This window comes from Sciurus vulgaris, assembly GCF_902686455.1.
Source record: "Sciurus vulgaris genome assembly, chromosome: 6".
NCBI lineage: Eukaryota > Metazoa > Chordata > Mammalia > Rodentia > Sciuridae > Sciurus > Sciurus vulgaris.
Window position 1 is genome coordinate 141,437,374 of NC_136466.1, and position 72,089 is coordinate 141,509,462.

A 72,089-nucleotide genomic window follows, 5' to 3' on the forward strand; every position below is an offset into this window, starting at 1 on the left:
TTTAATGAAAAATTTCAGAGCTGGGCTTGTGACTCAGTGGTAGAGTGCTTGCCTAGCACGTGTGAAGTCCTGGGTTTGATCCTCAGCACCACATAAAAAAATAAACAAATAAAATAAAGGCATTGTGTCCATCTATAACTAAAAATATTTTAAAACATTTCAAAAATTTATGAAAGTAGAGCTTCTTCATGCCCAACACTTAGCTTCAGTGGCTACTAACTCCTGGCAAATTTTCTTCCCTTTATTTTCTCACCCACTATTGGCCTTGTTTCTTCCACTTCCAAACTATTTTGAAACAAATCCAGACATCATGACTCTTCATCTGTGAATTTTTCAGTATGTATCTTACAAGACCAGGAATTTCTTTTTCTGTAGTCATGATAAAATTATAACGTGTCTCACAAGCAACTTTAACTATTTAAAATCATCAAATATTGTGTTCATGTTTCTCTGATAGGCCTATAGTTTTCTTTTTAGAATTAACCTGACTCTTTATATCCCTTTCCCTGTTTTTTTTGTTTTTAGTAACATTGTCATTAACATAGATATATTTCATTTATTAGTGTATTTGTATCTGTCTGCCCACTACATAATGCCTGGCAAAATAATTAGCTTTGGAACTTGATGACAAATCTTTTTATTTTGCTAAGTTGTTATGAAAAGTACAAGAATAATAGACACACAGGATGATGCCTGGTAATTCTCTCCCTCTCCCTCCTTACAGCAGACATGGATGCACAAATGTCTAAGAAAGTAATCCTTTAAATTCACATATTAAAAAAAGAAAGCCTGAAGACAGAAGGCAATGCTAATGCAAGCAGAATCTGAGGACCCACTTCCTCCTGTGGCCATGAAACCCACTGAAGAATTTCTCTACTTGTTTTAGAACTGCACTGAAAACCTTTCCTAAAGCCTGCCTTGGTTTGAAGATGAAAGTACACAGTCCCTTCTAGGAGTGATCCTTGTTCTGCCCAGAGCTGACATTACAAGGGGCACAATTGGAAGCTGTCTTCAGATTGTGTTTAGGGAGATTAAAAAGAGACCCAGTCTTACTTTAGGATGCTCATTTGGAATTATAATGTCAGCTTTACAAGTTCAGTACTTCAGGTACAGGTCTGGGTTTTCAGAGTTTGGTCACTGGCACCTATTCATGAATGTTACCTTTTCAAGACGCCCTCAGAGATACAGTTCAGGCATGCAGAGCTGTTTCTCTTGGAGATTCCATTCCGGGGAGGTCTCGAACTTGAGAGCAGTAGAGATTTTAAGCAGGTCTCTGTGGAAAATAGCGTATGGGGATGGCAATAGGAGGCAGTTGGAAGTCAGGTTGATTATATAAATTCGAGAGGTGTCCATAAAAGAGAGAACCATTTGAAGGTGGAGATGTCATCAACGGGATTTCTTAAGGTTCTTACCATTCCTGGTTCACAGTATTTTCCAGGCGCGAAGGTCGGTTTGCACAGAGCCAGAGCGACCTTAGGGATTAGTCGAGTGACCCCTCCTACCGACCGCCGGCAGTTTGGGAGTGTGAAGACCGACTTTCCAATGGAGGACCGAGCGAGGAGGGGGAGACGGGTGAGAGGGGACAGGCACAAGAGAAGACCAGCAGCTCCCCTCTCTTGCCTCTCCCTACTCTCACAGCCAGCGGCCTGGACGCAGCGACGCAGAGGGTCCCTCACCAGGGCGCGCAGCCTAGAGCTGGGCTCTGCGACTTTTGCAGGAGAGAGCATGGCTGGACGGCCAGCGCTGCTTCTAGTGCACTTGCTTCTTGGGGTCCTGCGCTCAGAGGCCGCCAAAATCCTGACTATATATATCTACATTGGGTGAGGGTTCGGCTGGAAAATTCAGAGACCGGTGCGTCCCGCCTACCCGCGTCTCCAAACTGCGTTTGATCAGAGGGTAAATGGGCTGATTTTCCAGCTGAGCTCGTATCCCAGCGGTGGAGGAGGACGAAGTTGTGAGGTGGACAGGGCCTTTACCGCTGACCTGGAAGAAGTAGTTTTGGAAAAGTTAGAAATAGCCTTTCCTCTATCTTCTGATTGGGGACTCAGTCCGGGTCGCGCCAGGGTGGGGCCAGAAGTTTGTGATCCAGCCCACAGCCAGAGACCCTGAGCTGCCTTTTCCAGGGCCGGAAGTTCCGAAGCTCACCCTAAACTTCTAGGGAATGGGGATGCACGATAATTCCAGTACAGCTATGGTGAGCATTTTCAGGTTTTCGGAGGCCAGGGTAAGGTGCTCCCGAGGCACCATCGCAGACTTGAAGTTGCACCCAGAGCCGACCTGAGGTAGGGACGGTGCTTCGTGACAATGAAGACAGTGGAGGGATTTCATCCAGAGGAAATCTGGAGAAATGAGTAGGGCTGAGGAGGACCCAGGTCAATCGGATCTTCTGGGTTCCCAATCCCTTTTACCCAAGCTGCTGGCAGTTTGGGAAGGTTCTTGGGACTGTTAATTCTGTATTTTGTGGCTTTAGTTTAATTTTCTTTACTTTTAACCTAAAGGGAGTATTAGCAGATGAAAGGTCATCACAGGATAGAGAGTCATTTCAGAACATATTAGGTACTTTTTTAGATCACTGAAAATCAGGACTCACAGAGTTGGGAGAACTATAGACCATCTAATTCAACTACAGATCATCTAATTTCTCAGGAAATCAGAGTGGGAAATAGGTCAGGGAAATGGTGTCTATTGCAAAAGTACACCAGCCTCTCTATCAGCTCTATCGGAAGAAAGTTACTCCTTGTTTCTTCCCCCAAGACCATCCTCTCCACCACTTCCACTCTCAAATCCTTTTGTGGGGATTTTCAAAAATCACTATAAAAACCTTCTAATTCCATCTCTACGCAACCATTTCTTTCTGAATGTTAGTAATAATAAAGCAGAATGTCTCCTAGCTGGGGATCAATCTTCTCTTACCTTAGGCTCCTAGGTTGTCTTAGGATCATTGATTTTTTTCCAACCCTCCCACCCCACATGCTCCACAGTTGTGCGGAATGTCTTAATTCTAAGTTGAACAATGTTCAGGCTGAAATTGAGAAATACATTTGAATCTCAAGAATTTTGACTCTAAGTGGTGTTTCTACATCCTTCTGATCTAATAACTTTTTTTTTTTTGTACTTAATCTTTGAGCTCCTGCATTTCTATGTACTACAATAGTGTACATTTCCAAAGAGAGGGATTTCAGAGATGGCTCTGATTGATTATTCATTAGGAAGCCCTCACTCTTATACATCTCACACTGCCAAAATGCCAAAATTTCCACCAGTAAAGGTATTTCTTTACATGATATTTCTATAAGACCCTGATTAAAATGCAGCATGTATTTTAGGATGTGAAATTCCCAAGATCTAAGCACACAGAAGTTCATCACAGTGAATAGAGACCATGGGTCACAAGAGGGAATCTTTTGTGGAGGATTATCATAGATCAAGGACTTGGGAAGCCAGGTTGGTGGATGGGCTGGGGGTTACCTACAGGGAGGTGGAGAAACTAAAGTTCATCTTCCTCTTTTCATTATTATTCTGTGTCCCTACCCTTCCTCTCCTGGATTTTTCATCTTACCAACTTTAGGTCCTCTGTACTCTTTATTTAAAAGGTTAAGTTGTACATTGTTCCTAGGTGGAAGCCATTACCTCCTGATGGACCTGGTTTCTCAGAATCTTCAAGATCATGGTCATAATGTCACCATGTTTCACCAGGAAGGAAATTCTTTGATGTCAGGTAGCTTTTCTCACTAATTCTTCTTGACTTCTATTCCAGGCAAAGTGTAAAATGCCTTTTGCATAAAAAAAAACTTGACAAAATGAATTTTAAAAATCTAATTGGATTGAAAAATAAAAAAGCATATGCATGTGTATGTGTGTGTAAATTGTTAGCTTTTTGGGCTTTGTCTCCTAGGACTTCACTCTCTACGTTCCCATATATTTTTTTGGAACTAACATGTTTTACTATTTCTACATGAAATTTCTCCAGAATTCTCAAATTATGTACATAATCCTGGAATAAGGTCCTCACTTCTTATTAACAAAGTATACATTAGAAGAGAAATATGTACAATATTTTAACAAATTCTTTAAGATCATATTTAAGCAATGACATCCAAGGAAATGGAATTCAGGCATCATGTAACATTTAGGAAGCTCTCTCTTTGTTTTTTGTTATTCTGAGGTCTTCGTTATGCACCGGGTGCTTCTAATGTGGTTTCCTTACTGAGTCATACATCTCCATGGGCCACACTGTCTCATTTTCTCCAGTCCTGGGCAAATTTAGGCATTTGTTCTACCACTGCAGCAAACAGAGCAGGGACACCACCAATCAGACTCTGCCTGTAATGCAGTGCCCCTTCATCTGGCAGGTGTAGACAAAATTTATCCTGAAATGTTTTCACAGTTCATGAACAGTATCTGGAATGTTTACATGAACCATCAAAGAAAACAAGTTCAAAATCAGATTTGAATACCTTCTAAGGTGGAGAAAAGCCGTGTAACACTGTTTCTGGAACACTTGGTACTTCCCGCTCTGTGTGCCCTGCATTGTTCTACTATTTCTTTATTCAGCTTCATTGGAGGAGGAAGAGGCTTCGGATCTCCACCCAAAATATAACCTACCTGGATTTCTGCTCCATCCCATGCAACCCTCTATATATTACATATTATTTTGATAAATGCTACTTTATAATATGGCTTAAAATCAGTTGAACAGAAACATTCAGCCATATTTAACACTTTCTACATGTAAGGCTCACCCTTCTTATTGTTTGTCATAGGTCACTTTTTCTTTTTATGATATCTGAAATTTAAAAACACTTTCTCAAGGAGCCCCTTATTTATGCAGCAAAGATAGGAATCTATCATTGAAATAATCATGTATTTCTTAAAATTGGGGGCTGCCCACAAGTTAGGGTATAGTGATGCCAGAAGTTCTTGATTGAATCTTCAAATTTAAAGAATTTTAGGTAAAATGAAGCTCAAGTCTTCTCTGTTGACAGATTTGGAAGTACAAGCTCAAGGAACATTAAAGATTTGCTAAAGGTCACATGACAGGTTAACAACAGATTTCGGTGCTCTGGTTTGCTCAATAAGGAAATGTTGCTCAAATTTTAATTTTTAACCATTTGACTCACTTCTTGGTTTATACCCAAAGGACTTAAAATCAACATACTACAGTGACAATGTAAGGCCCCCAAAAAGGAAACCCCAACTCTGTCCCATGGATCGATGGCAACCCCAATCAACCGCAGGAGGCGTCACTTGATGCAAACTGCAAGAGATGTTTATTCCAGCGCGCTGGGACCCAACTCACGACTCATGCTGGAGTCCAGGAGTCGAGTCCCGAGCAAAAAATCTTGTAAGTTTATAAAGGCAGAGACCACACATCGGGAGGGGTCGCACATGAAAGGGAAAAGGGGAACAAAGCTGCCGGGAAATTTCAAAAGGGGTCTGGGTTAGCTGATAACATACAACATGTTTCACAATGTTTTACAACAGAGTGTAGATTCTGGTGTCTTAACTGTCTGAGCACTATCTTGCTCCAATTACTCTTTTACTCTCTGTTTGGGGCTGTTTCCTGGAACAGCTTTAAGGGCTTTGTTCCCGTCACTGGGAGGGAGACCTTAGGGAGTTGAGATAAAACAGACAGCTTAAAAAAATGTCCATTCTTTCAACACAGCCACATCAATGTTTATAGTAGCTCAATTTACCATAGCTAAACTATGGAACCAATTTAGATGCCCTTCAACAGATGAATGGATACAGAAAATGTGATGTGTGTGTGTGTGTATGTGTGTGTGTGTGTGTGTGTGTGTGTATAATATTACTGGGCTTTAGAGAAGAATGAAATTATGGCATTTGCTGATAAATGGATGAAGTTGGAGATTATCATGCTAAGTGAAATAAGCCAAACCCCAAAATCCAAAGGCTGAATGTTTTCTCTGATATGCGGGTGCTAATTCACAATGGGGGTGGAATGGGGAATAATAGAGGTATTTTAGATTAGGTACAGGGGAGTGAAGGGAGGGGAGGGGAAGGATAGTAGGGTGAAACAGAAATTATTACCTCATGTACATATATGACTGCATGACTGATGTGATCCTAATATATATACAATCAAAAAATGAGAAATTATATTCCATGTACTACTCCTCCGACCAGTAGCTGAATCACAATCAGGTTATAGGTAGTAGCTGGAAGAATATTGAGCCTGATAGAGAAGGCCTCAACTGCCTTGAAAAGGCTGTTACTAGAAATGCAGATGCTAAGCATTTTCCTAGTGAGGACTCCACAGAAGAAAGTAGGAGCATGGCAGAGAAAATCTACATTGTCTTGGAGACTATGTACATAATCACAGCCAGACTTTTGGTAAAAATATAGATGTTAAGATATCTCTTGCTGTGTACAGCAAAATATAAGAGGAAATAATCACAGCAAATAACTATTAGTCAAAAAGGAACTAAGACTTCATGATTTGAGAAATTTTCAGCTGGTAGGACTGCAAACAATTCTAAAATTAAATGATTTAATGTTAGAAAAAGAATGAATCAATGTTGTGGTTGGCAGCCTTTTACTGTTACTTCGGAAGGATTAAAAAGAGTTCCAGTCATAGAGGAGGCTCATTAAAGACATTAGTGTGAAGCAAATTCACTGTGCATGGATTACCAACTTGTCAATGGTAAAGCAAAACACATTTATACTCCACCAATTACCTGAAGTAGATTCATTATTTATAGATGGTGTTTTAGTTTTTTCACTGCTGTGACATTAAGGTCCAAACACAACAATTGTAGAGGAGGAAAACTTTATTTGAGGGGGCTCACAGTTTCAGAGGTCTTGGTCCTAATCCATAGAAGACCAGCTCTATTCTGGGCTGGAGGTGAGGCTGAATATCATGTCAGGAAAGGGTGGGAGAGGGAAGCAGCTCATATCATGGTGATCAAGAAGCTGAGAGAGAGAGACTCCACTCTCCAGATACAAAATATATACTCAAAGCCATGGCCCAATTCCAATCTTCTCCAGCCACTCCCCACCACTTCAGTTACCACTCAGTTAATTCCTATCAGGGGATTAAATCACGGATTGGGTTAAGACTCTTCCAACCCCATCATTCTCCTCTGAACCTTCTTGCATTGTCTCACATGTGAGATTTTGGGGGACACCTCACATCCATACCATAACAGGAACTATAGATGAAAGCCCATTGAGATATAGGCATTGAACAGAACATACAAGCTGATATGGTTTAGTTATTAGTTGTCTCGAAAAAGCTCATATGTGAGACAGTGCAAGAAATTGCAGAGGTGAAATGATTGGGTTATGAGAGCCTTAACCCAATCAGTGAATTAATCCCCTGTTGGGGATGAACTGAATGGTAACTGAAGGCAGGTGGGGTGTGGCTGGAGGAGGTGGGCACTGGGAGGTGTGCCTTTGGGGTATATATTATGTATCTGGTGAGTGAAGTCTCTCTCTGCTTCCTGATCATCATTTGAACCACTTCCCTCTGCCACACTCTTCGGCCATAATGCTCTGCCTCACCTGAGCCCCAAGGAATAGAGTTGGCCTTCTAGGGACTGAGACCTTCGAAACTCTGAGCCCGCAAATAAACTTTTCCTCCCGTAAAATTGCTTTTGTCAGGTCTTTTGGTCACAGCAGTGAAGAAGTTGACTAAAACACTAGCCAAATGTATGATCCAAAATAATTGTCCACAGGTATTTGGATGGAGTCCATAATTTCTGTAAGATTTGGTATGGGGCCTTAATGTATGGAAGCATGCATTAATCTACTAGTAATCCTGACATTAAATTTGGTTCAGATGTTGTGTTGAAGGCAAACATGTATGAAGAGGGCACGAAAAGTTTGTTGGTCTTACAATGATACCTTTTAAAAAAAGCAGGACAGTCTCCTAAGCAAATCTGAAAAACAGCCTAAGAAACCAAAGAGGGATGACAGGTTTGAGATTCTACTGTGGGGATGGGTTGAGAAGGGTAAAGGTTCTCCTTCGTTGACCTGGTGCTCTGGTTTGTGTTCCACAAAGGCCCATGTGTTAAAGCCTTGGTCACCAGCCTGTGGCACCATTGGGCAGTGGTGGAAACTTTAAGAGATGGGGCCCAGTGGAAGGAAGTTAGGTTTCTGGCTGTGTGCCCTTGAAGGGGGCATTGGGACCCTGGCCTCTGCTCTTCCACTCTTTGCCTCTGGGCCACCATGAAGTGAGCAGCTTCCTCTACCACATGCCCCAGTACTTACCACAGATCCCACCCCCCCCCCCAAAAAAAAAAAAAAAAAAAAAAAAACCTGAACTAACCAATCATGGACTGAAACCTTGAGCAGAAATAAAACTTTCCTACTTATAAGTTGATTCTCTCAGGTATTTGGTGACCGTGATAGAAAGTTAACTAGCACATCTTGTTTGCATGGTTTGAAAGTCCTACCAGGATCAGAGGAGGGAGGGAGTGTATGGGTTTTCTCAACAGTTTGCGCACATGAGGTAAGAAGGGAGGAAGGGGAGATGGAGCTCGAGACCTGTCGAGAGTCAAACATATGAAGAAGGAAATGAGAGGGAGGGCAGGTATGAAAAATGGTGGAATGAGACAGACATCATTACCCATGTACATATATGATTACACGAATGGTATGAATCTACATTGTGCACAACCATAGAAACAAAATGATGTACCCCATTTGTGTACAATGAATCAAAATGCAGTCTGTAAAAAAAAACAAAAACGGAGTCAGACATGGATGAATAAATGAATTGATGCATTTGGGTGCATAACTAACCTAACAGATGGTTGAACAATTATGAACATTTAATTTAATATGAAATAACATTAGAACTACCTCATGAAACAGATTAATTCTTTCTAGCTTATATCATATGGCTTTTGATAGTTACAATTTTTCTGGACCCCTATTTGCAGATCTAAATGTAATAAATAATAGCAGTTAACATTAAAAAAACTGAGTCGGAGTTTGACACGTGGATAATGGGGAAGAGACCATGATGGTAGGTAGGGATAGAAGGGACTAATATTTTAATTAAGCTTTAGTACATTTTGAATGAACAAAAATTATTTGCATGTATCGTTTTACACAGTGAAAATGTTTTTCCAAAATAGAGAGAGTAGAAGCTTTGGAAACAGAAACCTGTATTTAAATAAAAACTCAGACTACTTCCTACGTATGCAACCTTGAAAGATCATCTTAAACTAAATTAGCTTGTGCTTTTCTACCTGTAAAATGTGGAAAATAGTTGTACCTTTAAATGAAAGCTTTAAATAGAAGCTTCCATAGCTTTGAATGGAAAAAACAATTCTGAACCATTTTAAGGGTCTCAACAAATTTTATCCTATAAGATTAAAAGAATGAGAAATCAGCAAAAGAAGATTAAAAAGATTAAAAAATACTTCAAAAAGCACTCAAATAGATATAAAATCATTGGAAATATAAAATCAAACATTTTCATATTTTATGCTATGTTACCATGTTATATGGCATATTTAATCTTTTTAAACTCACCAATGTATTCTTAGGTTTTAAAGAAGAGGAAAAATCATACCAAGTCATCAATTGGCTTCCACCCAAAGATCATCAAAAAGGATTTAACAGGTGTTTTGATTCTTTTGTGGAAGAAGCTTTGGATGGCAGGTAATTTGTTTTTATTCAGTGAACTTAAGAATCACAATTTTAGACACACGAATGAATGAGTGGATACTTGGAGTGAGGATAAGAGGAAGGGATGGATGGATGGATGGATGCATGGGTGCTTGGAGAGATAGATGATGAGTGGTGGTGTACTTGAGCACTATACGCCAAATCATCCAGCAGAGTCGTTGGAAATTCTTGCTTATTCTATATTGCCTTTATACTATATTCATAAGTGTATTTCTGTGGAAAACTGTGGTTGCTCCTTCAGGGATGGATGTCTCTGCAGTGCTTCACCTACAGTCTTTTTCTATAATTTCCCCAAAGAGGTGCACACCTATAATCCCAGTGGCTTGGGAGGCTGAGGCAGGAAGATCACAAGTTCAAAATCAGCATCAGCCATTTAGTGAACTCTTAAGCAACTTAGCAAGACCCTGACTCAAAATGAAAAATTTTAAAAAAGTGGGGGCTGGGGATGTCGCTCAGTAGTTAAATGTTCTGGGATTCAATCTTGGTTACCCAAAAAAGGGGGGGGGATGGAATAGGACCCTCAAATTCTCACTGTGGAAGGGGAATCCACCACCCCCACTTGTTTTTCACCCCATCTTCTTATATGTGTTTATAAATGGAGGGAAGACTTAGGAACCTTGATTTTGTGGAAGTTGAATGTTTGGCCATTAAAGTCTTTTTAGAAAAGCAATCAATCTGGAACAAAACGAGACATGCAGGTGACTCCTTTAGCTTCATCCTGAATGGAAAGGAACACGTAGTGCCTTAACCTTGGGCCTAAAGAGGAAAGACACGAATCCATGACTGTTTCATGTAATTACAGTGGCTTCACTTGCTCTTCTTGCCTTGACGATTCTACTCAGTAGACACAGTAGCACTCAGCTCTGACTTTTCATAAAGCCTCTTGCTCCCCAAGGTGGAAGATTGTGTTCCTTTGTTTGTCTGATCTGGCCTACTCTTTGGCCTCTTAGACTATGTTGTCTTGAATCCTCAGCTATGCATGCGAAGTGTACAACTTTTTTCTTCTTTCCCAGCTTAAAATTCTTCAGGAAAGATACAGGTAACACAGTATTCTTGAAATTTTTGGATTTATTAACTTAAAATATGGTTAATGTATTATATTTTAGAAATTTTTACTGCGTTACTAAAATTATTCCAATCATTTGGTGACTATTCCTTTGCTATGCCAAAGCTTTAAGAAACACACGGCAGAGGAAGATTTCAGCCAGTCACTTCCATTGTGTGATTGGAAGTTGATCCTAAAGCCCAGGCAGAGGTCTGCCCCTCAGTTCTGGGCCTCAGGACTTCTTTAATTGGAGAGCAATGGTACAGTGGTATTCAAGTGTGTCGGGGACTGGTCCTCTTCATCCTCCATGCTGCCAGCAGGCCCCTCTGTCTAGAGCCCTCATGCCTACTACCTCTGGTCTGGGCATCTCATCTGTTACCCCAGCATGCTGTTAATAGAGGATCATTTTCTGAGTCATCAATGATGGAAGACAATTGCAAGAAGAATGTCCCTGGAATAACTGAAGGAGCAGTCTTAGTTAAGTCTTGTGAAGCTTTGGTACTATCCTCTCTAGATACCCTAGGCTGCATTGAAGTGGAAAAGCTAGTACTGTGCTTCAAAATCAGGGTTTCTTTTTTTTCTCCCATTATTTAATTCCTAGACATAGAAAGGTGGAATTTTCATTTTTTAGCTGAAATTATGGGTTCTAATATAATCAATGAGTCCCTTGGTTGAAGTGATCTTTTATATGCAAGGACACAGTGCTTAAAAAAGTAATCTATACCCGGATATGGTGGTATGACTGTAATTCCAGCTACTTAGGAGGCTGAAGTGGGAAGACCACAAACTCCAGGTCAGCTTGGGCAACTTAGTGAGATCCTACCTAAAAAAAAAAAAAAGAAAAGAAAAAAAAAAACATAGAAAAAAGAAAGAAAGAAAGAAGGAAAGGGAATTGGGGATATAGCTTGGTGGGAGAAAGACTGGGTTTAGTTCCCAGTATGAAAAAAGAGAAACCTAAATTGTCAATATTGATAGATTCTATTATCAACTTACTTACACATTGTGAGTGGGTAAATAAGAAAATCACTCATAAAAATCAGTATGTAAATGATCAGAGCGGGGGTTTTCAAGATGGCGGCCTAGAGGGTGGCTGCATTTCATGTTGCTCCAGGACTCAGGATTCAAAAGAGGAGATATTGAGATGCTTGGGACCAACTCAAAGCAGTCGGGTGACTCTCTCCCCCTGGGGGGGCATCCCGGATGGGACGGGGGTCCCGGAACGCAGGAAACTTTGTGAAGTAGAACTGCCGGCGAGACGCCCCTCCCCCCGCTGGAGCAGTGAACTCGGATAGCTGGGAGCGCCGTAAAGGAGGCCGCTCGGCACAGCGCTGGGACTCGGAGCAGCCACTGGGGCTCCGGCGGCTGCCCAGGGGAAGAGTGGCGAGGAGAACTGTGTGGACTCAGGACACCGGGGCCTGCCCTGAGGAGGAGGAGAGGAGCGTGGCCACTTGGATTCGGAGAGACTGCACCAGAGCTACAGGCGGTTGCCAGAGGAGAAGCTGCGCGGCGAGCTGTTTGGAATCAGAACGACGCTTCTGAACACCGGGGCCTGCCCTGAGGACGAGGAGGAAGAGGAGCGGCCACTTGGATTCGGGTGACTACACCAGAGCTACAGGCGGTTGCCAGAGAAGGGGCTGCGTGGCGAGCTGTTTGGACTCTGACCACTTCTGAACCCCGGGGCCTGCCCGGAGGAGTAGGAGAAGGAGGAGGAGGAGCGCGGCGGGTCCTTTGGACTCGCAGTGACTGCATTAGCGCTCCAGGCGGCTGCTCAGAGGAGAAGGCGAGTGGTGAGTTGTTTGGTCTTAAAGTGACAGCTCCTGAACACGGGGGGCTGCCTGGAGGAGAAGCGTGGTGGGACGCTTGGTCTTGAGTGGCCGCACCTGAGCTCCGGGCGGTGCCCAGAGGACCCGTGCAGTGGGTCACGTGGATTCAGAGCCACTCAGAGGGACTGCTCCTGAACACCCGGGGGGTTATCTGGAGAAGGAGGAGGAACGGGGAGGGTCACTTCGACTCGGAGTGATTGATTGCCCCGGGCTACGGGTGGTTGGTGGGAGGAGGAGGCACGAAGTGAGTTTCTTGGACTCCTAGTGACTGCACCGGCATACTGGGCGGCTGTCTGGAGGAAGAGGCCTGTGGCGGGTCTCTGGGACTCAGAGCGATTGTTCGGGGCCACAGATGGCTGCTCAGAGGAGGGGCCACGCAGCCAGGCGATTAGGTGCAGAGCAGAGTCCCAGGATCTAGGAGGCTTCTGGGTGGAAGAGCCGCACAGAGACAGGCTTAGGGCGGAGCGAAGGTTCCAGGCCTGTGGGCAAATTCTCTGAGGAGGGGCAGCCTAAGGAGATTCATCTGCGAAGGGTGAGGCTCCCAGGCCCAGGAGGTAGGGCCGGGCCCCTGGAAACTTTGCAGAGGAAGGCAGCCCAGCCCAGGCAGTAGCTGTAAATTGAGGGGAACCTCTAGGAGGGAACTGACCAGCGAGACCTCCCCACCGGGTGAGTCTTCCCTGCCTGGTGAGGTTTCCCCACAAGGACGGTAAAACCAGAGACACAGGCCCAAACAGGCCTTGCCTCAGCCCACAGCCTAGGTCCCCTTTGGATGACCATTGGTCAACAAGTGGAGGCACCTCTGCCCACTAGCAGGGAATATACCCCACCTGAAGGCCACCACTCCTAGAGAGGCAGCTTCCTTGTGGAGCACTGCATTATCAACTTCCTCCAAGACTTCAGCCTACTGAAGGCTAAGAGGGGATATATATAGAAATCTTCAGGGACATTGTAAATCAACAGAGGAAATCTGCAATATCTCAGCGGTCCACTGATACCTGAACAATATGAGAAAACAAGGAAAGAAAATGATGCAAACAAATCTAGATGTTACATCAATAAAACCCAATGACAGCATGGCAGAAGAAATGACAGAAAAGGAGTTCAGAATGTAAATGATCAGAGCATCACCAGAATCGATCAAGGAGTCGTAGACCCTGAGCTCTGCTACCGTCAGTGATGCTCCCAGAGTGGAATCATGAACTGATGGTGGGTCAGGGGAGGAAAAGGAAAGGACAGAAGGTATTTCTGGAAAACCAGTGAATGTATGTGGGCTACTGCTAGAAAAACTACTGCTCACCCGGGAAATTTTCTTTGTATCTGGAAATTCCTTAATATATTACACATAACTCTCATGAGTATTTATCATTCATTTTTTTTCTTATAGAGGAAGTTTTAAAAACTTAAAATTAATTGAACAACTGGGGTTTCAGTGCAATCATTTGTTTAGCAGAAAGGATATCATGGATTCCTTAAAGAATGAGAAGTTTGACATGGTGGTAGTTGAACTTTTTGACTATTGTCCTTTCCTGATTTCTGAGAAGCTTGGGAAACCATATGTGCCCATTCTTCCTTCCTCATTTGGTACTTGGGACATTGGGCTCCCACGCCCTGTGTCTTATGTTCCAGTATTCCATTCTTTGCTGACTGTCCACATGAACTTCTGGGACAGAGTGAAGAATTTTCTGATGTTCTTTGATTTCTTCATGAAGCAACGGAAAATAGAGTCTATGGTTTGACAATCCCATCAAGAAGTGTTTTCCAGAAGGATCTAGACCTGTTTTTACCCATCTTCTACAGAAAGCAGAAGTGTGGTTTATTAATGAGGACTTTGCCTTTGATTTTGCTCTGCCCCTGCTTCCCAATACAATTTATGTTGGAGGCTTACTGGACAAACCTACTAAGCCAATACCATAATTAAGTAAAATCTTAGCTCTGTTTGGATTTCCCACATAGGCCTTCAATGCACAATTAGAGATTAGGGTGACTTTTAAAGGAAGTTCTCATTTTCAGGGTTGTGGAAATACAGTATTAGAACTTGTGAACCCTAAGATTGAGGGTCTTCTTATATAGAAGGCTATAAGCTCTTTTCTTTTGTCTTTCAGGTCCTAGCTTTGGTGGGATAAGCCCTTTACTTGACGTTGATGTTTTCATTTGCTTTTGCTTTTGCTTTTTGAGACAGTCTTATTGTGTTGCCCAGGCTGACCTGTAGCTCCTGGGTTCAAGTGATCCACTTGCCTCAGCCTCTTTAGTACCTGTGACTACAGACATGTGCCACCATGGCCAGTTCTTTATTTGCATTTTGTATGATATTGTACGGTAAATATGCAATGAATACCTATTACATGCAACAATGGCTAAGGAAATGAGTTACTCACAATGAAACAGTCAGCACTGTGAGACGGGATGGGACTGTGTGGGATAGATAGCAAGAACTGAAGCTGTTATCTCCAGTGACCCCTCTCTGTGGAGTCCTGGCTCCTGGTTCCACCTAGACCGTCTGATTTGAGTTGTCTGGGATAGGCCCCAAAACTGTATGCTGTAAAAGCTGCCTAGGTGGTTTGAATACATAGCCTGGACTCAGAACCACTCTCACTGAAGTTTTGAAAGGAGGAAGAGCTAAGATCAGTTGGCTCCCTGTTGCCTATCAGCACTGACTTACTATTTTACAGGCATTATCTTGTATAGTCTCTTGCCACCTATAGGGAGGTCTGATTATCTCCAATTTTATAAAGGAGGCAGGATGCTCAGGTGGTGTGGGTGACTTTCCTGCTGCCATTTGACTCGAGAAAGGGAGAGACTGGATTTGTTCTGTATATTCCAGGCACCAAAGCGTCTACCCTTTCTCCAGTGACCTTGCTTTGAGTGAGCAGGAGGAGTTGGGGAAAGATCCTTGGGCTGGACAGGATCCTTGGGCATTGGTGACAGGAGCTTTTAGAAATGAACCCGGGAGGGAAGTTTCCCCCAGGTGAGGAGAACAGGGGCCTAATGTGTATATGTGGAGGTAAGATGACTGTGAAGCTGGCTTCTCTGGGTGACTCTGGCTAGGAGTAGAGTAATGCAAGATTCATTTGCACAAATAAAACCAGGTGAGATGACCAGAGGCCTTATCTGACAGGAGGCTAGGTCAAGGTGTGACCGTACAATACATGGAGGAAAGTTTTATGAAGACAAGAATGGGAGTAAGTGCTGTACCGGCTAGGAGATACCAGATGCCTTTTTAAAAGTGTTTTCTTCTCTGCATTTTGCAGTTTCAACATAATGGTTGTGTGTTGTTTTTGCAATGTATTTCTGACAAGGCCTGTGGAGTGGTAAATCAGACAGTGGTATCCATTGGAGCTGAGCAACCTAATTGGATGTGGGACTGGTGTGGGCAGGGGGAGCCACAAAAGTACAGAGAAGGTCAGGGTCCAGAGAAATAACTGAAAGTGAGAATTAATTGACCAAATGCTATTCAAGTCATTTGTTAAGACAGATCACAACCTTTCAAAAGAACTACCCGGGAGGCTTGAAAAATTTTGCTCCCTAGACCTGATGCTGGGACTAGGCATAGCTGCTTTTAAAAATCTTCCAGTATGGTTACGATCTGCAATCATGTGGGTGAACCACTGAGGTAGGGGATAAAGTGCAAAAATCAGTGACTGGAAATACCATGGAATACTGGAGCAAAATATGCTTTATGACACTACTTTGCCTCTGTTTCTTCTTTAAACACAGACATTCTGCAAACTTCTCCTTTTTAGCCCCCAGAAGTCCCTGCTCCTTCTGTCAGACTCTGACCTACCACTGCCATTTGGTACCACCTCTAGTAGGCTTGCAAAGCTCCTATATGGCATGGTGCCCTGGACCCAGAATGAGTCCCATCCCTGACACTGGGGTCAGGATTCCAAAGTAGAAAGACGTTCCCACCAACACAATGTACATGAGTATAGAGCAGAGGATGCTGAAGAGGTACCAGGAACTGTGGAAAGAGTTTCAGGACAGTGACCACAAGGCACTGGCAGAAGAGTATGTCTAGTAAGTAGGCTGGCCTTCATTCATGGTCACCTTGGCTTTCACAAACAGCTTTGTCACCTCCTTACCTCCTTTGTTCTCTTTCTCCAGGACTTGGAGAACTTCATCACTAAGTTTGGGGATGCTGGTTTTGTCCTTGTGACCCTGGGCTCCATGGTAAGCAAGTATCAGACGCAGGAAGACCTTATGGAGATGAACCGGGCATTTGACCACCTCCCACAGGGAGTGATATGAAAGTGTGAATATTTTCTTTGGCCCAAAGACATCAAATTAGCTTCGAATGTGAAAATTGTGGACTGGCTTCCTCAGAATGACCTCCTGGGTAAGGGCTTTTCATGTCTGCTCCTCTCTTTCCATTAACAAGTCTTTGGGGCTTGTTAGGATTCTGACCTAACAGCATAAGAAGGAGCAGAAGAAGCATAAGAAGGAGCCAGTGATAGGTAAAGATAAGGCCCAGACAGCAGGAGAAAGTCACAGCCAGCTGGAGTTCCAAGTAGGTGAGATGCCAAAACAGCTATGTTCCTAACTATTGAAGGCCTGATTCTCTGTAGCCAGAAGCCATACTCCAGGTAAATACCTTTCACCCTACTGCACTTGGTCTTGAACAAGGTCACCCAAACAAAGCCCAGAACAGCCTGTCAACTCTGAGAATGTATACCAGGGTTGGTGGGGGACATTGTCATTTTCTTCAGTGACTTCATGAGCACCAGTTTAGCATGTGCCCTTACATAAACACTCACACAGACACTTAAAATCTAGAACAGGTCACAACTTGATGCCTATGATGTCTTTAGAAAGTATCAGAATACCTGTGTACCAAGCTTAGCAACCTCTCAACTGGTTATCTGACTGATTGAGTTACCTGGTCCAGAGAGCTCCCTCAACTGCCAACAGGTTTTCTATGTGCCCAATGGTGCTTCTCATGGACATCTCCTTGCCACTGCCACTGACCAGAACAAAGATTCAGTCTATGGCTCAAAATGGGCTGAGTAATTTAAGAAATAGATTCCTGGACCCACTTGGGTAAATGCTTTTATTCAATTCTGGGAAGGGGCAGAGGGGGCACATGATTCTCATTTCAAAGAAGAGACAAAGAGATTCTGATACCATGGCAGCAACATAGGCTGAGATGAGATGCTATTCTTCATTTTCAACAATCATTTTAGTTAGATTTAAATAATGCTGGATGGAAAGACAGGAACTAGAGATATTGAGATAAAGGGTTCAGTCTCTGCTTTCAACAGGCTTCTTATATAATTGAGGATACAATATTACTAGGGAAAGTTTTTTGAGTGACACATGAGTTGTGGATGTCAATAAATGAGACAGGTATTAAAAGAAGAGGGAAATTAGTTGGCAGTAGATAGATGAGCTCAGGACAGACAGATGTGGGAGAGACAGACACACAGGGAGAGAACAGAGATGAGAAAAGCACAGGCAGGACAGAGAGAAGGGATGGTTGGCTGACATGGATGGAAATATGTGCCTTGCTTAGCATTCTACAGAATTCCAGGGGTTCTGAATCTTAGCTGAGTTCTGGCTAAAAAGCTTCCATGCAGTGACAAAGCTTGGAATCCTATATCTTGGAACATGTACATCATGCTTGGATGTACTTCAAGCAAAGTCATCATTTGCAAGGCTCCATCATGCCTGCAGATCTCCTTGTTATTTTCTTGTGGTCTTTCTGGGCATGCTGGTGTTTTGAAACTTCATCCTGGCATGTTTCATCTTCCTTCTTATTTGCAAGAGTTCACCCTAGTATCTATTTTTGTCACACATGGCTGACTGAACAGCATAATGGAGACCATTCAGCACAGAGTGCCCACAGTAGGAATTCCTCTCTTTGGATACCAGCCCGAAAACATGGTCCAGCTAGAGGCCAAAAAGTTTGGTGTCTCCCTCCTGTTAAAGAAGCTCAAGACAGCCACTGGCTCTGAAGATGAATCAAGTCATAGGAGACAAGAGGTGTGCATCTCTCTGGGGTGGAGGTCACTTAGGCCAAATGCAGACCTAACGTTGAGGGCACTCTGAGTGTCCATTTTTCGATGAAGATGAACTTTCCAGGGCGTGGATAATATGTGTGTGATGTCAACAGCTGACCTGTGTTCTTTGTGACCAAGTTTAGGGCAATTTAAGTGAGATGTTAAGAATATGTTTCTACTTTATGACTCAGAGGAACCCAAAGTGCATACATAGTGTCCTCTTAAAAGCACTTAACGCTTGGGGTCCTTATAGTAGAATTTCATCCAAGGCAGAGGGCTGCCTTTCTATTCTACCGAGAACCAGACTCCCCTCCTTGACCTTCTGTGCTGCTTGGTAACACCCTTGCCTTCCATTCAGGGAGTGGCTCCTTCATGACATTCAAGCCTCATCTCCACTGTCACCTTCCTAGAGAATTCTTCTCTGATGGTCCCAGTAACCTCCTCTCCTGCCCACCCACTTATATTATTTCCTTCTTAACACTTCTTAGGGGCTGCAGTTACTCCACTTGTTCACTTTTTTACTGATTTTTTTGGTCCCCCGCCCACACTGGAGATTAGAGAGCAAGTGTCTCTTGTTTTCAACATTCTCAGTTAGTTCCCAGCACAGAGCCTGCCACAAATAAGTAATTTCAGTTAATTGAGTCAATAAAAGGAGCCAAGGGACCTCCAAGTAAATCACTGCTCATCTGCCACAGTGACCTCATGGAAAGAGAAAGAAAACATGTTCATTCTTATAACTAAGAGAACTGAATGACTTACTAGAGTTTCAAGTGTGTGATCCTGAATCAGCCTGCAAGTTTCTCATGACCTGCATGCAGCAGAATGAAAACAGTTCTTGTTGGATGTCTGGTAAGAACCACACAGCCCCAGGGTCTTAGACCTGGAAAGGTCATTAAACTCCAGCAAAACTGTGTGTATTTGCAATTTCTTGTGTTGTGGATGTTCATTTTCTGAGTAATGGGTTTGTATCTTTCATTAGATTTTTAGAGAACTAATTCCCAAGTGGTCATTTCCATTGGCCCCTTTGAAAGACACATTCTGGACTGAGACGGACCCTAAATATGCACTGTCTAGGACAGTCACATAATTTATAACTGGGGAAAAATGAAAACATGAGGACTTTTGTTGTAAAGTTTAAGGATTTTGAGATGGTGTCAGCAGGGAACTAAATCAAGCACAGGCTGCTACTAAGCATGTTGTGTAAATATGAAGGTCACACCTGAGAAGCCTGGTCACCAGGATGCTCCCATGGTGCAGGAAAGTAGAGACCTTGTCCTGGGCCTGGCATTCCCAGGAGTGACTGTTGTCAGCTAGTCTAGAGATGGACACCAAAGTAAGTGATACATGTATCACGATATGTATACAATATTATATACATATAATTGTGTCATATAATTGTGTGGTATATCTTAGGTCTCCTTGAAGAGGTAATTAATTTCTACAGACTTAGTCACTTTTTAAAAAATATATTTTAGCATTTTAAGGATTAATTACTGATCTTTGTGTGTGGTTGTTTTTATTGAACTTTTCCAGGGGACCCGGGTAGATAGGGACAAGACCAGGCCAACATTTTGTTTTGGAAACCCATATATGGGCATAGAGTAGACTGGTGTGTATGTGTGTGTGTGTGTGTGTGTGTGTGTGTGTGTGTGTGTGTGTGTGTGAAAGAGAGAGAGAGAGAGAGAGAGAGAGAGAGAGAGAGAGGGAGAGAGAGAGAGAGGTCTCTAAGTCTTACAAGACCCCATCAACAATTTCTCCTCTCTGTCTCTGCTCACACATTCAAGTCACACATTCAAGACTGCAGTGGTGGCTGCCAGGGTCGTCAGGTGCTCCCACCTCTGACCTCTACTCAGCGGCTGGTCAGCTGGACTGACCACATCCTCCAGACAGGATGCAGTGCACCTCAAACCCTATGCCCTCCGGCAGCCGTGGTATGAGCAGTACCTGCTGGATGTCATCTCGTTCCTGCTGGGGCTCATTCTGGGCACGTGGCTTTGTGGGAAGCTGCTGGGTATGGCAGCCAGGTGGCTGAGTAGGACCAAGAAGCTGAAGAAGACGTGATGCCAAGGGTGGGCTTGGGTTGGGGCCGGTGGGGAACCTCAGGTTCTTTGAAGCTTTCCCCACTCAGCACAGGCCTCCCCTCCACCTGCCCATGGTCCTGAAGTTGGCTCCTCATTATTAGCTGCCTCTGCTTAGAAATCCTTATGCACCACTCATGGGCTCCTTGACTGGCCCCTTGTGACTTGCATCCCCCAATCCAGATTCAAAACATCCCCCCATAGACCTTCCACCCCTTTCTCCCTTCCAGACACGCTACTCTGACAATTTCATCCTCCTTGTCCAGATGACTTCTCAGTCTCTCTCCCATTTCTCCTTCTACCACTTGACACATAAGAGCATATAAGAGCTGGCATGATGGCACACACTAAGTAGTTTTCCCAGCTACTTCGAGCCTGAGGCAGGATGTTTTCAAATTCAAGGCCAGTCTGGGCAACCATAGTGAGACCCTGTCTCAGAATAAATTTTTTTTAAAGGCCTGGGGATGTAGCTCAGTAAAAGAGTGCTTGCCTAGTATGCATGAGGCTCTGGATTTAATCCCCAGTCCTGAAAAAGAAAAACAGACAAAAAAATCCCGCAAGATATTTGGCAGATTCTTCCATTTTACACCTACCTCTTTCTGTAAGTTCTGGTTGAGTTATAAGTGGACAGAACTGGACACTGTTGTGAACTTGGGCTTGAGGACATAGTAGAATGATCCTCAGTCCTATTTTAAAGTGTATTCAGCATTATGTTCTCTCAGCCCTAGAGATTCAGCCCTCTAGGTAAAGATCTGCGCTCAGGATGCTGGCACCTTTTCATAAGCCTGAAACTTGCGAAGAGGCCTTCAGCAATAATCCTAGGTTGCTTTCCTTTGCAGATTAGTTTCTGAGATCTTTAACTTGGATCATCAGCAGAGATTTTAAACTGTAATCTGGGGGTAAGGTAGGGTGGGATGGCAGAAAAGAAGGAGCTGGAATCCCATGGGTTTGGGAAAGTGTCATTATGAGTTCAAGTCCTTCCGAAGAGCTGTCACTGACACGATTTCCTAACATCCCTGCAGTCCTAGTTCATAGTGTTTTCCAGGCAAGAAGGAGATTAGGTAGAGAGAATAGGGCTAAAGATCAGCTCACTATTACCTAACTCCATGGAAAGACACTGGTTAGGGAGAGTAAGGACAGAATATCCACAAGATACAAGCAAAAGGAGGAAGGGCAGAAGGCAAGAAGGGAGAGAGCGGAGAGGACAGGCAAGAGGGGGCCGAGCAGAGAGGACAGGCAAGATCCCCTCTCCCACCTCTTCCCACTCTCACAGTCAGCAGCTTTGGCACAGAGATGCACAAGATCCCCAAATGAAGTTCAAATATGTTATTTGTGTCTCCTTTCATTAGGTAGCTATTCTTCTGCTTATGTGTTTCTGCATCGCAACCACATAATGGTTGTTTGTGTGCCCACCTGCACTAAATGCTCCGTGGATGGACTTCCCTCCATATTCATCTTTTGTTTCATTTATCATATCCTAGGGACAGCCTGTTTTGAGATGGTTAAGTTATTTATTTGTCTTCAACTGATCATGCAAAAGGATAACCTAAAGTCTTGTAAAAATTTTAGTACTTTAGTTTTTTGGTACTAACTAGTACCAAAAAGTAAACATTGTATTTTTAATATCTTTAATAGGAATGCATTTTACTCAGTTCAACAATTCAATTCAACCAACATTGATTAAGTTCAAGGTTGTGCAAGGTCCTGTGATGGGCCCTTAGGATGATGCAAAGATGAACCAGAGTCTTTCTTACTCTTGCAGTATGAGCCCTCAGTCGACTTTCACTGTCTTACTTACTAATTAAGAGGCAGATTTATCTGTCATTGATTGGCTTCCTAAGTGGTTGTTGCTTAAGAGCTAATTAGTTCAGTTTCATCATTTCACTTAGTGAAAGTGAAATGACACAGCTCAATATCACTAGGTGAGCTCTAGCAAGGAGGGGGACTTTTGGATAAAATGGTTCATGGTGCATGAAGAAGACATTCAGAATACCCTGGGGTGGAGGTGGGAGGCACATAGAATCCCTGCCAGTGTCTGCATCTTCTCTTTGCTTGGTGGGTATCATGTGCCAAAGGTAGGGACTTCTGGAAATGACATCTGACTTTAAAAGAGGGACAACGGAGTTAGTTTTAGCAAGTGGATTTTTCTTGCCCTCAAATCATAACTCTGTCAGAAATACCCTCAACCAATGCCAGTGTTTATTAAATCCATGTGTTAATTTACCCCTTTGACCTCTGGGACAAGTCTGAGAAGTTGACAAGAAGATAGATTGTTCATTTTAGAGATCTTAGAGATCAATTATCACATTTCTGAGAATACATATCAGGTAAGATGCAGAACAGAAAGTGGAATGCAGGTCTGCATAGTTCTGGTCCTGGTTCTTTATGTCACCACACCGTGGAAGGGAGCATGGGGGTGCGAAGGACAGGGGGGTGTGGATAGCGTAAGATACCTAGCAAAAGAAACCATTATTTAGATAATTTCCCCTACCCAGGACCACTAGGCAACATTTTATCTGGCAAACATGTTGCCAAGGAACAGAGGCAAAGAGAGAAGAGAAGGCAAAATCAAACAACAGAGAGAAAGAAGAAACCAAGAATGGAAATAGCAGAAAAGTCATCTAATCAGTGTGTGAATGTTGAGAAAAAGGGAGAACTCTACATCACCGAAATTACACCTGTGTGCTCCTGAGAGTTGTGGTTTAATGTTTTGCCTGGTGATAAGCCCAGCAGCGAGCCTCTGGAGACAACAGAAGGCTAGGAAGAGAAAGACTGAAAGAAGTAAGACGGCTGGCAGAACATTAGCTTGTAAAACGTGGGAGGCGAGTTTTGATGCTGGAAACCAAACAATTGCTAGCAAAACTTCCGCTGGCTCCTCTCCCAGAGCAAACAGCTTGGTCTTTCACAGTCACTGGGATTTCCCAGGCAACAGGAGTGTAAACCTGAGAAAAGGCAGTACCAGAATAAGGATTGACACTGAGCTAAGCCAATCAGGCTGTGAGTCTGTAGCAGGGCTCCTAAGACACCCAATTAGCACTAAGAGGGAGGACTGACACATCTGAGGAAGACAGGTGAGAGGGAGGAGGAAGGGAGGGGACCAGATTTCCCAGATGCAGGAGACCGTGTCCATAGTTTCAGTTGTAAGGAAACAACTGGTGGCAACAGGTTAACATTTAAGGTAAAAATGCTTCGTTCGTTCCTTTGGTTTGGTAACTTTTGTTTCATTTAAACTAGGAACAGAAAATAGTAGATGTTACTCTCTAAAAAGAAAAAACTAAAGATGATGATGTTGAGAGTTCTTAGCCATTGCTAGGCTGTCGGTCCATGGAGGATATGGCTTAGCACTGGGAGAGGCTTTTGCAATCATTGCAGAGAGATGCTTAGATAAAAATGTACTAAAATACATTATGCAGAAAAAGGGAAGGAAATAAATATTGAGTCATCCTGTACTGCATGTCCAAGTGCATGGTATTTGGGTGGTTTACTATAACTAAGGCCAATTATTAAACTGAACTCTGGGGTGGTGGGGGGCTCTACAAAACAATGCAAAGATTGAGGTTTCACAAACCTTACTTTGTCTGATAAGTTTGTACTACTTCTGCCATACCCTTCTGAATTGATGACGGAATCAGAATTCTTATTAAAGACTACTGAAGTGACCTGTTTGGAATTTATATTAGAGAGTTGACTTGATTAATTATTATTTGGGAAGGACCTTAACAAATGGGATACCATTTGCTCAGTGCACATTCCTTTTGCCTTCAGTCTGGAGCATGAGTAAACCATCTAAGTAGGTGAAATGCTTTCCTGTTTTGAGAGTTTTTATTTTTTCCCCTCAAAATCCTACAACCACAAAAATTTGGTTATTGTGAGTTTTAAATGTTGAGATTTAAATTGCAGACATTTATTTGTATTTGTATTCTGCTAACAATTATCTGATAACAATAGCAATTATCAATTCTAATAGTCTTCTAAGAACATATGTTAAGTGCTGATGATCTCATAATGTTAGGAAAGGTGAAGGACACAGCCCTTTCTCTTAGGGATCTTATAGTCTAGCAGGGCAGGGCGTTCCAAAAATGAAGAATTCCATCATGGTGCAATGTGGATGCTATTTGGGTTTCTCACTCTGGTTGGAGCGATTGTGCCTTTAACACAGTGATTATGCAAAGATGGGCAGGATTTCTCCAGGCCTGTGTGCACATTTTTGGGGAATATGAGTAGGTATGAATCTAATTTCCTTCTGTCAGATGCAGAATCAATTTTGAAAGGGGTAAAAATTACTAGAAAGAAGGGATAAGACACAGGATTGTCCAATGAATGAATCTAGCGCTAATTTTTTTTTTACTGTACCTGTACATGGTGTAGAGTCACCGAAGGGTTTTCAATGGGAGTGTGAAGCTCAGGCTTTCAAAGATCGCTCTGATAGTTTGAAGGATGAATTGGGGCAGGCGGCAAGGCTAGAGGCAGGAAGCCAACTAGAAGACAGTTGCCTGAGAGGTACCCAGGTCCAGGACAGAGCAATAGGAGTGAGGGAACAGAGCTGGAGGTCACGTCGAGGTGGTGAAACTGGACAGGACTCAGCTGCTGATTGAATGGAGATGGTGGGGAGGAGTCTGGGATAACATTCAGTTAATGGTCTAGCAATGAGTAGAGAGGAAAGACAGTGAATTTGGTCTGGAATATGAAGCTTTAAGTCTCCGTGAACCACACAAGTGCATACATTTTTTAAAAAATTGTAAACAAATGGGATACATGTTACTTCTCTGTTTGTACATGGGGTAAAGGCATACCATTTGTGTAATCATAAGTTTAGATAGGGTAATGTTGTTTGATTCATTCTGTTATGTTTTCCCTTCCCCCCACCCCTCCCACCCCTCTTTTCCCTCTATACAGTCCTTCCTTCCTCCATTCTTGCCCCCAAGTGCATACATTTTGTGGGGGAAATTAGAAATCTGTTTCTGCAGCTTAGAAGGGTGCATGGGTTAAAGACTGAGGAACTATTATTGCCTCAGTGGCTATGGCTAAGATTGCCATAGGATAGGGGAAGGTGAGAAGAAGATAAACAATTGAAGGCCGAGAAGCAACAGTCTTTAAGAAGCAGCCAATAGAGAAGAAACATGAAAGGATCAACCCAAGAGGAAGGCGAGACAGAGGAAGTTAGATTCATAGATATTGAGAAAAGAAGAGTTTCAATATGGAAGAAGAGAGTCAACTGTTGGAAGAAAAGAAATCAAGACTGAGAATGACTACTGAAGTTGGCCATCAGGTTAGCAGTGACTTACTGAGAATATGTTCACTGGAGTGACAGAGAGGACACCATGCTGCAGTAGACTGTAAGGGAAACAGGAGACTCCTTCAAGTCATTTGATTTTGAAGGCTGATGATCCACAGAAGTCCAGAACTGAGGGATCTCATGGATTCATGGAGGAGCCAGTGGAAGGAGGAAAAGGGTGTGGCTCCCACAGGGTCCCAGCTCTGCTGGGGTCTCTGTTGCAGGTGGGGAGGTAATCCTCAGGGGAAGATCAGGGAGGATGAAGTCAGGATGGTCTCAGAGATCTGTACTTTCATAGACTGGAAGAGAGGTTGAATGTCCTTTCTGATGACATGTTTTTTTCTTTGACTTTGAAGGCAAGTGTAGAGGAGAGTGGCAGAGATTTGAATTAACCTCTGAGAAGGGTGGAGGAACAATGACCGACATCATATAAACTCAGTATCATTCATGAGCTTTTCCCTGTTTTTATATCAGACTGCCTTGTGGTAACTAGGGGTTCCTTTTTTTACAGAATGAATATTTTCTGAAATGTTATGGGTAATTTACAAGTGATCCTGCTCAGAATCTTGGTTTGCTACTTAGTTATGAACTGGGATAACATCTAAATCTCCCTGTATCCCACTGTCTTATTTTGTAAAAAAGGTTTAATCATGTCCCTCAAATGCATGCAAAAGTACATTACAAACTATAACTGTTATTAACAAGACTTACTTTATGATAGTAAATGAATCAGATATTATTTTCCTGTGTTCACATATGAATACACAAACAATGTAATTCCATATTATGTACAACCAGAAGAATGGGAAGTTGTACTCCATGTTTGTATAATATGCCAAAATATATTATAAAAAAAACCCTTACTTTATACCAGACAGATAATCTGTTTTAAATAAACCAATTGTGAATATCTTCAAAACACAAGCCAGGAACCCGACTCAGGGTATGTGCTCAATAATGTTGCTATTGTTCTTATCCTTTCCATAGTTTTCAGGAAAATTGCTCCTGTATAATGTCAGATAAGACACATTTTAGGTTTTGTGAGCCAGAAGGTCTTTCATGCAACCATTCAACTTTGTGGCTGTTGTGTGAAAATGTTCATTAGACAATATATAAATAAATGTGATTGTTTTTCAATAAAACATTTATGAAACTTTATTTATGGAGGGCTAAATCTGGCCCATCAGTTTGTTCGATGCTCTCAAGTCTAGATCATTTGAGGTAATGTTTTCCTGAACTCAGGGCATCCTTCATACCCAATAAATTAAACCTTATTTGCTTTGGGGCAACAGCAGTTGAGAAATGAGAAATCATTGATGTGCTAACTTCTGCTCCCTAGTCTTCTCTACTAGGGTGATCCGGTTGCTCTGTATGTTTACAAAACCTTAAGCTCCAGATAGTGTCCTGGGTTAGGCTGTTGGGTGTGCTTTGACTCCTGCTTTCTGAAATGACTCTGCTTTGGCCAGGCAGGGCAGAAACTGCGAGTTGCTAATTCAATGGCAAGTCTCCTCTTCTTAATAACAGAACTCCGTGGGTGCAGGATGCAAAGTATCTAGCCTGAGATTAGGATTATTCCCAGCCTCCTTTGCAGGAGTGAAAATGGTATTTAAGTGGAAGGAGTTGAATGAAACTTTTGGGAACCACTTAGTAGGGGGCAGATTTAAGTGGGAAGTGTGTCCTTCCTGCTTTTTGTCCCTTTTTCTTTTCTGTTCTTTGGAGTGTGGATGTAATGGTTGGAGCTGCTTTGGGTATTATGTACCTTCAGGCAACTTTAAAGATAAAAATCATGGCAGGCACAGATACAAGCTTCTTGGGACAATGATGACTACCTGAACTGCCTCCAGATTTTTACATGATAGAAAATAAATATTTTCAGAGATGATGGCCTATTTCCATTATGAGTGGCTGGCATACCAGTGCTTCATAACTGATAAGGCAGTCTACATTAGTGTTGGCCTATGACATCGCAATTATGTCCACTAACACTTCTTGGTCTTCTGAAATACCAGGTAAGAGTATTTAGAATGCAAATAATTAGCTGGGTTTCTAAGTGGCTCTCTCAAATAGACATTAAATGGACAGATGACTCCAAAGGAAACATTCTAAGTGATTGCACAATAGTTATTAAGTAAGGGATTTTGGTGACTAATGACTGCAACAGGGCAGATGTTGGCCAGAGATGTGGCTTTATCTACATCTGTGAAGATGGCAGATGGCCTTGTCCTATAAGGACAAGTGTTTGGAGTCACTGACCAAATCTGTAAGGTACCTAAAACATGGAATATTTGGTAGTTACTTGGTTGCTTCTACAAGCATAGTCATTGAAACCAGGGACTTTGGAAACAAAAGTTTTATTTATCTTTTGCTTTGGTTTAATTAATTTATTTGGTGTTTCGTACACAAATCCAGTCAAAACTTTTGCTTACCTTTTGTGTAGTATTTTTTTACTCTGTCACTTTAAGCTCTTGCATCTGGCAGGCTGGCCTGCTTCAGAATATATTGCAAGTAATTTTCTGGTTAAAACCCCAGAGATTCAAGGGACAGCTCAGGGGACAGTAAGTCAGAGGAGGAGCAACAAGAAGAGGACTATCAAGACAGCCTGTGCTTGGGTTGGTTCCAGTGGATGCTTATCACACAAGGGTTCTGTAACCTTGGAACCTCTGTTTTATTAAACCTAGATTTTTACCACATGGTACTAGTAAGGTGAGTCCATGAGTATAATGCATGCCAAGCAGTTTTCTAATTTTCTTTTATAGTCAAAAGTGCTAGGGAAGTGGATAATTGACAATAAAATCTTCTTGAGAGGAGAGGTATTAATAAAGTGACTTTCTGTCTTTTCCTGATTCACAGGAGGAGCCAAGTTTCTCCTCATATCAGATTGCTAGTTATTTTTCCCAGGTAAAAGTCAATATTGTGTTCAACTCAATTAGAATTACTGCAGGAATAAGCTTTTACCAGCTGTATCAGTTAGGAATAGTTTTGTTGTAAATATCAGAAACCATGGATTAAATCCATGGTTATTATTGGTTTAATCCAGAAACAATGGTTTAAACCAATAATACAAAAGAATTACATTTCTCATGTGACAGGAGTGTAGTCATGCAGTTACTGACAGTGGTTCAGCATCTCAGTGATGATTCTAGGGCTCTTAGTAGATAGGGCTGTGATTCCCTTGTCTCTTCCCTCATGATGCAGAAAGTCTGCCATAGCTCCATACATCACATCCTATCTCAAATCAGGAGGAAAGCCAAAGAGGTATAAGAGCTGTTTTGGAGTCCTTGGCACTTTCATTTGGTTCTCTTTGGCCAGGAATTGTTCCCACAGTCAACCAACTGAAAGTGGAACGCAACAGAGAAAAAGGAAAGCAGAATGACCTTTGATCAGTCAGTTTTCAGTGTCTAGGAAATCAGCTACAATTTAAATTCAACCATCCCTAAGAATGGGAATTTCTGAGGGTTGGAACGTGGGTTGTCCCATCCATTGTATTGTATGGCACATGGTAAGTGTGCAACAAACATGTTGGAGGTAGGCCAAGACGAGGTGAGGCAAGATAGGTTCCTAAGTACAAAGTGTAAGTAGATATTCATTCGCAGACTTGGGCAAGGTTAGGGTTCACATTAGCATGTCCTGAGATTGAGTACCTCCGTAAACATTGTCCTCCTGTCCCTTAAACATTGCTCCCTTACCTTAGTAGTAGGAGTCCCAACTCCCGTTTAAATCAATCAAAGGGAATATAAAAGAAGATTAAGTTACACAGCAAGCACTTGATAACAATGATATTTATGAAATAGTATTTTAAAAATGGGCCACATCATACATATTAAGCTGAGGATTCAATTCACATCCTACAAATCATCAACAAGAATAAAAGATTGTGACGTAGCAGAAATGGATTCTAGGGAAACTTGCCTATTGACAGTACCTGTAACATGAATTTCAAAAATTTGAGAAAATGCATTGTGGTGCAGAGAAAATTTGATGCCAGACTTAAAAGATGAAATATCTTATTTCCCCAGTGTGCTTGTGTCACTCACTGAAGTGTATAGATTAAATACTGGAGCAGCAGTACCTGGGAGTTGGTAATGCAAACAGAAAACAGATATTTTACATATTCATCCTTTGCAGAAATCATTTTAAAAGGAAGTTGTGGAAAATAGAAAATAGTCAATAGCATAGAAGATAATTTTTAATTTTTAATTTTTAAATATTATTTATTTCTTTAATTTTTACAGACTGCATTTTGCTTCATTGTACACAAATGGGGTACATCATTTTGTTTCTATGGTTGTGCACGATGTGGACTCATACCATTCATGTAATCATACATGTACGTAGGGTACTGATGTCTGTCTCATTCCACCATTTTTCATAGCCCCACCCTCTCCTCCTTCTCATTTCCCTCTACATAATCTAAAGTTCAGAAGATAATTTAGTGTAAAAAAATTCACAGGTCACTTTAAGAAACAAAAGAACCAAAACAACAACACACTATGGCTGCAAGAGGAAGGGACTCAGTGAAATGGTTCATCTCAATCACAAGTTTTCATGTAGCCTCAGAGGTTTCAAAACCCAAGCACGGACCTGGTGTGTGTGAGGGGGAACCCATGCCTAGCTGCCCCAGATCCCTCCTGTAGTGAAATCCCATCACTGCTCCAAGGCAGTCTTTCCCTGAGCTTTTCCTTCCTTCACCTTATTTCATGGATCTACTCTGAATTCCTAAAGCAATTTGCCAGCATCTTGTCATAGCTGTTTCAGTCTGGCTGCCACTCCCTAAGGACACATTCTCAGGCAAGTGAACTGGCTTCTCAGGTCTCTGTTGACTTTCTGTAACTGGGGCAGTAATATTTCATAGAACTCATGACATAGGTAACGTGCTGATTTTCACACACTTAGCCAAGGGCTGAGTTTATGTGCACTTGTGATTGTTATTACCACCATTTCTCTTCATGGGTTTGTCTTGTCCTGGGTTGTGTTTTAGCCTTTCCTCAGAAGATCTTACTCCTTTTACTAGAGGATGACTTTGGATCTCCTATAGCCTGTCTTCTAAACTTAGGTGTGCATTAAACCCATCTGAAAACATTAAAATGCACACACCCAGCATCTGCATTAGAGTCTGACTTACTGTGTTTGGTGAGGGGTGTGGGTATCCTCATTTTCCAACCTCACCCTTGTTGGTTCCTGACTTTCCCCTGTAGCAGGACTTTTTAACCTCAGGACTTTTGGCTTTGGGAACTGGACAATTCTGTTCTTAGGGACTGCCTTGTGTATTGCAGGATTAGTAGCATCCCTCACTCTAAGCCACTAGATGCCAGCAACACTCTCCTCTGCTTCCATTGTAACAATCCCAAATATCTCCAGACATCTTTGCATGTCTCTTTGGGGCAAAACTGCAGCTGAGGGGTGGGGGAGCCACTGCATTATGACGTCACCTGAAGAATTAGCAGGGTTTTGCACAACTAGTGGATAATTGAACTGAGCCCAGATGGTTGGAAAAGTGACTCTCACCATGTCAACAACATTGACACACACCTTGACTGGGGTTTCCTAGTTGAGTCTTTGATTTCAGTCTGGAGGGGGTCATCACAGTCTATTCACTTCCCAGATACTTATTAGACTGTTCTCAACTTCCGGTGCTGTGAATGTCTGTGTCCCCCCAGAATTCATGTGGCAACTTAATCCCTAATGCCACAGACTTAAGAAATGGGCCTTTAGAAGGTGATCAGGTAGGTCATGAGGGCCCCCCACTCAAGAGTGAGATGAGGGCATTTGTGAAAGGGGCTTCGGCAGGGTTCCGCCCTTGTTGACTTTCTGTCTCTTCTATCGCATGAGGACACATTGTCACGTGAGGGCATGGCATTCGTCCCCTCTGAAGGATGTCACACTCAAAGCACCATCCTGGCAGCAGAGAGAACAGTTCTCAGATACAAAACCTAGTGCCTTGGTCTTGGACTTCCAGCCTCCAGCATGGGAAAAACAAATTTCTACTCTTTACAGGTTACCCAGTGTGTGGTATTTTGTTCTCGCAGCATGAGTGGAATCCAATATGTATTCCACAGGGATACTTTCCAAAGGGACACTTCTGGAGGAACCACGGGTTTGTGCCACTTACTAAGTGGCAACAGCTAGCTTATTAATTGGATACTAGCTGATGCAGAGAGTTTATTCATCTATTTATTTATTTTTCGTAGTTATTGCCTTCAAAAATGGTTTGTTGTATCTTCTATCCTGGGATGACATTTCCTTACTATCTTAAATTCAGTTCCCAGAAAGAAAAATAGTTTAAAAATGTTCCTGATTTGAGAGCTAAATTGGGGTTTTAGAACCCAGATCATGCAATCATGAAGGGAGCTGGATATGGGTGTGCCTTTCATGGAATTCATCTTTCCAAGTTGAGTCTTTAATTTCAGTCTGGAGGGGGCCTGATGCCTAGTACTCTGACACGAGACCGGAGGCTTTCTCGCTTGGGAACCTTGTTTATGCTGCCAGAATGCCCCCGCCCCCCCGGTTCATATCTGACCTGTGTCCTGTTTATGTTTGCCTGGCTACCACTCTGGCTCTGGGATCCTAGCCTGTGTTGCATCCTGGGGAAAGTCAAGTCTGGGCCAGGCCAGTCCCTAGTTCTTCATGTGTAAGGTACAAATTCAACACATCACTCCACAGTAGGGAACAGGTTCAACAATGGGCAAGGAGGCTTAAAGAAGCAGGAGGGCAGTCCTCCCTTCCAGAGGATTTTAAGAGGCAGAAATGAAGAGTCAGGGAGCCGGGGAGGGTTTCGGGGGAGGCAGAGGAAGACAGCAGTATATACAAGGCGATAAGGCAATCAGGTGTGGGTCACTTTAAACCCACTTAAAGGAAGCAGCAGTGAGGAGCCCAATCTTGTAGAGGAAGCACGCCTCCAGTTCTTCTCTCTGAGCACTGTTTGAGACGTCTGAGTGTGATATACAGCTGGACATGGTGTCAGCCCTACTTCTAGTACGAGAAAGTTAAACTTGCATTCAAAATGGAAGCTGAAGCAACATCAAATTCTAAGAATTCACTACAGTCCTCCATCTCTGGGGACAGTCACAGTGCTAGCACAGCTAGGACTCAGAGGGGAATGTGTTTTCTGCCTCCTCAGAACTAGCTTGAAGCCTTCCTGGTTTCACCTAGGGCTTCCTCCTATCCTCACTGCCTTCCTCCTCCTCCTCCTCCTCTTTTCTTCTTCTTCTCCTTCTTCACAGCAGAATGTTTTAAAGTCATGTGGAGCCATTAGACCAACCCCAAGTTATTGAGAGTGACTGATGTAATCTCATAGGTGTTTTATTAATTACAGATACACCTAAAATATTTGAAGGCAAACATCATGGCACTTTCTGACTGTGGGGAAAATGGGCCTGATGGCACCGAGAGGTGGGATGGGCCTTTGGGAGAAGGTACTCCTGGGCAGAGCCTGGTGACCTTCTGAACAGGATGGTTTCCTCACAGTGCGTGCTGGCCCTGTGTCTCAGCACCCCAAGCTGTGGGTGCAAAGAAAGATGTGAAAACCTGGACCAGACAAAACCTCGACCTGGTCCAGCCATCGTGGTGCACGTCTTTGCCAGCTGGGATGTCACTTTCCCTCCTAGCGCAGCCCTCCCTGCCCCTTGCACGGCCTCTGCACTGTCTTCTGTTTGGTTCATTCTGTCCTTCCTTTGCCACCTCAACTCAAGTTAGTTCCTTTCTCTGAAGTTTGTCTGAGTGGACTAAAAGTGTTTTAGTTCCCTTAACTCTTTCAAGCAACCATCCTTTTCCTGAAAGAGGAAAATCAGTTTTGTAACCTCAGAGAAACCAAAGTGCAGGATTTTTAGACAATGGGATGAGCCATTTCCTTAGGATTTTGCAATAAAGAGGATGTGGAAGATTTTGGTACGTCATGGTATGTGGTTCAGTGATTCCTGGGTGGCCTCTGGGCAATAAGATCCACTTTTGTGTTCAAAGGTTGTTGGCTCAAAGGTTGTTGGCTGTAGAGTCTTACATGAAAAAGAAAGAAAGGGGGAGAGAGAGAGAGAGAGAGAGAGAGAGAGAGAGAGAGAGAGAGAGAGAGAGAGAGAGAGAGAGAGGGAGAGAGAAATAGAGAATAAGAGATAGATACAGACAGACGAGGCTCCCCACCAAAGGAGGGGTATGTAATTCAAGAGAGATGTAATTCATTTTACTGCCATCAGGGGACACCAAAGACAACCCAATAAAGTGCAGGCTGACGGGTTCCAAGGGTTTAAATCTGTCTCAGAGCCCTCCTGAGACGCATGAAGAGCAGACCTCCATGCGTTTTCAGCTTTCCACATCCCCTCCCACAAGGACACTGAAAATCCAGGCAGAGAGCTTCGACAGTGGCAGCCAGCCCAGCACCGGCACAGTGGAACGAGATAGCCTTGGGGACCCTTGCCTGTCTCCTTTGCCTGTGCTGCCGGTGGCTCCACCCAGGCTCTGACCCAGACCACCAGGCCTCCGCCTTTTGTTGCCCGTGAATGTCCCTCTCTACATGCCATCGTGGGGAGGGATGGGGAGCCTCCAGCAAGCGCTCAGCACGCCAGCCCTCTCTCAGTGCGCACTGTCCAGGCATCACTGTATACAACAGTCTCCTCCTGGTCGACTGCGGGGTCTCTTGCAAGGCAAACCGTTACTGTCTTGTGGAACCCTTTGGGACTCCAGCACCCCACCCCGCCCCCGCCCCACTCTTGTGATCTGGTTCCTGCTTCCTTGCCCACTTTCATCCTTGATCCCTCCCAGTCTCCACAACCCTCATCTCCTCCCACCATGCCCCTCTTTCCAAACCACCCTAGAATACTTACATATCTGGAGTTTTACCATTTTCTCATTCACTCTGGCCTAAGTACTTGGTATACTTGCTGTGGTACTTGAAATACCCACATTAACTCTCATGGCCTCCATAACCATCACTTCCGTGGAATTCAGGCTTAGGCATTATCCCCTTTGAGATGTCTTCATAAAGCCCTGCGCCAAAGCTGGGTTAGCCGCCCTCTTGTGATTTGTTGTAGCTCAGAGTGGGGTTGCACCCTTCCCCCAAGGCCTTAAATACTGCCTATTCCCTCTTTTTCCCACACCAAGCACAGTGCACAGCACTTACTAAGCAAACAGTAGACGTTTGCTGAAATAGACTGAACCCTGCTTCTGGCAGGGGAGCTGCGCAGACCTTAAGCCAACACTTGGTGGCGCTGTGGCCACGCGCAGCTCCTTCTCTACTCTGGTGGGGCCTGACTCCAGCCCGTTTGCCACCTGTGAGTCAGAGAGGGTCTTCTGAAGGCAGGAACCCTTTGAGCAGCACTGTGATATTGATGACATGTTGATATTATGTTTGAGACTTTTGCCCTGTTGCCTGGTGTGTTCATGCAAACTTGAAAAATTGTGAGTATTGTCCAGGACCTTGCCCAATCCTGCCTTCCTCCAAAGATCCAATTCTTGCAAACTTTGTTTTTTTGTTCTGTGTAAATGTGGGACTTCAGAATTCCAACTTAGGAAGATTCTGCCCCTGTATCTTTAATATTTTAAGAGCTTTGAGTAATTCCTCTTCCCACCTTCTGACCCAGCACTGTGCCTGAAAGAGAGTACACAGTATGTATTAGCTGTTTGTTGGTGGACGGGGTGACTAAGTGATTAGCAAGGATGGTTAATGTGTGTAGTTAAGTACTACGGTTGGGTGGAAGGAGACGATGCAGGTTTTCTTCCCCTGGACTTACCAAACTGGACTCCAGAGGCCTGTGTCATACTGGGTAGGATCAGCCTCAGACAACAGGACAGTTTGGACTAGAGTCTTGTTCTCTTGTATGCTCTTGGTTTCCTTTGAGGGAGTGCCTTTAGCTTGTGCTTGAACCTTCTTATATATTATTTCACAAACGTGGTGCAGTAGAAAGAGCACTGCTTGGGAATCAAGCTCAGTATTTTGGTGTTGACCAGGACTTTGGGGCAAGTCAATTTACCAATCCACATCTTGGTTCCTACCTTGGTTTCAATGCGTCCCCCAAAGTTCATGTGTTAGCAATATAATCCCCAAATTCATGTTGTTACTGGAATTTGCAGATGGGGGCTTCCAGATAAAATTGAGATTAGGTGAGGTCATGGGGGTGGGCCCTCCATGATGGCAAGTGTGGCTTTATAAGAAGTGGAAGAGAGTTCAAACCTGCACACCTGGCCTGTTGCTGCTCATGATGCCCCAGCCATGTTACCAGGCAGCAGGAAGGCCCTCACAGATGACAGCAGCACTGTCCCCTGGAATTCTCAGCCAAATAAACCTCAATTTTTTATAAATTATCTGGTTTCAGGTCTCTTTGTAAAGCAACAGAAAATGGTCTAACATAGTTTCCAACTCTGCAAAATAAGGAGGTGGCTGTAGATGATCTTTGATAGTCTTACAATCCTGACATACGTGAATCACTGTGGTCCATACTGCTGTCTGCCCTGTGCAAGTTACCTGATTTCTTTGTACCCCTATTCCTTTATTTGTGAAATATAAATATATAAATGATAGTAGTAACTAATTTGTTCCCCCTCTCCCTTAACTAACTCCTTTGCCAAGATATGTACATACCAGGCACACTTTTTTATTCATTTACTTTTAAATTGACAGATGCACTTGTATGTGTTTACCATGTACAGCATCATGTTTTCAAGTATGTGTAGATTGTAAAATGACTAAATCTAGCTAATTAACAAATGATCATGGGTTTTTTAAAAAATTGAAATGAAAATCACTTAACATAAATTAACCATCTTAAAATATTCAGTACCATTGTAATCTTGTGTAATCACCACCTATATGAAGTCCCCAAACATTTGAATCACCCCAAAGAAAATCCCTTATCTATTAAGCAGGCACTTCCCATTGCCCTCCCCATACCAGCTCCTGGTAATCACTAATTGGCTTTCTGTCTTCTGAATTTGCCTGTTCTGGATATTTCACATAAATGGAATCATATACAATATGACATTTTTGTATAACTTTTTTCACTTAGTGTAATGTACATGTTGTATCAGGACTTCATTCCTTTTTAATGACTGAATGGTATTCCATTGAGTGGATATACCACAATTTGTCCATTCATGGATGACATTTGGGTTATTTCTACCTTCTGGCTATTGTGAATAATGTTGCCATAGACTTGTGCAACCCTGTTTTCAATTCAGCATGTGGATGTTTTGCAAGGAATGAATTCATGCCTACCACCTAGTGGAGGCACAAGACATGTTAGAATTTGATGCCTTTAATATTTTTCTAAAGTTTTGCAAGGAGGACTTCACTGGCAAAATGCCTCAGATCAGACACCAGATCTTACTTTCTCCTCAGTATTGGTTTTTAGTTTATGTCTCGCTTTATTCCTCACGTGCTGCCATGGATGGTGTGGAAAATGAGAGCATGAAGAGGAGAGTAGACAAGGCAGAGGAGAGATAGGGAGTAGTGGCTTGGTCAGCCTGTGGGACAAGTATCGTGGAGCAAGGTGGAGTCAGCAAGTGACCCTGGGAGGATGAAGAGGGCATGCTACCCACTCCAGCTCCTGCTTCTGCAGTCTGAAAGTTGGGAAGACTAGAACTGGCTCCACTGACAGAACATGGCCAAGGTGAGAAAATGGCTTCTCAGGGGTGAGGAGGGGAGCAGGAAGCAGTGAGGTGAGAGGAGCTGGTTTTGTAGGGACACAGGATTCTGGAGGTGGACGAGTTCCGTGGGGTGGAGTTAGGACTGGTAGCTGGGGAGAAGCTCTAGGAATTGTCAGGCTGAGGTCAGGTGAAGAAATGGTAGCAGACAAATGCCAGTGTTGAGAGAGTTAATGCAGCCAGTAGGGCAACTGATAGGGCAGCAGGTGTCCAAGTTGGACAGGAGTCTGAACTCACTCTTCCTTCACCTGCCATGGATGGAGAGGGAGGTGTCCAGGAGCAGTGGGTGTTGCCATCTGGAATTCTGTGGAATCTCTGCTTTGGTGATGGGGGAAGAAAAGGAGACCCTACATAGCTTTAGGTAGAACAATTTCTTCCAAATATGGAGTAAAGTCACTGGACTTATGTGGCAAAGGTTGCATTCTTGGCCCAGGGTTCAAGAAAACCGAGATGAATGACTCCCATCTTTAGCCATATGGTGGAGATTAGGAGGAAGGCAAGAAGAAGGGCTCCTGTACATTAGCTGGAAGGAGGCTTCAGGGAATGGGATGAGTTAAGTGTGTGCTCCCCTGAATTATCACTCTAGTCTCAGTTTTTGGTTTGAGATTCCTTTTCCTAAAAGTTAAATACTTTGTGGGGAGACCTTTCAGATTACTATAGGAGAATAGTTAGTACAGGGAAGGGCACAATTCCAAGGGTTGCCATCTTTGATGCGGCCCTCAGGGAAGTGCAGAATTTGGACAAGGAGGGAGCCCTTAAGTCAAGGGTAGAACCATTCTAACACCATTTCTTTCTTCTGTTCATTGAATGCCATTCTTTCTACCTTCTTTCTCCTTTCATTTGCAACTCACATTAAAGTAGCTTCTAGAATCTTCCATTCACTGGACCAGTGGACTCATGGGGACTAATAGTTTTTGGAGCTGGAATGGAATTTAAAGATCATCTAATGCAATGCTTGCATTCAACAGAGAAGGAGACAACGGAAACTTTGAGATTGGCTCTGCTGTCTTGGGGTGGGGTGGCAGAAGAGGCAGGACTGGAACCTGAGTCCCCAGGCTCTGAGTGCCCAGTGCTCTTTCTACCACTGTGAAAGTCCTAAGAACTCAAGAACCACTCAGGAGGCAGCACCTCACCACACTGCCCCTCTCTCCTATTCTGAAAACTCAAATCACAGAAGCCAAGCTGGAGAAAACGACATCTTATTATCTGTGTGTCAGCTGAGAGGCAGTGTCTGTTCACCGCTGTTTTCTGTCTTAAGAACCTTGTTGGCTGGGGAGATAGCTCAATTGGTAGAGTGCTTGCCTCTCAAGCACAAAGCCCTGGATTCAATCCCCAGCCCTGCACTGCACTGCACAAAACAAAACAAAACAAACCTTGTTAATGAACATGTACCCGTTAATCAAGGAGAACACACTAATTACTTGTAAGAATCATCAGGGCCCAAGTGTTGAGACTCTCAGGGAAGACAGAAGCAATGAAAATCAGTGTTTAGACCAAAGAGGAGAATATTAAATGTAGAATGAGGGAATATGGAGATTTCTAAATAAATTACACAGGATGTATGATTGTTTCTAAAAGAGGGTGGAGAACTCGGACTTTTTATTGAGGGAGCGGGGACTTCAGAAAGAGAAAAGCATCTTGGGGGATAGTTTTGTATTCAAAGCTCATTGTTGAGGCTGGAGAAAGCAGATGGCCTCAGGACAGGTAAGTAAGTAAGTTATCAATATGCTAGGCACACAGTTGGCTTGGTTGAAAATTGGAAATTCTGGGAGGTTTGAGGCTATTCCTGGAAGAATTGATGGCAGGGTGAGCTGTAAATTTCCTTCTTGGCGAGATTGCTGTCTCCTGTTCAGCCAGGGGCAGGTGGTAGGGCCTGAGCTCTATTGATGTGCTGTGAATTCTCCTCTCAGATGGCAGGGACGGCACGCCATGACCGAGAGATGGCCATCCAGGCCAAGAAAAAACTCACCACGGCCACGGATCCCATTGAAAGACTCCGACTGCAGTGCCTGGCCAGGGGCTCTGCAGGCATCAAAGGACTTGGCAGGTAGGTTGCAAGAGTAGAAAGGCTGGGTTGCCCAGGTGAGGCTAGGATTGGCTCTGTGATCTTGGGCCAAGTCATTTCCTTATTTGTGAAATGCAGAGTTGTGAAGAGATCATCTCTCAGGTGTCTTATGACCATTTTTATTTCTTAATCCCAGATTCAGCAAGGCCTGCGTCTGGCTGAAAAGAGGGTAGGACTCCTGAGGTGAGGAGAGAGGCACCCTCAGGTAGCACAGACTCCTGGCAGGACAACGAAAGCGGGACTTCCTGAAGCTGAGATAGTACAGGCTGGGTTGGAAGAGGCAGGAGAGAACAGCGGTTCAGCAGTGGTTATGGAATCCGGAGTGCTGTGCTCAGGCAGTCTCGTCTTTCTCACCTCCAGTGGCACTGGGGTGCCTGCGGGATCACTGACAGTTCACTGCCATGGGGTCCTCATGCCCTCTGATAGTGCGTCACCCTCAGGACTGAGAAACACAAGGGCAAGCCCCTAAGGCAGACCCTGTGCCCCATAGCAAACTGCACTGAGAGTCTGCTCTGGGCCGGACCTTGAACAGACCCTGGAGGATTCATGGTGAACTGGTCTTCTCCAGCTCCCATGGAGACTTAGACTGTGGAGATTGAGTGTCCTGTGAATGGACCCCTGGGTGGTGTGAGCAGTTGTGTGTTGAAGTACAGAAAGTCAATGGGAGGGATACCCAACCCTGCATCCAGAGGTTGTGGAAGATTTAGGACCAGCTGGGCACTGTGCATCTGGGATGCCACCTCAAATGATCCTAAGTCTCAGACTAAGAGCTCTGTCAGAGGCTCAGGCTCTAGGTGTGTGGAGCCTGGTGGCCTCATGGTCACAGTCCAAAGGGAAGACCCACTTCCTTCAACCTCTACCTCTTTCAGCCGGGATCTCTCTTGTCCTCAGAGCAGCCCCCTGAGGAACCCTGTTTTCCTCTCTACTTCCTGGTCCATTCAGTCCAATCCCTCCTGCTGCCATCGCCCTCTCCATTTGTTGGTGCCCTTACACCCTGAACCCTCCTCAGCCCTTCCACTGTAAAGAGATGACACCTCATCCCTGGCCTCTCTTACTGGCCTCTGCCTTCTCTAAGTCTCTCCTCAACTAATTGGAGGCAGCTCCTTCCCCTCCACCCTGCATTAGGGTCAGGGTGACAGGTGGACACTCTCCTTCATCTGATCTCAGATCCCAGGAAGTATTCCTTTCCTTTGCTCATTTTCCTCCCCAACCAGCCTGCCTTTGAAGGGTGTCTCCTCAGGGTAAGCTCTACTATTTGCCAACTCCAGGACTCATTCTTCTGTGAAGTGTTGGCTCCTGAAACAATCCTTCCACTCTGTCTGGAGTCTTTCTTTTGGCCAAGATCAAGACGAGTCTATCATGACTTTAGCACCTTTGTTTTATGACACTGAAGTCTGATTGTTTCCAACAGTTTTCTTTCTCAATCATTCCCAATTGCCACGTAAATGTAGATATTTCCCAAATATTTGCCAGCATTTTTAATTCACCATACATCTCACCCACTCCTGAGTTAGCTCATCTTTACCTTGGTCCTTCCACATTCTTGGCAACTCCTCTCCTGGGTTCCAAACTCATCACACAATTTATTCCTCCTCCTCCTCCCCCCCCTCCTCCTTCTCTTCCTTCCCCCCTGGTTCTCCCTCCTTCTCTTCCTCCCACCTTCTTCTCCTCCTCCTCCTCCTCCTCCTTCTCCTCCTCCTCCTCCTCCTCTTTCTTCTTCATCAGGAAGGATATTAGGTAGCTTGTTAACTAGCTAGTTACCCAGTGAATATCTTTACTATCTTTATATCTTTAATATCTTTGCCTTACGGTTCAAAATAAAACAAAATTCATCACCCCTTCTTGCAGACAGAGCTTCTTCTGCAACCCCTACTCTTTCAATGGCACTCTAACAGTTCCTTGGGGTGGAATCTTTCAGGAGATTTGATAAAGATGGAAATGGAACAATAGACTTCAACTCTAACGGTTCCTTGGGGTGGAAATCCTCGGGTGGAAACTCAAGAAGCACCCTCATGAACCACCACATTGATGACTCTACTTCTACTACATCTTTCCATCTCTTTTCTTATTTTCATCTCAATTGCTTATGTGCAGGTGCTCAGCATCTTTCCCTTGGACTCTTCCTAAGCTTTTCTTACTGCTTTCTTTGCTTCTAGTCCTTCGTCTTCCAATCGTTTTTGTTAGAGCTCTCTTGAACTTTATTTTCATGATATCACTTCTCATGAAAACTACTAAATAATGACTGTTCTTCTGAGCTTCTCTTTCTCTTTTCCCTCTTTCTTTCTCTCAGTAAGTTCCTTAATGATAGAGATGGAGACTTCCTACCTTTGTATTCCTCCTTATGGGGCTTAGTGCCCTTGTAAGAGTCTAATCGATGTTGAATTTTATTGAATAACATAGATGCTTTAATGACACATTATTTATTTTGAATTTACATAATATTTTATAGAGAAAACAGATCAGTCCATTTCCTGTATCAATGTGATGTGCTAGTTAATGTATTCATTCATTCATCCAGATAATAAGTTTTGACAGAGTGATCACAACATGGTAAACATGTAGCAGCAAACAAAATAGTCAGGCCTCTGCCCTCATAGAGCTTATGTTCTAGCCTATGTGATGCTCTTATACAAAGCGTTCATTTTGTTTTTTACATGAAGTGTGAAATTCAAAGGAGTAGGAATCTATATCATTGTTACAAATAACTAACATAGACAAAACTATTAGTTGACTTGAAATTGTATATTATTTTAGAATTAGTAGGAAATTTAAAGATTAACCAATCTGGTCTCTTACAGCAAAGTGAGACTCAGAAAAGTTGCAATGTATGCCCAAAGTCACAAAGCCAGTTTTACTAGAACTGAAAATTAAGCTCTCCTAATTGAGAGCTCTTTATACCTGTTAGAATACCAGCAAGATAGAAAATTCCCACAGTTATTTGAGGATAGTGGCAGATGGTAGAGGAGAAAGGGAGCATGTGGCAGAGGAAGATCATATAATAGGGTGCGATGTGATGGATGGAAGAACCTGAAGTATTACAATTAAACAAATTTAGAAGTGATATTATTTCTCACATGAAAAGGACATGGATGTGTTGTGGTTGGAGGTGATCAGACACAGCTGGATATAATGAAGCATGTTTCTAAGTGGAGTCTTTCTGTAGCTAACACAGTGTCTATATGTTTTAAGTGGTCAGTGTATTATTATGTTGAAAAAATGAAAAGCAACATTTGTACTTTATACTAGGTTCTGGGGACCTTATTAGGAAATACAGGTTCAAATAGGATTTTTGATGTACTTACATTTTTTGCTTTCCTATTGGGAGATGGAATGGGGTTTGGGTCTTTTGGAGTCAATTGGCAAAATCTGGGTGCCTAAAAAAGGTTACATATGGTGTTAGTCAGTTCTCCATTACTGTAACAAAATACTTGGGATAAACAAGTTCCAAGGAGGGGAAGGTTTATTTTGGCTCATGATTTCTGAAATTTCAGTCTACGGTAGCTCCATTGCTTTTGGGCCTATGATGAGATGGCACATCCTGGTGAAGAGTGCAAGGTGGAGCAAAGCTCTTCACCTCGTGGTAGCTGGGAAACAAAGAGAAAAAAAGAGGAAGAGGATTTGGTCCCAATGTCCCCTTCAAGGGCACTCCCCTGATGAGCTAACTTCCTTCCAGTAGGACCTACCTCCTAAAGCTTCCTCCATCTCCCAATAGTGTACAGTGACCAAGCCTTTAGCATGGGACTTTCCGGACCCAAATCACAGTGCATGTCGTGCAGTTAGAATCACATGGTGCTAGTGTGTGTGTGTGTGTGTGTGTGTGTGTGTGAATGTGCACGTGTGTGGTTTAGTGTGTTTTCTTTTGAGAGTCTGAGAAGAAGCTTTCCAATTTTGTCAGGGAGGGTACAGAGAAGAATCTTAGACTTCTGTATTTCACTTTGAAAAACCTTAAGAGTCGTTTTCCTTTTAAATCTTTACACTTACACCTTATTATTTGTGGGGATGTTTGCTTTTGTTATTTTCTTTATTTGTGTGTGTGTGTTTTCTTCAGAGTGTTTCGAATTATGGATGACAATAACAACCGAACTCTTGACTTCAAAGAATTTGTGAAAGGGTTAAATGATTATGCTGTGGTCATGGAAAAGGAAGAGGCTGAAGAACTTTTCCGGAGATTTGATAAAGATGGAAATGGAACAATAGACTTCAATGAATTTCTTCTCACTTTAAGAGTAAGTGGGCTGTGAATCAGGGTGATCTGCCGAGTTTGGCTTTCGCGTGGTTTGGGTTGGCTCTTTTGAGGTTTACTTTTCATAAGTTGTTTGTACACTGTGGAGGGAGTGGGCAGGAGACTGTGAATAGGCCCAGGGCCCATTGCAGGCACCCCTGGTGCGTCTCATTCAGTGGTGCACAAGCATTTCCACGTCAGTGGGGAGCAAGAGATTTCATTGTGTCATACCAGAAAGTCTCATTTGCATGTGTGTGCACACTATGTGTCTGTTCATCTAGCCTCCAATGTCCAGAGCCAGAAAAGAGGTCATTATGCAAGCTTTCAGGAAGTTAGACAAGACTGGAGACGGCGTCATCACCATCGAAGACCTCCGTGAGGTGTACAATGCAAAACACCATCCCAAGTACCAAAACGGAGAGTGGTCAGAGGAACAGGTCTTCCGCAAATTTCTGGATAACTTTGACTCACCTTATGACAAAGATGGACTGGTAAGTTAAGAGGGTTTGATCTAAATGAAATTTCTCCTATTTGGTTTGAACTTTTTAATAGGAAATAGGTCCAAAGCCTTAAAAATTATAACACATTGAACCCATATGTATAGAGGTCATCTAGAAAGTTGAAAACCAAAGTAATACAATAGATCTCTCTCTCTCTCTTACACACACACACACACATGCACACACACACCGGTAGGGGACCCATTCACAGCTAACTACTTACCATGTGGAAAATGTGGAAAATGTGATTCTTTGTTCACAAATACCATTTCACAGTTACTGTGTTCACCATACTCAGCTGGGCACATTCCCATGAACTAGACTGCAATAAAACATATTTAACTTCAAAATGAGACCATAATTCAGTTTTCTATAACACATTCACAAGACTTTTCATGATCTTTTGGTGGCTTTTACATTTATCCCTATGAGCATGATTCATCATCACCCTTTGCTACGTGGAAGTGCCTTATCAAAAAGCAACTTTGGGTAAAGGGAGTTCCAGATAAGAGAATTTCCCCTGATTTATTCTTTAGCATATTTTGAAATTTACTTGCATTTCTAAATTACAATAAATTTGAAAAAAAAGCAACCACCCCATCTCCATTAGCTGTTTTCTTCAAGTTACAAAAGGGTGAGAAATTCTTTTCCCATCATAGTGTGTAAAATGATATGAAGATTCCTCTCTTATAAATAGCCATAAATAGATTATTTATTTATTTATTTATTTATTTATTTATACATACATACTGAGGATTGAACCCAGGGGGACTTAACCACTGAGCCACATCCCCAGCCATTTTTTATTTTTTATTTAGAGAGACAAGGTCTCCATGAATTTGCTTAGGGTCTTGCTAAATTGATGAGGCTGGCCTAAACTTGCGGTCCTCCTGCCTTAGCCTCCTTAGCTGCTGGGATTACAGGTATGTACCCAGCAAATGGATTTTAAAAAACAAACAAAGCAGAGCTAGTTCTCTTGGGTGACCTAAAAGTCATGGTGGTGGAAAGGGGATTCTCTCATTGACTTCAGTCAGCAACAGCAGAACCCAAGGACATGTTGCCTCTTAACCTCTTGCAACACCAGGAAAGGTAAGTGGGACACCTGATGGGAAGAAGAGGCAGTGTTTATGGGAAGGAGAAATACGTGTTCCCTCTCTGGAGGGAATTTCCCCCAACTTTTCCCATGAAACTTCATGGTGAGTTGTATTGTCAAGGGGTACAGGAGAGGAAATACAAATGTTTTCTGGTTGAGGATAGAAAAGTTCCCTCTATTCTAGGTCAAGGGATTATAGAGATTCATAAAAAAAAAAGGGGTCTAGATTTTGTAGGGCAGCCCAATGCTTGGGACAGAAATAACAGAACTGTATGTTTTCTTCCAGTACGACTGGCCTTTGATCTCTGAGAAGTCAGTGGAAAAATAGCCAACTGCCGTTTCCCCTAATTAGCCCCACTCTGGGTGGATCCCAGGGTGTCTCTGCCTTCTTCTGCAGGTGGTTCCTCCTCACTGCCAGGGGAAACCTCAGCTGCCCTTTTCTCTAACTCATGTCAGAATAGCCAGTTGTTGTGATTCAGATGAGTTAAAGTCCTTCCTCCTGTCCTTTTTGACATTTATCTTAATCAGCCACATTAATCTCTTAAATAATCACAAAGGTTATTGGTTTTTTTTTTTTTTTTTTTTTTGCAGTTACAGCATTTGATGTCACCTGACTATCATAGACCTTTTAATCATACCCAACCCTGGAGTTCATGATCATCATTGTGGGATTTTTATTAAGAATGTGTGCCCTGTAGAACCACAGAGCCAAACTGTTTTCTTTTTTTGACAAAGCCCGAGGATTTACACATTTAGTAAATGTGCCAGTTGTCTCTTATGTGTATTCCTGTTTGAGATCCTGAGTTCTAAAAAGTCAGAAATTCCTGTTTTTAATTAGCAAATGCAATACGCACATGAACCTCACTTAGCATCATGATGAATCTGGGCAACATTATTGGGCATTATGCTAAGGCCTTTACAAGGCTATCTCACTTAATAGACATGATAAAAATGTTCAGGAAAAATGATGCAAACTTCTGTACTTTGAATCATATTTTAAATGCACAAAGAATTATTGATACAGAGAAACTTTATAGTGATTTTTTTATGAAGAAATTAATTTGCTTCTATGCATATACTGTTTATTTGTATTTGTAGACCACAGCTCCACATTTGGCTCAGCTAATTGCCTTTCTTCCTAAGCTTTTCATTGTTTCTGTAGGGGTAGAGGTGAGGGTAGAGGATAAAACAAGGGAGACAAACTGTGGGTCCTGTGAATCCCCCCCTTTTTTTCTGTTTACTTATAATTTCAGCAAAAAAAAAAAAAAAAAAAAAAAAAAATGAAGGGCAAGTGGGTCATTGAACTCCTATCATTCTTGGAAGAGATAGTCATGTTACCAAACTTTGGTGGGGGAAGAGTGTGCTGTTAAGGACGGAAGGTTTTAGTTCTTTATGGCTTTCCCTCCTTGTGATGTTTTAAGTTCTTTATGAGTGTTGAAAATCGAGGGTTAATTAGAGAACAATGAATTTCCCAAACAGTCATCAATATTGTGTCTGCATCTGGCATATATGCAGATTTGAGTTTTGGGGTGAGTGAGCACCTTTGAGGTCCAGCAGGAGGACACATCTTCCCTGACTCAGCTCATCCTGTCAGCCAACACGGTTGGAAGGCACACATAAGATTGACAGATGTTTTTCCTTCTTTCCAAAAGGAAAGTACTATAAAATCCTAGCATGGACAAAGATGCTATTTAATATTTCAGAGAGACAGTCCTAAGCATAGAATGGAGAGAGAACCTGGTAGGGTGGGAGGTGGGGGCAGGAGGCAATGTTTCTGCTCACTCTGAGCCTTGGAAACGCATGCAAGCCAGGAGAGTTGATCGGACATCTGTTTCTTTACCCACAGGACGACTCCACATTCTGAAAGGTGAAACTTGCCTTATCCTGACACACGACTCCGCCTGTTTCTGATGTGCCTCAGGAAGACAGTATTAACGCCAGTTAAAGACCACTTGTTTCTTATTCTGACTTTCAGTCTCCTGTGTTCCAACAGATGGACTCCTGAGCTTAAAGAAAAGATGGCATTGTGTCTCACTTTCCACTTAGGCTGGTCTGGACATTTTCCAGACTTCCTTCCGCTCCAGTCCTGAGCCTCTCTCCCTGCCACCCTGGCTTCGCTTCCTTCACTTTTGCTTTAGATCTGTGACTTGGCGGTGATCATGTGTGAGTATATGCACACACACACACACACACACACACACAGCCTCCTTGACTGAAATGTCCTTTTTGTTTGTAGGGATGGAAGATGGACCTCTGTTAAAGGGACTGAAACAAGTTGTGTTTTGGTGTTTAACTTTTCCACTACAGGTGACGCCCGAGGAGTTCATGAATTATTATGCAGGTGTGAGCGCCTCCATTGACACTGATGTGTACTTCATCGTCATGATGAGAACTGCCTGGAAGCTCTAAATGCATGACCCTGGGGACCTGGCCTTGGGCACAACCATGTGACTCTAAATGATTAAACCTCAGCTCAAAAATCTGGATCATATTTGATTTCATGTTCATTCCAGTGTTTCTCCCTTGTCAACACATTGCATTTTCTAGGATTAAGAAAAAGGCAGAAATAAAGACTCTCAGTATTTAACTGTGAGTTTGCCTCTGCTGAATCTGTTTCCTTAGCTCTACAAAAGGGATTAAATAAAATCACATCTGGGTAGCTCCTAGTGCTACAGCTAATGCATGCAACTAATTAACTTTGCTTTTCTTCCTTGGCCATTAATGAAAGTTTGACTCTTTTAACTATTATCACTACTCCTACCCACATACCCTCAATCTTTCTTCACCTCCTTTTAGACGACTAGTTCTAGATGGGAAAATACTTCTATTTTTATAACTGTAAATCTTTAAGTGCTTCAGTCTCAATTGAGGACCAGAAAGAGACCACATGTTAGCCTCAAGTTATGCAACTGAATCTTGAGTTTCACTACCCAGGGTTTAGAGAAGACTTGGTTTGTCAAATAGATTGAAAACTACTTTTTTCCCCCCATCATTTTAAAGACCCATGTGAGAGTAGAGGTCATTTCTTTGAGCAGTAGACCCACAACGATTGTTCAACATACCCTTATGGTTGTTTTTCTTTTCTTTAAAAATCTTTTTTTGTATCAGGGATTGAACTCAGGGGCCCTTAACCACTGGACCACATCTCCAGTCCTTTTTTTATTTTGAACTTGCTAAGTGGCTGAGGCTGGTTTTGAACTTGCCATCCTCTTGCCTCAGCCTCCCAAGTTGCTGGGATTACTGGTGTAAGTGACTGCATCTGGCTCTGTGACTGTTCTAAGCCTGGGCTGCGCTCTCAGACTTTATGTGGAACATCTTGCTTTGTGACATCAGTTGGCCTTCACCTGCTGGAGTCTTTCTCTTTCCCCTCCCTGCTCTTGCCTTAGTGTTGAAGCACAGAGATTGGGTGTGACAGCGACTGGGATTGCAGGCACACTCCAAAGCAGACTTTCCATGATGGCACTTCATTGCGCAGAGCCTCCTCTCCCAGCTGTGAGCTTCCGTTTCACAGTGTGAATGTGTGAGATCTCCCCTTCAAAGGCAGGGCCAGCTGCTGGGAAATAGACACGGATACTACAGCTCTTTCTCTGCATGTTCTCCGTCTGGGACCAGAGATACTGAGTGACCTTGGGTGGTGGTCCTGGAGCTGATGACCCCTTAGCCTTGTTTCTCAGGAGAGGCTCTCTGCTTGCCACCTCTGTCCCTGACTGCACTCATCTCTTGATCTGTGGACGTAGATTGGGCTAATGTTCTCCTTTAAGTTCTTATGCATTTTAGGGTCTGTACACTTGCCATGTTCTATTTCATATATTCACTTTTTATTTCACAGACTTGGAGCTGAGCTCACGATATACATTGATTTGAAAACTGTGAAAACAGGTGCTGCTAAATGAGAACTATAGCTGTCATTTAATAGGGTTTCTTGCTTTGTTTCTTGCTGGAAAATTCAACTCTAATTTATCCTCCTGACAGGCTAGAAGAAGGACCTTTGTCTTAAGGTTGGGCAAAATGTCCCCATATCATAGGAAGCTATCTTTATTAATTAAAAAACATGCGAGTCTGGCTTTCCAATGGATTTATTGATCTAGATTTATGTAGATGTTGGTGGGCCAAAAGATACCAAGTGTTATGAAGAAATATGTAGAAATTATGTAGAAATCCAAAAGAAATTATGTAGAAATGTATAGAAAAAGTATCCATGCAGCCTGAAACTTGCAGATGTGGCTAAGGAGAGGTCCCCTGTTTCCTGGGCATGATGGGTTTCAAATCTGCTCTAGATAGATTTGTGTTTTGATTCTGGGTATGAGTCACGCCTCTCTTAACTGGGGCTCTGGAGTGAGCAGGGCTTGGGCTGTAGCTATCAGCTGCTTCTCCCCCCGTGGTACTTGCTTCCTGTCTAATGGGGGCATAGGGCACAGCTATCTGATTTCAGATAACCTGTGCCTCACAGTGTATTTGGCCACATTCAGTTGCCTCCCTTCTAGTCATTTGGGTTCTGGGGCCTCCAAGGCTCTCTTTCCCTCTGGAAGCAAGATCCCCTAAGAGCCTGATGGCCAGGGATCACTCCACCCCTACTCTCAGTCTTGTCTATGATTTCTGGCATCATTAGGGATAGCATGTTATGTACCCCTACTCATTCTAGTAACCATGCAAGGAATAGAGAAAAGTTATTTAAAAAATATTTATTAACACTTTTCCAAATATATTTTCTGTTTAACTTACACATTTTAAATCTTCTTCCACTTGCAATTTAAAAAGTAACTGCTTGGGTGAGAAGAAGAAACACACAAAAATGTCTCTTAAACATCCCTCAGAAGCTCCTCACCTGTTGGGCCTGGATCCCACATAGGAAATTAAACAAACAAGCCCAAGAGTAGAAGATGGGATGAGCAGCTTTTTATGACACAGGACTGATATATGTAAACAGTCTTCATAATACTGAGTCTGGGTATTCACCTCCTCAGAGGCTATGTAAGAAAAGCCAGAGACTCAGACACTAGTAAGAGTTGGTGTCCAATGTACTCCAAGTGCAGATGAGAAAGCCAAGGTGTGTTGAATTGCAGACTGAGGCAGGACTCTGTGGGGCTGTTTTTCACCACCATCTTTACCTTGACAGGGTTTCCCAGGCTTGATGACACTCTGGAGGACGATGTGCTTGCTGTGTGTGGTTTGGAAGAGGCATGGAGTCATGTTTCATACCTTAACAGCAGCTTTGAAGGCAGAGCTGGGTGCCTTCCACGTAGGTTGCAGATTGGCATGCATCCTTGTTTGAGGGCAGAAATATATTCTGTCAATAAATATTTTACAGAATCACATGGTCTTTTCTCGGTTGTGAGAACAGAGCAGCAGACTATAATAAATACAAACAAAACCAAGGACTTCCAAACCAAACTAACAACCCACTGTGTTCTGAGATTAAAGAAAGGAGGGAGAAGAAGGTGAAACCAGGGCCCGGAAGTCCCCTTGCAGAGCCCCATCCAGCCTCTAAAGCCAAGAGAGTTGGGGCTTTTCTTATGGCACTGGGCTGGGGAACTGTGGAGTAAGTTTGATAAACATAGTTAATCAAAATGATGCAGGTGTCATCCCCTCCTATCCTTGGAGGCAGATAATTGTCCAATTCCTTTAATTCTCTTGGTCAATGTAGGTTGCCTCACAGAACCAAGACAGGACAAGGCAGCAGGGCTTCCACCTCAGGGAGCTGCCCTACAGAGGTGGTTTGATACACTGGTTTTTAAATCAAGTGGAGAGTTTAACCAAATGTATTCTTGTTTGGTGTGTGGGGGTGCCCTTCTGCTCCTGCGTTATGAAATTCTGCTAACACCCTCTGAGTAGTGTACATTCAGGGTTCATGTGTATCTGCTCTGGGTGCAAAAGGCAAAACCTTACGTCTTCCAATTTTCCAAAATTGGAAAATTGAACTGTTACTTTGAATTAAGAGTTTTACCTCTTAGAAATGCTTGACTCAAAGTAGGAACAAAGGCGTCAAGGGTCAGATAGATTGTCACATGTTATCAATTTTCATATAATTGATTCTTTTGACAGTCAATGCGTCTCAGCATGGTTTTACTCTTCCAACTTACTTATATGAAAACTTCATACTCTTGATAGAAATAATTTTTTATTCTAATAGAAAAAAAAATCTGCCATTAATGTCTAAAATTATTTCTTCTAAAACTGATGATGGGTGAAATCTGTTAAAAGGAATATAAACAAATGATTGATAGTGCTTCTGAGAACACTGCTGTGTGAGAAGAATTCTTTTTGCTGTCTCGGTTGGTGTGGTGAGGCTGTGGTAAAACAGCCCTTCCTCTCTGAGAATAGCATGACCTTCTTGTTCAATTCTCACACCTGCTTCACCCAAGCCAGGTTTGTTTTTTTCTCCCACTTAGAAAAAGGTAGTGGAAGATGCTTCTTAGGAGTGAGACCCTCTGAAAATACAAGTCACCAACCTGTAGTTGAGGTTTTCAAAGGAACCTTGCAGCTCTCAGAAAGGCATGGTGTACCAGGGGAAAATTACTCAAAATGTAATGGCCCTTTTTATTTTGTATTAGATTCTTCTCCTGAGTCTTCACAATGGAATTTACTTTCCTTAACACTCGGCACTCTGAGCCTGGTATTGATTTGGGAACATCTTGATCTGGACTGGAAAGGTTTCAGTGGCTGGTCTCTTGGAAATGCTCAGGTCATGTGTGGAACCGATGGCAATCAGCACTCTGAGAGAGGCTTAGGATAGAATGGGGACGTGAAATAGAGAAAATGACAGAGGACAGAGTGGCTTTCTCCTTCCAGGGCTCTGAGCCTCAGTGCTTCCACGTGACGTGATAAGATGTGAACACAGGGCATCATCGAATGCCAGGCGTTACCCTACTAAACTCAGACCGTACCTCTCACTTCCAAGGGAACTAGAAAATAAGGTCCATTCCACAAGTTTCGTCCTTAGTCATTTAGCAATAGTATTCAAAATTTGTTTACTTAAGATTATTATTAAAGCTGCAAAGTGTGTGTAATAAATCACCAAAAATTCAGGCTCCACTAATTGAAGTCATTTAGAAATGGGTTGAGGGGAGATGTATTTTTATTTAGGCTAAACTAAAAACAAAAAGGGAGGTAGTCTGTTAAGTAAGTCAATAATGTAAAGATGATTAAAAAGGCTGTTTATATCTATATTTGTATAGAACACATTTTACAGGTACTGGGAGAGATCTGTATGCTATATGCATATAAATATAATTAGTATGCTAGTCAAAAAAGCTTCTACATATCTTTTGAAACAGCCCCAGATCAATAGTCAACAATACTTTATTGTATAACTGTTGCTTAAACTGAACTATTTTCTACAAAGTGAGGTGTTCCCATATGTACCCCCTATCTATCTTGATAGTATTTTAAAATAGAAATCAAAGAGAAATTCATTTCTAAACAACATTCTGCTGGGTAAAGAACAACTTCCACAATATCTATGATATAAAAGTTAGCATTTACTCCAAAAGTTATCTCTATGTCTAGTGGTAGCTAAGTAGGCATTGAAAGCAAGAACTTGTCCTAATGGAGGAATTGGGGCATCATTTTTAGGAATCAGAAACTGAGATGTTTCTGAGCCATCAAGTTAGATGTGGTTTAACTTATAACACCAACTTGTCATTTTTTCACATTCTCAGATTGTGCTTTGCCATTAACACAGTTCTGGTTTAATAGAATTTCTGCAATTTAAGGTTCCAAGCAGCAGCCCTTATCATAAAAGAGTACGTTCAGCTTTTGTATTTCTTTTTATTAGCTATCGTGTTACATATCTTGCTTCTTTGAAAGTTTCCTTCCCTAGTGGTGCTTTGGATCATTTAAAAATGTTATTGGTGTGATGTTTCAGTTATAGGTGAAGAATTTCTACTTTGAAAATGACAAGGCCCTGTTCACATTGCTCACATACTTTCAAGAGGACACAGTATAATTACCATTATTTTGACAGCCAAGAACAAGAGCTTCAAAATGTCATACTAATATTCCTTTTCCTGTAGGGATGGACTACACCCACCTATCAGGACAACCAAGATTCCAGTGTGCCCAGTTCCAAATGGTGCTTCTAGGAACATGGGGGATGGTATAAATAATGCTGCTCACTCGAAGAGTTAGGGGAGGTTAAGAGGGAGGAGACAGAAACCCAGGGGCTGATTCCTGCTCTTTGCATCTTTGCTCTTGACTTCATTGCCCAGCATAGCAAGCTTAGGTCTAATCATGAAATATACATATCCTGGCCAAATTGTTAAGTCGGGGGAGTTGGACTTTCAGTACCTCCCATGTGCCTAGGCCCTCTGTACTCTGCCATTGAATATAATGCACCATGTATTCCTAGATGACAAAGGATCCTAGGAAATGCTGCCTTCTCTAGTTCTATCTCTATCTTTGGGTTTGATCTGCACTCTTTTTATCTAAAGTTCAGTTCATTTATGGTATAATTTCTTCGTTCTGAAGTACAGTTATCCCTTTTTATCTACAGAGGATTGGTTACTGGATGCCAAAAAAAAAAAAAAAAAAAAAAAAAAAATTCTCAAAATTCTCTAATGCTCAAGTCCTTTGTATAAAAGGCATAGTTTTTGTATATAACCTATGCATATCCTTCCATATATTTTAATCATCTCTAGAATACATATACTATTAAAGATGTAATGCTATGGAAGTAGTTGCTATTCTGTATTATTTAGGGAATAATGACAAGAGAAACATCTGTATGTGTTCAGTACAGACAGTTTTGTTTTTCTGAATGTCTTTGATTGGAGGTTAGATGCACATATGCAGAACTATGGATTCAGAAGGATGGCTGAATTAATATCCTCAAGGGTGTTATACAGCATAAGCTCGAGGGCATTGCTGTCCCATAGAACTTGCTGCGATGATGGAAATGCTCTCTATCTGTGCTCTCCAGAATGGCAGCAACTAGCCCCAGGTGGCTAATGAACAGTTACCATTAGTGTAAGAAAGGAACTAAATTTTTGATTGTACTTAATTTTAATTAGTGTTAATTTACATCTAATGGCTATTTGATTGGATAGTATTATAGCGATCTAGAGATCCTATTTTACCACAAAAAGCGATGGCTAAGGGAACCATAGCTGGGTCAGGTGCAGGTGAGTCTTTGGCTGCCCTTGCAAATGCTCCAGCTCAGAGAGCCACCTCAGGGGCGAAGGCAAGCCAAGCCCTGCCTGACTGATTCCATTCTGCCTGATGACCAGTGACAAGTCACAGTCAGTGGGAAGCATCTTGGGGGAACACGACACGCCCTACTGTAGCTCACATATTTTGATACCGTTTCCTTCCTTTTCCACCTTGTCTTCTCCCTTCAGGTTTCAAAAGAAGAATTTTTGAACTATTACGCAGGTGTTAGTGCTTCTATTGACACCGATGCCTATTTCATTTTGATGATGACAAAATCCTGGAAATTATGACTCTGTAACTCTTTTGAAAACCTGGGACTTTCATAGAGTGGATTGAGTTTGAAAGAAGTCCAACACTATGGATTTTGATGAGATGCAAACTAATTTTGAAAGATCTGAAATTTTAGAAGCAATAAATCTACAGTAATCTTAATTACCTGGAATGCGTTCATTTCCATAAACACATAAGGATGTAGTTTTAAATCAGAAATGAAGGAAGGAGGGAGGGAGGGAAAGAAGGAGACCACAAACTGAGATGGGGAAGTGGTTCTTAAATAAAAATGATGTATTTGTTATAGTTGTTCCTCCTGTAGGGAACATTGTGGCTGTTTCCCCACACCTTCACTTTATTTTCTATCTTGAGACTGTAGCAGAGGGGGATAGTAAAAGAATTTTAAGAATATTTAATTGTGGAACATTTCCTGAGCTTACTTATTTTGATGTTTCTCTTCATAAATACAAATTAAAGAAAATTTACTTTTTCTGAAACGTGTGATTGTATTTTCTATTTTCAGATTTCAATGCAGGGATGTAAACTAAGCAAACTTCTATGCTTGCATGAACAGGGAACCTAAGTTCCTCTGGTGAGGACAAGAAGGTGAGTCTAGCTGCCCACTGGGTGGAAGGTTGGGCTTTCAGAGAGAAGACTCACTTATTGGGTCAGCCTGTGAGGAAGAAGGAGAGGCGAGGGAGAGAGGAAATGACAATTGTGAGCCTTGGAGGCTTTCCGGAGCTTTGGATTGGAGACATGGATTTTGGACTTGCATGGGGGATTTTTTTAAACTCAATTTTAAAATTAATTTTTAATTTGTTCTAATTAGTTATACATGACAGTAGAATGCACTTATGCATTTTGATAAATCACACATAAATGGAGTATAATTTCTCATTTTTCTGATTGTACATGTTGCAGGATCACATTGGTCATGCAGTCATATATGTACCTGAGGTAATAATGTCTGTCTCACTCTACTATCCTTCCTGCCCCCATACCCCTTCCTTCCCTTCACTCCCCCTCTACCTGATATAAAGTAACACTATTCTTCCCTAGGGCCCCCCACTCCTTATTGTGAATTAGCATCCGCATATCAGAGAAAGCATTCAGTCTTTAGTTTGGGGAGTTTGGCTTATTTCGCTTAGCATGGGGGATTTTTTGAAGGTACTTTCAAGCTCCTTCACAGTACATGTGCTGTCAGACTCTTGAGTGATTTCTCTTTCACTAATAACTGCTGATCTCAGGCCCTATGACAGCTGTAAGTTGATTGCACATATCCATAGGCCCTTCATTTTGGAGAAGGGGCAGAAGTGAGGGTGGGCGAGGAGATGGAAGGCTGTAGCTTGCTTCTCAAACTTTACTGAGCACACAGATCACCTGGGGGTGCAGTTAACATACTAATTCTGATCTACAAGTCCAGGATGGGGACTGAACTTTTGCTTTTTTAACAAACTACCCTGTGATGTTGATGCCTCTGGTCTTCAGATAAAACTTTGGGTATTGAGGGACAACAGATTCTAGCTGTATTTTTACAGTATATTTGGCTTATTATTTGGTAGGTCATTACGTTTTGTGAATTTTGACTGCTCTTCTTTAAAGTCATAAAGGTATGAAGGTAATAGTGTGTGTGTGTGTGTGTGTATCTTCCAGGCATGTGTAGGAGAGAAATAACTTTCTAGCTGGAGAGTTTCTCATAGTCTAGGACTGAGTCCTGTAGACTCCTAACCTCAAAGATGTCATTCTGTCAGCCCACTGGGTCAATTTCTCAAGAGATCTATGAGCAAGCTCAGTCAGAGAAAGTGATACTAAAACTAGAATGCCAATTCATTGCTCTACTATGACATATACGATTCTCATGTTTCCTGACCTGATGAAAGAACCTCATCTGAGTGTGAGGATTTGAGAGAAAGAGATGAATGCTTTCAGTAATTTACTCTCAGCACTAAGCAGTACCAAGGATACGCACATGGTATGTTAAGATAATGTCAGTTGTTAGAAGTTAACACTCAAATTTATAAAAGCTCGAACACAATATATATTTAATCTTCACTCATGAAACAGACTATATATATGTGTATAAATATGTGCGCATGTGTGTGCATACATATCATGTCAAATATATTGTTATGATTTGGATGTGAGGTGTCCCCCAAAAGCTCCTGTTGAGACAATGTAAGAGAGTTCAGAGGGAGAAATGATTAGGTTGTGAAGGCCTTAAACTAATCAGTGAATTTATCCCTGATGGGATTAACTGAGTGGTAACTAGAGGCAGGTGGGGTGTGATTGGATGGAGTGGTTCATTGGGGGCGTGGCTATGGGGTACATATTTTGTATCTGGAGAGTAGTTTCCCTCTCTGCTTTCTGATTGTCACATGAGTTGCCTCCCTCTGCTACACTCTTCTGCCATGATGTTCTGCCTCACCTTGAGCCCCAAGGAATGGAGCCAGCCTTCTGTGGACTAAAACTCCTGAAACCACGAACCTTCAAACAAACCTTTCCTCTACAATTGTTCTAGTCCGTTCATTTAGTCCCAGCAGCTAAAAAGCTGACTAAAACATCTATCATATGTTCATGGTCAGTGAAGAGCTTTCCTTTACGTAGTGGTTTTTGGTCCCAGGCTTATTTTGTGGCTCTGTGGTTCTCTAGGATGTCATAGTCAATGGTATCTGTGAGAAAGAGGGTATTGACAAAGCTGAAAAGCTCTGGTCTGGAAGTGACGCATGCCTCTTATAATTGGGTTCCATTTAGTGATAACTAGTCATTTGATTATATCCAAATGCAAGGGAGGCTCAGGAAGGAAGTCCTTGTAGGAAAGTTTCTTGCCAGTGAAAATCTACTGTATCTGGGGAGAGTACAATTTTGGTGAACAACTAGTTGTCCCTGCTTCTGGAACTCAGGGTCTCCATTGGCTTCTACTCTGTCATGGAAATGGGCTTGGTGGTCTCAGAATGAGATAGCTGCCAAACTGAAGAAGAGTAGATCTGAGGTTTCCATTCTTAGCAACCAAGAAAAGAACTTAAACCATCAGGTAGCGTAATGATTTCCCACTCAACAAGCCATCACCTGGGACTCGTGGTCTTATGGCCTCATTCATTCTGGGCCATGAAATTTGTGCAATAGTGACATGGAGGATAAACATCCTTTATCTGTGTTTTTGATAGGAGCTAGGAAATTCTCATCCATGAATGCATAGGGCTTTCTGTGGGGAATTAAAGCAATGTCTCATCACACATACTGGAACCACTTTACTTATTCATGTTGGTATAAAGAGACATTTTTCTCTGGAAGGCAGATCTCTTAATGGGAGACTAATTATACTTATGAGGTTATTCGGTCCTTGGAATCAAAATTAAAGGTCATGGAGATTAAAACACCGAGTGAAATTAGCCTGATGGTTTGATGCCTTTGTTTTGCCAGTGAGATCATAATACTCATTCAAAAAGTTTCTAGAGGGTACTAACACGGAAATCCTTTCTGACGTTTGTTTTTCAATACTTGATAGCTGTGTGGCTACCTGTGAGGGGGACACACTCTTCACTTTAAGTTTGTTAATTATACATGCTAATGACATCCTCAGGATCCCGTCTTGTCTCGCTGGGGTGGGGGTATATTTGCCTCTTTAGAGTGCCCTTAGAAAATGGGCCCACGAGAGCTTGTTCTTTGTTCCCGTGTGAGGACCCAGCAAGATGAGGCAACTAGGAAACAGACACTTGATATGACCTGATCAAATCTGTCAGAACTTTGATCTTGGACTTCCAGTTCCAGAACTGTAATACATTTGTGTTGCTTACAAGCTATCCAGTCTATGGTATTTTGTGATAGAAAGCTGAATGGACTAAGATGCCTCTATTTTAACATTGTGTAAAAATTATCACAATAATTTTAGTGTTTTTCTGAACCCTGTCTTATTTCCATGTCATTGGGAATATAATCTAATGTTGTCCCAATGAACTGACTACAGAAATAGTATGCTTCTTCATTGTCATATTACAGGAGAAACTCAATCAAAAGAGAATGATTTTATGTGGAGATTATTAATTAGAATAACTAATCAAGAGGATTTAATCAATTGTGAGGAGACTTCTGGGTTTGCAAATGTAGTAAACTGAAATTAAAGTTGAATATGATTGAAGATAGAAATTATAGGGGGAAATTTAGAATCAAATAGAGCTAAAACTCAGAACATCATTAAGATATTAGAGCTTAGACATATTGTCAGTTACTAAAAAATGTGGGATGGAAGATCTTACTTTCATTGGTTGTAAGATCCCAGGTCTTAGACATCTGAACACGTTGCTTATTTTTACTTCAACATCAGCAGATTCAAAATAAAATGGACTGTTCCTTCCCTGCCCTTTTCTAACCCTTCCCAATTTTTCACTCATACCAAATGAGCATCTAGGTCTCAGTACTCTGCACTATTAACTGCCTGGACTAGAAACCCAAGGATCTTTGTTCTCTCTCTTGTCAGGAGGCAGAATTACAGTGGTTAAGAGTAGAAATACTGTAAGCCAGTCTCTCAGGTTTAAAATTCAGCTGTGTGGCTTACTAACTCTGTGACCCTGGGCAAAGTACTTGTCTTCATAAACTTCCTTTTTCTCATCTAAGTGAAGATGACAAGAGGGACGCCATCACAGGATGAGGACTCCGAGAACGACGAGACAGAAATCTCCTGAACTACACCTGGAAACGTCTTAAGCTCTATAAAAGTGTTTGCTACTATTTAATGTCACTTTCTAGAGTTAACTGATCACATTTTGGAGCGACCTTTCTCTTGCTTTCCATTGTACAGTTCCAGCTCATCTTACCTCAAATTTAGAAACCATTCCTTTGTTATAGTCATACTTTTCTATGCATTCTTTGTACTATGTTCAGACTTTTTCCAGCCCTCAAGAATCCTTAAGTTTATTCACATGATTTTATTCCCTAAAGACATTCACTAGCACCCTAACCCTCACTGACAAATCCAGACATCTTAGTTGGCATTTAAGTCATTCACAATTTTCCCTGACTTATATTTTCTAATGTATTGCAATTATACCCATTTCCCATGCTTTGGTTATATGTGTTATGTTAGAAACAATCTTTCCTGTTTTTGTCCTGGGTTCCTGGCACAGGGTTGGCAAAATTCTTGGATTTCCTGAGTGGTGTGTCTCATTCTGATCAAATACATCCAATACTCAGAATCTTTTACTCTTGATTTCACAGAAAAAAATATGAAAATGTTAATTCCAACTGAGAATTATATTGAAAAATATTTCATTCTTTTATAATATTTTCAATATTAAAGAATATTCTTTTAATTATTTTATGTTAATACATAGACAATTCCTACTGCTCCCATCCTCCCCAAAAAGGAAAAAAGACAAGAAAGAAATGGGAGTCTTCTACTATCACGTATCTACTTACCATCTCTTTCATTCTTTTTCCCAATAATAACCACTGAAAACTTCAAAGCACTGTTTTCCAGACTTTTTAAGAAAGGCATATTCTCATTTAATATTATTTAATCTCTCTAATTAAAAAAAAATCCTTCTTGTAGTAGGCCCTCGTGTTGCTTTTCCAATGTCTTATTTTCTTCTGCCATTATCACCCCTAATTTGAGCAGGTACCATCTCTGATCCCAGAGTGAGCCATTTCTAGGCCTGTGACATTCTCCTCCTGGCGATGCTTCAGTTGGATCAGTCATGTTAAAGGGAAAATGATGAGACTTCCTGATTAGGAGAGGAGTGGTGGGGTTTTATATATTTTTTACTATTAGATTAAGACTCATGAATATTAAAATCCTTCCATAACCCAACCATTATTTTTTTCCCCAAAGTCTCCCAGTACAGGTAGAGGGAAAAGTCATCCCACTAAGTAAGGGAAAGAAGGTGGCTTAGTCTGCGGTAGTGTGGATGAGGCAGGAATGAGCTTCCTCAGATAGGGGCAATGCTTGTGTTCTGTGAATGCGGCCTAAACTCTCCTTTAGTCTTAGTGTAGGGGGTTGCATAAGGGCTTAACTCTTGCCCCTCCCCCTATCCGCCTGCTTTGCCCTGTGATTCAGAATTTCCTCACGAGAGGGAGTACATTTTTTTCATTCCTTGATTCTAATGTTGTCTATTGATCTGCTTGGCCAATAAAATGAGGTTGAAATGATGGGTAGGCCACAGCTGTGTTTTTCTTTTTGCCCTTTTCTTCTTGTGCCTTTGCTATGAAAAAAAAAAACTCCTAAATCAAATAGGCCTGATATTTTCGGAAGAAGAAAACTCATGCCTCAGAAGCATTCTCAGCTGAACCCAAATGAACTCAGCTGACCTTCCTACAGTTTCAGATACCTGATCACCTTAGCTGATGGTGGTAGAACCATCTAGCAGAGCATAAACTAGAACATTCAACTGTCATGCAATAATTTGTGTGAGTAAATGTTGCTTAAAGCTACTGGATTTTGTATCATGACAGACAAGATCAAAATACAAAACATAATTAGAAGCTATTTTGAAAATCTATACTCCAACAAAATAGAAAATCTCAAAGACATCAACAGGTTTCTAGAGACATATGAATTACCTAAACTGAATGAGGAGAACATACACAATTTAAATAGATCAATTTTAAGTAATGAAATAGAAGAAGTTATCAAAAGCCTACCAACAAAGAAAAGTCCAGGACTAGATGGGTTCTCAGTCGCGTTCTACAAAACCTTTAAAGAAGAGCTCATTCCTCCGAAAGTATTCCATGAAATAGAAGAGGAGGGAACCTTCCCAAACTAATTCTATGAAGCCAATATCACCCTGATACATAAACCAGACAGACACATCAAGGAAAGAAAATTTCAGACCAATATCCTTAATGAACATCGACACAAAAATTCTTAACAAAATTTTAGCAAATAGCATACAAAAATATATTAAAAAGATAGTGCACCACAATCAAGTGGGTTTTATCCCAGGGATGCAAGGTTGGTTCAACATCCAGAAATCAATAAATGTCATTCACTATATCAACAGACTTGAAGTCAAGAGTCACATGATTATTTTGATAGAAGTGGAAAAAGCATTTGATAAAATACAGCATCCCTTCATGCTCAAAACACTAGAAAAAATAGGGATAGTGGGAACATTCCTTAACATTGTAAAGGCTATCTATTCTAAGCCCATGGCCAATATCATTCTAAATGGTGAAAAACTGAAAGCATTCCCCCTAAAAATTGGAACAAGGCAGGGATGCCCTCTTTCACCACTTCTATTCAACATTGTCCTTGAAACTCTAGCCAGAGCCATTAGACAGACCAAAAAAATTAAAGGGATATGAATAGGAAAAGAAGAACTCAAACTATTCCTATTTGCTGATGACATGATTATATATTTAGAGGAACCAGGAAATTCCACCAGAAAACTCTTAGAACTCATAAGTGAATTCAGTTAAGTAGCAGGATATAAGATAAATGCTCATAAATCTAATGCCATTTTATACATAAGTGATTAATCCTCAGAAAGAGAAGTTAGGAAAACTACCCATTCACAATAGGCTCCAAAAAAATAAAAATACTTGGGAATCAATCTCACAAAAGAGGTGAAAGACCTCTACAATGAGAACTACAGAACACTAAAGAAAGAAATTAAAGAAAACCTTAGAAGATGGAAAGATCTCCATGTAGAATTAATATTGTCAAAATGGCCATACTACCAAAAGTGCTATACAGATTCAATGCAATTCCAATTAAAATCCCAATGATAACCTCACAGAAATAGAGCAAGCAAAAACATGAAATTCATCTGGAAGAATAAGAAACCCAGAATAGCTAAAGCAATCCTTAGCAGGAAGAGTGAAGCAGGGGGTATCACAATACCAGAACTTCACCTATACTACAAAGCAATAGTAACAAAAACAGCATGGTATTGGCAACAAAAGAGACAGGTAGATCAATGGTACAGAATAGAGGATACAGACACAAACCCAAATAAATACAGTTTTCTCATACTAGACAAAGGTGCCAAAAATATGCAATGGAGAAAAGATAGCCTCTTCAACAAATAGTGCTGGGAAAACAGGAAATCCATATGCAACAGAATGAAACTAAACCCCTATCTCTCATCCTGTGCAAAAATCAACTCAAAATGGATCAAGGATCTTGAAATCAGACCAAAGACCCTGCATCTCACAGAAGAAAAAGTAGGTCCAAATCTTCAACATGATGGCTTAGGATCAGACTTCCTTAACAGGACTCCCATAGCACAAGAAATAAAAGCAAGAATCAAGAACTGGGGTAGATTCAAACTAAAAAGCTTTCTCTCAGCAAAGGAAACTATCAGCAGGTGAAGAGAGAGCCTACAGAGTGGGAGAAAATCTTTGCCACTCATACTTCAGATAGAGCACTAATTTCCAGAATATATAAAGAACTCAAACGCTTCACAGAAGATCTACAAGTAATCAACAAATGTATGAAAAATGTTCACCATCTTTAGTAATAAGAGAAATGCAAATCAAAACTACACTAAGATTCCATCTCACCCCAATTAGAATGGCGATTATCAAGAATATAAGCAACAATAGGTGTTGGAAAGGATGTGGGGAAAAAGGTACATTCATACATTGCTGGTGGGGCCGCAAATTAGTGCAGCCACTCTGGAAAGCAGTGTGGAGATTCCTTAGAAAACTTGGAATGGACCCACCATTTGACCCAGCTATCCCACTCCTCGGCCTATACCCAAAGGACTTAAAATCAGCATACTACAGAGATACAGTCACATCAACATTCATAGCTGCTCAATTCACAATAGCCAGACTGTAGAATCAACCTAGATGTCCTTCAATTGATGAACGGATAAAGAAACTGTGGTATATATATACAATGGAATATTACTCAGCCATAAAGAATAATAAAATTATGGCATTTGTACGCAAATGGATGAAATTGGAGAATATCATGTTAAGTGAGATAAGCCCATCTCCAAAATGCAAAGAACGAATGCTCTCGCTGATAAGTGGATTATCATACATAATGGGGGGTGGGAGGGGGGCAAGAATGGAGGAAGGAGGGACTGTATAGAGGGAAAAGAGGGGTGGGAGGGGTGGGGGAAAGGAAAAAATAACAGAATGAATCAAACACCATTACCCTATGTAAATGTATGATTACACAAATGGTACGCCTCTACTTCATGTAGAAACAGAGAAACAAGTTGTACCCATTTGTTTACAATAATAAAAAAAAGCTACTGGATTTTGGTGTAGTTCATTACTGAACATAAATGTAGCCATAACTAATGGATACTCTCCCCAGTTTCATATTTTCTCTTCATGAAAATGGTAGGAGAAGAAGTAAGAATGAGATAGAGACTTTTGGAGAGTTTCATTTTCCTAGAAACTTTAAAAAAATGACATAGACACTTTTCTTTATGAGTATATATTGTACGTAAATACCAAGGTCTTTTAATGGTTTGTTAGTATTACATAGTATGGTCATGGTACAATTTATTTAGATTCACATTTTTTTTATTCCATCTCTGTGACAATGTACCTGAAATAATCAATGTAAAAGGAGGGAAAAATGTATTTTGGCTCATAGTTTCAGTCCATGAGTGACTGACTCCATTGTTTCTGGGCCTGTGGTGAGGCAAAATATCATGGAATGGAGTAAATAGTAGAGCAAAGCTTCTTACTTCATGGTTGCCAGAAAGTAAAGAGAGTGGGAGGGAGGAAGGGGGGTCCCAATACATATCCCCAATGACATAACTTTTTCCACTAGACCCACCTCCTAATGTTTATAATACTTCCCCAAAACATCACAGGCTGGTGGCTGAGACTTTAACCCATGAAATTCTGGGAGAACTTCAGATTCAAACCATAACAATAAACAATGCCATATAAATATTTTATACCTATATATTTTATTATTTAGATAGTTTCTATGGAAAAATTCTTAAAAATGGAATTTTTGGGTGTCTATGTTTTAAACTTTTTCTGTATGTTTTCAAATTACCCTCTTATAAATTTGTATTAATTTATACTTTTACCAATATGTATCAGAAATTCTACTTTCTCATACACTTCTCAGCACTGAAGATTAGCCCTGCTTTTAATATTCACAATGTGAAAGGCAAAACATTTATCCCATTCATTTCATTTGAATTTTTTATTTGAATGGGATCAATAGCATTTTCATATTTTTATAGCCATTTTTTTTTCTGTAAGAAAAATGCTTTCTTCATTTCCCTCTTGGAATCTTCATCTTTTAAGACTCTTTGATTGTTAAGAATATTAGCATTTCATTTTTTTGTTGTAACTTTACTATATTTTTCCAGTTTATTTTAATCTTTTCTTTTTGTTGTGTATTTTTAAAATCTAAGAAAAGAAACTATCAACATTCTAAACTTTTTGTAATGTATCAATATTTTTCTCTTATGGCTTCTGTGTTTCATGTCTTATTTAGAAATGCTTTCCACATTCAAAAAGTATAAGATGATTTGCTCATGTCTTCTAATATATTTGTTTTTGTTTTTAAATTATTTACATCTTTGACCCATGCAGAATTTATTTTGTTACAAGAAGTCATACATTTTCTTCTTATTTGCAAATGGCTAGTGTATTGTTCCACTCTCATTTTTTAAATAGTCTACTATCCCCCTTGTAGTTAGAAATAGGTGAAATTTTTGTAGTTGTTTGGATCTGGACTCACAGATTCACTATTTTATGCCATTGCTTATTTTGATTCCTATTTTGTCAAATTTTTGAACCATTTGTATAGTTACTTTCTTCTGAATTCTTTTCTCCTCTGAAATCATACAGGGTATTCTTGAACATTTATTTCTCCAAGTCATATTTAGAACAACAATATATGTGTAGAAAAGCACCTGGAAGTTTACATATCAGTTATTAAATATGATTATTTTTGAGGAGTGAAATTAAAATACTTTTCGTACTTCCTACAATACACATATCTGTTTACTGATTTTTGGGGTAGAAACAGTTATTAGTTAATAGTAAAAATATAGCAAGGACTTAAATAAATAAATAGAACTGTGAACAAAGACTTTAATAAAATCTTTTATTTTTTTACTTGATCTACTTGCATTTTTCAAATTACAGTTATTTCATTTGCCAATAATGATAATTTGGTTTTCTTTTTCAATATTTTTATTTATTACTTTGTTTTCTTATCTAATTGCATTTTCCAGCATTTCTAGAACAATATTAAATGTTGTCATAGAATTCCCTTGTCTTAAAGGTAATGGGATATTTTTCCCCACATTTTTACTGGTGCATTATAGTTGTACATACTGATGGGATTTGTTGTTACATATTTGTACATGCACACAATATGCAATATAATAATTTGACTAATATCACTCTCCAGCACTTCTCTCCTCCGTCCCCACCTCCCACGCCTTGTTCCCTTTCTTCTACTGATTTTTTGTGAGATTTTTGTGAGATCTGCCCCCACCTTTTTTTTCCTTTTTCCTCTCTAGTTTCTGCATATAGAGAAAACATACAACACTTAACCTATTTTGCTTAACATAATGGTCCCTAGTTTGACTCTCAATGGAGTACTTTTAAGAGTTACCACTGAAGAGTGGCTATATTCCATTATTATTTTACCGAAGTTTTTATTTAAAACATAAAATCAGGGGCTCGGGATATAGCTCAGTTGGTAGAGTGCCTGCCTCGCAAGCACAAGGCCCTGGGTTCGATCCCTAGCACTGCAAAAAAAAAAAAAAAAAAAAAAAAAATCATTCAGATCTTTATTTACTATTTTACTATTGAATTCATAAGTTTATTATCATATAAAAATGGATTTTACAAAATGTTTATCAGTTTCATGTTATCATATTGTTAAATTAGATTTTTGTCCAACTAAGTTAATAATTCCTTCAGCTCTAAATATCATATTTGGTTCTATCAGTGGATAAGCTTAACATTAAAATGTTTTCTGATTATTCTGCACTTTTTAAAATCTAATGCTTAGTGCAGTTAACACTTTGCAGGAAGAAAGGCACAAAATGTCCTTGGTAGCCTCTAAGAATTCCTCTGCTCTTCTTTTTTAAAATTTTTTAAGTTTTTAAAAAATTTTACAGACTGCATTTTGATTCATTGTACACAAATGGGGTACATCTTTTCATTTGTATGGTTGTGCACGATGTAGATTCACACCATTCGTATAATCATACATGTACATGGGGTCATGATGTCTGTCTCATTCCACCACTTTTCATACCCCCTCTCATTTCCCTCTATGTAATCTAAAGTTCCTCCATTCTTCTCTCACCCCCACTCCCCATCCCCATTATATATCATCATCCACTTATCAGGAAAAATATTCAGCCTTTAGATTTTTGGGACTGGCTTATTTCACTTAAAATGATACTTTCCAATTCCATTCTTTGCTCTTTTTGATGAGGAATCATTACCTTAGAAAGAGGAAATTAGCTCATATAATTTATAGTTGATGAGTCCTTTAGATTAATTCAAGTGTTTCAGCAGAATTCAGCACTTAAACTTTATTTTTCAAGTATCAGGGGCTTTGCTTGTTGTTGGTTTTCCATTTGTTTTTTTACCAGTGTCTTGGGAGTTTTGATGTGTTCCTCGGAACCACCAGGTTTAACACATCACACTTTTTTTGTATGAGCATCTGTGTCATTTCAAGCTATACACAAATGCTGTATATCAAAATTCAGAAGATGAGGTGGACTTCATTGTGGATCTAAAGTAAGCTAAGTACATGAACAAACAAAATTAAATGTAAATATTCATCAGAGTAAAGAAGCTTTGGAAAATTCTTGCTCGCCCCACCCCACTCTATCATTTCTCCACTTTTGTGGTTACAGTGGTTAAGAGTGCAGCTGGGGAGGGAACTGTGGATGGGGAAGGCAACTGACTCCTTGCACGTGGCTGCCCAGATGTGTTCCTCTCTCAGGGATGTGGTGCCTGCCACTGTCTGAACAGCTTCACTCGGTATTCTTTTCTTGAATGGTAATGAAGAAACAAATTGGCTATTAAAATATTATTTGATAGTGTGTTTATTCATTTTTTAACTTATTCTGTGAGGATGATTGAATGTCTACTAGATTTTAGGTATTGTGTTTAGCAAGAGACCCAGTAATCATAGTCCTCTATGCCAGAATTCTTCAAAGTCCATAGAAGAGTCAGACAAATTAAGTAAATACTAATCAGAGTGGGAACAGTAGGAGTAGGTGCAAGATACTATAGAAATACACAGCTGAGCCTTACCCTGGCATGTCAGGGGATGACTTGGAAGCACAGGCAGTGCCTGCCCGTAAGAAGTCCTGAGAGATGACTATACTATGTGGGCAATGGGAAGAGTAAGTGTCGAGGTCAGTGAGAAGAGAGACCTAAGCTAAAAATAAGCGTGGAAAAAGGTGAAGGAAGAAGTGCAGGCAGGAACTAGATTGGGTAGGATGGACAGGCCCTCCCCCCCAAATGTTTATGCCCTAATCTCAGGTTCATATACACGTGTTACTTTACATGACCAAAGGGACTTCACAGATGGGATATGTTAAAGATCTCAAGATGGAGAGACTATCCTTGATTATTGGGGTGAACCCCCAAAAATGTAATCACAAAAGTTCTTACAAGAGGAATACAAGAGTGTTACAGTGAGACAAGACACTGTGAGGATGACAGAAACAGAGGTTGGAGTTATTCATTTTGAAGATGAAGGGCCATGAGCTAGGGAATACAGGTGGTTTCTAATAATGAGCAATGCCATATAGCCCTGTTGATGCCTAGATTTTAACTCCATAAAACTCATTTTGAACATGTGACTGCCTGATCTATGGAGAATAAATTTGCATTGTTTTAAGTCAATAAGTTGGTGATAATTTGTAAGCCTTAATAAATTAATATGCAAGGTGGCCCAATGCCTACACTGCCATGTTGGGAAGCCACTATTTAGCTAGGGGAGTGACTTTATCAGATTTATTCTTTAGAATGACCCTACTTCCCCATGGAGAGGAGTGTAGGTTTTAGTAGAGTCAGGGACTTTTACAAACTCTTACCCACTTTGGGGATGATACAATCAAGTCAAGATGAGCCTAAGACCAAGACAAAGAAAGTCCTTGTATCAATTTCCTCTTCTTGTCAGAGAAGCAATTTCTTTTCTTTCTTGCATCCATTTACCAATATTTACTAAATATCCATTTTATTCCAAAAATAAAAGATGGCAGAACTTACCTGAAACTTATATTTTATATATAAAGAGAGTCAGTGATAACAATCAACAAAAAATAAGGTAATTAATATTGTGAAAGAGGTTTTAGAGGAAATAAACAGGGACTCGTAGTAGAGAATAATAGGAGAAGGGTCTTGTTTTTAACAGGACGACCTCTTCTGCGAGAGGTCACATGGAAACAAGGACCTGGAGGGGAGGTTGTTGAAGGGGCAGTCATGCACTGATTTTGGGGACAGAAAGAACAGTGAATGAAAAGGCCTTGTGTTTGGGACCCCTCTTAATATTTGAAGACTCGAACTTTTATGTAGGCCAGAGTTCTGTCAGTCGTTCATTTAGACATTATCCCTTTTTTAGTGAAATGAAAATGCTGGTGCTAGTTGTACAGTTAATATTTTGCTAATTGATGAATCATGAATCATGATAATGTAGGTTCTGTGTTTATTTTCCATAAAAATTCAGCATCTGAATCAAGAACTTTGTTCTAGGCACTACCACAAACCTGACGGCTGCCACTAAAGTTTCAGAGGAATGCGCAAATTGCAGGAAATTCCCAGTCTTTATGAAAGTGGTTCTTAAGTCTGGTTGCATATTTACGTCACTTGGAGGACTTCTGAAGTCAATATGGATACCCAGTATTCACACCAGATTGATTAAGTCTTACTCTTAGGCATGGGGCCCTGAAATCCCCTTAGGAAAAAAAGTAGGGAATGTAGGATTCCCTCCAGGGAGGGGATTAATAAAGGGCAGGTGACCAAGAAACATATGGTGGGGACTCCAATACACACACACACACACACACACACACACACACACACCAACACACCACACAACACATATATGCCCAACTACTTTTTAATATTAGGTCTAAAAAATGTACTGATGGCCAATTAGTGTTAGTCAGATAAGCAACGACAATCAGTGAACTAAATCAAGACATCGTTCACTCTTCTAATTCCTAGTCCAGGAAGATCTAGATCAAACAAGGGGGAAGAGGAATAGGAGGAGAATGATAGAGAAGAGGAAGAAGAGAAGGAGGGAGGGAGGGAGGAGGAAGAGGCTTCACTTTGGGGGAGAAACTTCTCAATGAGCATTGGCCAGGGGATAGGGCAGCAATGGTTAAGGAATGGACCTGGACATTCTCAGATTCCTGGGTTCCCCTAAGTGACACAAGTAGTTGGTTGTTTCCTTCTAAGAGGTATGAAGGAGAACCTATTTCATTATTCTTTCTTAGTCACTGATGATTTACTGACAGTCTTTAACAATCTTTGTCTTGAAAAAATGTGACCCCTGATCTTTGCCTTCATCTTCACATAGTTTTCTCCTTTTGTGCACGTGTCACCCAACCTTTCTTTCTTTCTTTCTTCCTTCCTTCCTTTCTCTTTCTTTCTTTTCTTTCTTTCTCCTCCCTCCCTCCCTCCCTCCCTCCCTCCCTCCCTCCCTCCCTCCCTCCCTTCCTTCCTTCCTTCCTTCCTTCCTTCCTTCCTTCCTTCCTTCCTTCCTTCCTTCCTTCCTTCCTGGTGCTGGAAATTGAACCCAGGGCCTTGTGCATGCAAGGCAAACACTCTATCTATCAACTGAGTTATATCCCCAGTCCAAATCTTTCTTTTTTAATTAGGAGATCAATCATATTGGATTAGGACCACCTTAATAAACTAATTTTCACTTAATTACCTCTGTAAAGAATCTATTTTAAAATAAGGTCACATTCTGAGTTACTGGGTGTTAGGATTTCAACATGTGAATTTTGGATGAATACAATTAAACCCATGATACTGTATATATAAAATCCTCTGGAGAATGGGAGGAGAAGGAATCTGAATATGACTGAAGATAACCAAGAGGCTGGGTGAGAAATGGCATGATGAGTTACCTGTGTGTGGAACAGTCATTACACTGGCCCCCATGATTCCCAGTTCCTGGTAAATGTGCACTTGGATAGGTGATCTTCTCTGGGGTGTGTGTGGGAACTTTGACTTGCTTTCATCCACAAGCGTATGGAAAGGTGATAGGATGCCTCGCCTGTGATCCCATTACTTGCCTAAAGCTTTGTCTTGCTAGTAGACTCACTCTATCTTGTTGGCTTTGAAGAGATAAGTAGCCATGTGGAAAGAGAGCTTGTGAAGAGAGTCAAATGGCAAGGATTTTTAGAAGCTGAGAATGACAGCCAGAAGGAGTCCAGCTAGGAACTCTAGGTTTTACAACCAGGAGGAAAGGAATTCTGCCAGTAACTTGAGTGGGTCAGAAGTGGATCCCTCACCAATGGAGCCTCCAGAAGAGAATCGAGCCCTGAGCCACATCGTAGCTGTGGACTCAGCTAAGTCATGCCAGACTCACAGAGACTGTGAGATAAAAAATGTATAGCATCTTAAGATGCAAAAAATATTTTAAGAAGGAGGAAGAGGTTCAAGCAGAGGAAGGAAGAAGGAAAAAGATGGAGGAAAATGGTAAGGAGTGGAAAGACAGAAGCTATTTTCTTGCTTTCTCTCCAAGTCCCTCTTGCCCTAAGTCTATGATAGGGATGAGTGAACTTGACATAAATGTGAGACTACATTTTAAATAAAATTGAATTAAGGTTTGCTCAATGAAAGTAATCTGATTCAGAAAGGAGGATTCAACAGAATACCTTTGAGAGGAGTAATTAGAGAAACATCGAAAATGGTTCATATCTATAGTTACGTGAATCAAGATTTCTCAGTAAAACATGATTCCTCCATAAAATCTGATACGCACATGAAATTTATTATGCCACACTCCTGATGAAAATTCTTTCAAGTACTCCCAGGTACTGCCAACTAAATAACAACTTCTCAGACTGTCAGAATGCATGTATAATTGTGGGCCCCCATCAATTCTGCCAAGCCTTATTTGCAGCCACTACTCTGCAGACTCTCTGGGTTAGGAATGTTGAGTTGGGTAGACCCATGGAGTCTTTCACTGAACCACCTGAAGAATTGGCACTGTTTATTCTCTCCGTTAAATACATTGACACTTGCTTTGAGGCTTGGCTCCCAGCAGGCTGTCCTTCAATGTACCTTTACCCCCATCAAGTGAAATGTGAACTCACCAACTCAGTGATGTGTGTCCCCAAATTTGAGTCATTAGAACTTGTTATTGTGACTGTAT

The 72,089-nt window shown here is 41.5% G+C and overlaps 1 protein-coding gene and 1 pseudogene across 5 annotated transcripts; both read left to right on the forward strand.

The window, feature by feature from the left end:
• Positions 1-1,725: 1,725 nt before the first annotated feature.
• Positions 1,726-20,582, forward strand: LOC306664364 (UDP-glucuronosyltransferase 3A2-like; annotated as a pseudogene). Its single transcript has 7 exons — positions 1,726-1,820; positions 3,617-3,718; positions 9,519-9,633; positions 13,919-14,433; positions 16,630-16,861; positions 18,289-18,504; positions 20,326-20,582. The product of its transcript is annotated as a UDP-glucuronosyltransferase 3A2-like (transcript).
• Positions 20,583-23,671: 3,089 nt separating this feature from the next.
• On the forward strand, positions 23,672-55,282 carry CAPSL (calcyphosine like; the record flags this gene model as incomplete). 4 transcript variants are annotated; one of them, XM_079145104.1, is made up of 5 exons in its annotated part: positions 23,672-23,777; positions 39,410-39,546; positions 43,613-43,790; positions 44,068-44,277; positions 54,715-55,282. In XM_079145104.1, 4 exons carry the CDS (start codon positions 39,410-39,412, stop codon positions 54,814-54,816), a joined length of 627 nt encoding a protein of 208 aa, XP_079001230.1. In that variant the 3' UTR covers positions 54,817-55,282. The 4 variants fall into 4 exon arrangements, with proteins under 4 accessions (XP_079001230.1, XP_079001229.1, XP_079001231.1 ...); XM_079145103.1 differs by lacking the exon at positions 54,715-55,282 and adding an exon at positions 47,687-47,972; XM_079145105.1 differs by lacking the exon at positions 54,715-55,282 and adding an exon at positions 47,616-47,870.
• Between the last annotated feature and the right edge of the window lie 16,807 nt (positions 55,283-72,089).